The sequence below is a fragment of the Schistocerca nitens genome, chromosome 8 (assembly GCF_023898315.1).
Source record: "Schistocerca nitens isolate TAMUIC-IGC-003100 chromosome 8, iqSchNite1.1, whole genome shotgun sequence".
In the NCBI taxonomy this organism is placed as follows: Eukaryota; Metazoa; Arthropoda; class Insecta; order Orthoptera; family Acrididae; genus Schistocerca; species Schistocerca nitens.
In genome coordinates this window covers 90,083,496-90,155,584 of record NC_064621.1, presented here as the reverse complement: position 1 = coordinate 90,155,584, position 72,089 = coordinate 90,083,496, and the positions used below count along the sequence as shown (strand labels likewise).

Genomic DNA, 72,089 nt, shown 5'->3' with positions numbered 1-72,089 from the left:
GTTTACGCTGCTACTGTCGGCTATGTGGCATGGCGGCCTCTGCAGACGGAGGTGTGGGAGGGTGCATAAGCACAGTTCCCTGTCCCTCAGAACAAGGGTCATGTAATTCAGGTCTAGTTAGTAAGGCGGAAGCATTCTGTGGAACTACCAATGGAAGAGGTGATACTTTGTCACTAATTTTATTGTACACGGGAATTGCTCTAGGGACCGGCGGCGGCTGAAGGCGAAGGAGTAGGAAGATATTGAATTGTCTCAGACTTTAACGAAGGACTCAGAGACCAAGGGGGGGGGGGGGGGGACTCCGCTCCCTCTTCACACACACGCAGCTCAGAACGAGCCACTTCACGAGAAGGAGGGATGCTGGAGATAACGTCTTCACCACTCACCGTACCACGGGCGGGAGGTATCGTAGCATCGAGGGGAGCAGGGGACCCAATCGATGCAGAGGAGGTTGGGGCAGAAGGCACAGCCCAATCCTCCCCCTCACCATGTTGATGAGTGCGACTTCACTTGTTTGTCACTGTTGCAGGTTGTATCCTGGGGGCAACAGGATTTTGAACCTGTCGCGTAGGTAAAGGCCGAAATTCATTTACAGGATTATCGGAACTGACTTCTTGTTCTGAAGCAGAAGTAGGTCCGACGTCGGGAGTGGAAGGAACAAGATAGGCAACTGTCAATTTACGACGGTGTCTTAATGACGGATTTAATACAAAAACCCTCCGGCGGCAATTAGACCTAACGTGTCCACTTGCATTACACACTGTAGGAAGTAGATTCCCCCTTGATCAGAATACATGACACGAACGCGGTAACCACACACTTGTAAATGTCATGGAATATTGCGTTTGGCATGCATTTCCACGGAACGAATTCCACTATAACACTGTAATTTCTGTTGACGTCAGCGTTCACGACGGACGTTTTACGTGGTTACCATGAGGAGTCATCAACTTCCAACGGGAGGGTGAACAGTCGAACAACAGTATAGTCAGGTTCAGCATCTTTGAGTGACACCATACTAACGGAAATATCGCAATGCTTGAACGGGACTTTAGGACCATGTCGCGACAGTAATGCTTCAATATGAAGGGGATCCATAAATTTCACACAAAACACGTACTGGTCTGCGTCAATATAACCGGTGTGGACCTGATCAGTGGTCACATGAATTTCATCGACATACCAATCGCGGATTTCTGGAGGGGCCGCACGTGCCGCGTTGTTCTGTCGAAAGTAAAGCTCACAGTACCTTTTCGTAGAATACAAATGGAAATCATGATAGCCATAGTGAAGCGGCCGAAGCCGCTGCAAGTAGACAAACGCAGACAGTTAGTCGGACAGGAGGCGCAACACACTCGGCAGACACAGCAACACAGCAAACTTCACACAAGCAACGCTCCGGCAAGTGAAATAAAGAACAACCTTCCCGCTCGGCGTTCGAAGCAGAAAATAACCACTGGATGACTCTTGATCCGTTTACAGACGCGTTTGTTTAAGTTGTAAACAGTATTATTCGCGGTGACATGAAAATTCCCTCGTGACAGGGTAGGTGGTTTATCATTAGTTGTTAGTATCTATTTTAGTGGGAGATTATGGCTTTATCATGCAATAATTTCGTTTCTGGTCACATGGGTCCTCGTGTCAGAGCTGTCATTCATAATACATGTAGGTTATGTGGTTATCGAGCGGAAATGGGGGGGGGGGGGGGGTAGGCGGGGAGTGGAGGACAAGTAGAAAAAATGGTTCAAATGGCTCTGAGCACTATGGGACTCAACTGCTGAGGTCATAAGTCCCCTAGAACTTAGAACTACTTAAACCTAACTAACCTAAGGACAACACACACATCCATGCCCGAGGCAGGATTCGAACCTGCGACCGTAGCGGTCGCGCGGTTCCAGACTGTAGCGCCAGAACCGCTCGGCCACCAGCGGCCGGCAGGACAAGTAGATTCTTGGCGTTTAAAGGAATGGTGTTCGATGGCCTCCAGGTAACGTAATTAAAATGTGCGACGCCACAGTGATGTCCGCAAACTTGCGCAGGTAGTCTAGTGGCGACATCCGCATCGGTATCCACGCTGGCAGATGGTTGAGATGGCTCTGAACACTATGGGACTTAACATCTGAGGTCATCAGTCCCCTAGGCTTACAACTACTTAAACCTAACTAACCTCAAGACACCACAGACATCCATGCCCGAGGCAGCATTCGAACCTGCGACCGTAGTAGCGTGTAGAACCGCTCGGCCACAGCGGCCGGCCCCACGCTGGCATTTTGCCAGTGCGATACCTCCGTCTTATCGACAGGGTAAAGTTTAACAAGGCCCCGGGAGTAGACAACATTTCCTTAGAACTGCTGACGTCCTTGGGAGAGCCAGTCAAGACAAAACTCTACCATCTGGTGAGCAAGATGTATGAGACAGGCGAAATACCTTCAGACTTCAAGAAGAGTATAATAATTCCAATCCCAAAGAAAGCAGGTGTTGACGGATGTGAAATTTACCGAACTATCAGTTTAATAAGTCACAGCTGCAAAATACTGACGCGAATTCTTTACAGACGAATGGAAAAACTGGTAGAAGTCCACCTCGGGGAAGATCAGTTTGGATTCCGTAGAAATGTTGGAACACGTAAGGCAGTACTGATCTTAAGACTTATCTTAGAAGAAAGATTAAGGAAAGGCAAACCTACGTTTCTAGCATTTGTAGACTTAGAGCAAGCTTTTGACAATTTCAAATTGTAAAGGTGGCAGGGGTAAAATACAGGGAGCAAAAGGCTATTTACAATTTGTACAGAAACCAGATGGAAGTTATAAGAGTCGAGGGGCATGAAAGGGAAGCAGTGGTTGGGAAGGGAGTGAGACAGGGTTGTAGCCTCTCCCCGATGTTATTCAATCTGTATATTGAGCAAGCAGTAAAGGAAAGAAAAGAAAAATTCGGAGTAGGTATTAAAATCCATGGAGAAGAAATAAAAACTTTGAGGTTCGCCGATGACATTGTAATTCTGTCAGAGACCGCAAAGGACTTGGAAGGACAGTTGAACGGAATGGACAGTGTGTTGAAAGGAGGATATAAGATGAACATCAAGAAAAGGAAAACGAGGATAATGTAATGTGGTCGAATTAAGTCGGGTGATGCTGAGGGAATTGGATTAGGAAATGAGACACTTAAAGTAGTAAAGGAGTTTTGCTATTTGGTGAGCAAAATAACTGATGATGGTCGAAGTAGAGGGGATATAAAATGTAGACTGGCAATGGCAAGGAAAGCGTTTCTGAGGAAGAGGAATTTGTTAACATCAAGTATAGAATTAAGTGTCAGAAAGTCGTTTCTGAAAGTATTTGTATGAAGTGTAGCCATGTATGGAAGTGAAATATGGACGATTAATAGTTTGGATAAGAAGAGAAAAGAAGCTTTCGAAATGTGGTGCTACAGAAGAATGTTGAAGATTAGATGGGTAGATCATGTAACTAATGAGGAGGTATTGAATAGAATAGGGGAGAAGAGGAGTTTGTGGCACAACTTGACTAGAAGAAGGGACCGGTTGGTAGGGCTTGTTCTGAGGCATCAAGGGATCACAAATTTAGCATTGGAGGGCGGCGTGGAGGGTAAGAATCGGAGACCAGGAGATGAATACATTAAGCCGATTGAGAAGGATGTCGGTTTCAGTAAGTACTGGGAGATGAAGCAGCTTGCACAGGATAGAGTAGCGTGGAGAGCAGCATCAAACCAGTCTCAGGACTGAAGACCACAACAACAACAACAACAACAACAAATAGGTTTAATACAATAATTGATGAGCATGTTCTCTCAGGACTGAGCACGGACTTTGAACGATGCCTATTGGATGATGGCAAATGGGGGTTGGGTGGGGGGTGGAGGCGGGGGGGGGGGAAGAGAGATTGAAAACTTGCTTCCTATTGGACGGTCTCCCCCTCTCACTCCCCTCCCCCCCCCCCCCCATTCCACACTCTTGAGTGACCTGGCCGCTTGACGCCATTGGCAAAGCTTTAATTTAACACCAAAAGCCATTTTAGGTTATCCAGTTCTCCCACTGCCTCTTCATTAGTAGATATTGAAATCAATTTACAAGAGGAAGGAAAGAGATAATATCGACAGTTACCTGTTAATCTCTTTGCTACCACTGTTTTACTACATTTATGAGCCGGCAATTTCCTCAGGAATAAACTAGCATCTCGTTGTAGTGTTTACAGACAGGTAATTTCGCTCGTGAAGACGAATATCTATAGCAAGTAAAATTGGTTCTTTTCTATTTGAGGTACTAGCGGATCCAAATGGTAAGTTCAGGAGAGTAGTTTCTTTATTCAGGAAAAGCATTTGATTGTGTGGGCCACGCAATACGTTGGGACATTCTTTGATTAGGGACAAAAGCTCATCAATGGTTCACTGGAAAGTAGGAACAAAATTGTTTTGCTCCAGTGTCAAGAAACAGAGAAGAGATTTTAGTCTGACTGGCGACGTGTGTGCAGTGGCGGCACAGCACTGTTCTGTTCTAGGCGACTTCTTGTTTTGTTATAAATCAATGATCATCCACTGCTGACCAAATTCTTTTCTCTTTGTAGATGCCACATCTGTCAGTGTACGTGTACCTTAATGAAAATGATACAGATAATTGTTAAATCACAGAACAGACCAACGCCTAATTTCAACAAAACGCAATGCAAACAACAGCCGACATACAGTTCTTGTAAAAGAGAAATTATACTGCCCAAATCTGGTCAAATAGTCGGTGAAGTCGACCACTTTGAATTGTTAGGACTGTGAGTAAAATGGAAGGTATCCAGGAAGCATAACCTTCATGATCATTTACATAAACTGAATAGTGCCATCTTCAAATTGAGAATAATTTTTCAATGACACCGATAGGGGAAGGTCTGTTTACTTACAAGGCGTGGTTATAAAATAACAGGACCGTTGCTATGAAACATTCTCTTTCAGAGCATACGTCTTTAGTTATTGTCATCCTCAACATCCTTCTCTCCTCCATCCATACAACGCTCCATGTGAATTTTCCCTTCATGGAAACAGTTTTATAATTTTGCCTCTGTGATCAACTCGACAGCGCGTGCCGGTTTTACTTTCACTGTTTCAACGAATCGAAGTCTTGTTCCTGTTAATGCAGATTTGACCTTAGAGAATGGGTAAAATTCACGTAATGCTGGTCCAGACGTCTAAAGTGGTTCATCTAACACTGAGATGCTGTACTTTGCCAGAAAATTCATTACTGGCAATGCGGTGTGACATGGCGCTTTATCTTGTTCTACCACTATTTGGGTCGCTGTTTTTCTTATTCTCTGACGGAATGGGTCAAGAACTTCAAGGTAGTGATGCTGATTAATAGTTTGGCATTCAGAAATCCTATGAAGGTACGCAATTCCATGAATGTATAAAAAAATCATTGTCACTTTGAATTGTTATTTGGTCATTCGAACTTTTTCGCTCGCGGTGAGATTTGGTCCCTCAAGTGCATGGATTCGGGCTTAGTTCCTGTAAGTGAAAATCAAGGACATTATAGGCAGGGACCCTCAACAACTCGAAATTTTGACAATCTAACGTAGCAGCTGAACAGAATTTTGCACTATATCCCTCTGGAGGAAACTCAATAACTATGTTGGGTTGGTTGGATTGTTTTGTGGAGAAGACCAGACAGAGAGGTCATCAGTCTCATCGGATTAGGGAAAGACGGTGAAGGAAGTTGGCCGTGCCCTTTCAAAGGAGCAATCCCGGCATGTGCCCGGAGCGATTTGGTGAAATCACTGGAAACCTAAATCAGGATGGCTGGATGCGGGATTGAACCGTCGTCCTACCGATTGCGAGTCCACTGTGCTGACCACTGCCGCCACCTCGCTCGGTAAACAACTATGTCAATCAGTGCTAAGGCAAGTAACTGCTTCTTCAAAAGCTGGAGGTCAATCAAGGCGTTACTGACTTCCTCAATTTGTGAAGCTTTTGCTCTTCAATAAATCATCCATTTATTCTGCAATTTTAATCATTTGTCTGTCTGTAAGTGTACACCACATCTACCGATTTCGTCCTATTCCGATAACTTCTTCGTGGTGCGTTGTTTTTTTTTCCTTAGAGTATACGTCAAACAAATATTTGAGTAGCCCAGTTGCAAAAGCGGTTAAGTCAGTTATGAAAGATTTTTGGGAAAAGCAGAAAAACGTAGCTTTGCTCTCACAGCAATATTACAACGGTGCTTAGTGTCTCAAAAAAGGAAAAAAAAAATAGCGAGCAAATCATGAACGTCTCTATAATCATACATTAACCCCTTATCAGTAATTTTGTGTAAAAATTTGTACTAAGCCCGTTTTGCAACCGAATGGGCCAGTTAGCCGCTTCCGCAACCGCATCGGCGGCCTTGACGGAATGCAGTCGGTTGCTACAACAGGCCGAAAAATTAATTCCGGTGTTTATCTGGCTATGTCGGTAATAATGGTAGACTACAGTAGTATACTGAAATAACGCGAAAGGAAGAAACTTACACGAACATAGTGCTGAAATACTGTTTCTTTTTTTTAATATTTAAAAGATTGAAACCTTTACATAAAAAAAAAACTAAACACGAACTACTACAAGGTACAATATTAATATTACTCAGATTTCATCACTGAATTCAGTCTTAACACCTGTCATGAAAGTGAGAAATCTTTGGAAACAAATCTTGGGAAAGTGAAATATTGCAAGGAAACAATCACAAGGTAAAATGAACTGTACAGCGTTTAAGCTATGTTCGGCGAATCGTCGTCATCTAAGAGCTCAAAATCAAGTCCTTCATCCTCGCCGTTTTGACATTCGTCTGTTTCCATGATCTTCTGCTGCTCAAAAACATCATTGTAAAATTATAACTTTTCCTCCTCGGGCCATGTCACTCCTCAGTATAGTTCTAAGAGCCGCTTGACGTCCATAATTTTAGCTTTAATCAGTGGGACGCCTTTCGAAATCTCCTGAGTTTGTATCGCGATACGTCTACCTCTTTTAAGAAGAGATATCGCCTCCCCACTTCCAAAATGGAAGAATCCTTCTTCTTGCACAAGACATAATTTTCTGTTTCCTGCTTTCGTGATGATAATTCTCTTCGACTTTTGAAACTGATAGTGCCAGGATCCAGGAGCTTTGATGACGTCAGTGGCGATCTTCTGCCAGTCTCTCACTTTTCTGTCGTCCGACCTCAAATTCACCACTGTGGCGAATTTTTCCATTATGCCGACGTATACTGCAGGGTTCTCGATTACGCTCAATTTTGAAAATTTCGTCTCCATGTTTCCAAAAACTCTATCAGGGGCTATAAAAGAATGACTCACGATCGGGAACCACACTTCTAGGCTCTCTACGTGTACTGTAGCAGCGTACAGGAACCAGCACATCAACATCCCAGTCAATGTTGTATTCTTGTTTTTTTCCACCGAATCCTACCGAAAAGAGGCGTAGTTTGTTTACACCATGGAAACTGGTGTTAATCACCCGATAATGGAGAGGTGAAACAATCTGATTCGACCCCTTTGCAAATTCGTTCTCCAGCCAAACATATGAGGCAACATCGTGTTTCGTCTGACTGCTCCTAGAGGAACCTCGGCAAACCGTGAAATTATATAAGTACATCTATCTGGAACCATAGTTCGCCTGATCTGGTACTTTTGCAAGTACTAAATTTTTCTGGTAGTTATAACTTAAAACCAGTTGACCTTCTATGTCTTCCTTCATCTTTCATAAAAAAAAAAAAAACATCGCTCCGTACTTTGTCACTGTAAGCTGATGTTCCAAATTTTTATTTTCCATTGGCCGATTTTCCAAGGAAATCAAGATTTGTAGGGACTAGCATGTAGAGCATGTGTCAATATGAGGCGCTCCGAAGCCAATATAAAAATTATTCCAGAATATTGTCCGGTAGTAGTCATACTTTGAGTCCAGATCAGGATGTTTGTCGCAGAACATTTCCCACATTATTTTTACTCGTACATCTAATTGACTGGGCAAATAATGGCGATGTAGCATTTTTTCCTCTTGAACACTGACTTTCGATCGGCTTGAATTGTTCAATGTGTGTGACAACCGCATTTTTCCTATCTTCGTACAACTTCGTTCTTATGTCACCTCCTCTTCTTTCAGCGGTTGCAGGTGAGGAATCGTTCATTATACTCTGACAAATTTTGTTGGGTCTCACTTTTTGGATCTGCAAAATTCCGATGAAAGCAGCTCTGCAAACCCTGATGTTTACAGAAATTCCTTCACGTTTTTCTGGGAGCACAAACACCGTAGTTAGTTGCTTTCTTGATACTGTGTCTCCTGCAAGCTTAGATGTTCGAGGAGATGACACACTGACATGCTTTCGAATGTAGTTGCTTTATTTTGTTCGTGAAATTTTTGATGGATCCATCTTACGTCCTGCTTCGTGAGTTCTTTACATTTCAGCTTTCGAGCAGGATATTTACAGTTTGGCATCTGTGGAAACCCTTTCCGTTGGTACCTACAGATAAATAGAAAATGAAATTGAAAACCAGCTGATAGTAGTCAGAAGTTTAGTGTCTCTATTTCCAAGTTCGTTAAATTTACAAGAAATGTGTTCCAGAAAAGGATCGGAAATGTTGTTAGGTCATTAATTCCAACAACATTAAGCCTGTAATGAATATTAGAATATTACTATAAGCATCGGTCTTCCTAACCTCTTCCTTTTCTCGACGTTTCCTTTCCATTACTGTACATTCCGTCTTCTCTTCCTAGAAGCAGAGTTTCTCGTGGCAACTTGCCTCTCATAATTAACGCTCTATTGTCGTCGGGTTCGTCGAAATGTACTTCAATACTAGAAATTTCCTCTTCTTTATCCTTGTCCATTTTGAACTGTGCTACAATAAAACTGCCTACAAAGTAGATTTAAAATACACAGTGGAACGAGTGTGCTGGTGGGTCTTATTATCATGTATCAACGCCTTCTCGCACTATCCTTCCTGCAATGTGGCAATAGAAGCAAAAACATACGAAAATCTACCCAGTCATGCCAACCCAAACATTTTAGTCACATGTAGCTAAAAATCGGATGTTATAAAAAGTGTTACGTGTGACAAGACGATATGTCCGGTTGTGCAACACTACCCTTTGTCGGCGGCCAATATCCCGTTATGACTCTGCCTATTTAGCAATCGAATAGGATTTGGCCGCTTTTGCTACCTAAGACGTAGAAAAAATTTTCGCCTTTGCACCCGCACGTCATTTTCGCACCTCATTTATATACTTATAACCGGTTTTGACGCCTGATCGTTACATTATTACATAGACCGTGAAAACCAGTACAAGAAAGTGCTTATAAGTTTTCGATTTTTGGTCACATAGTCGCTTTTGCAACTGGGCTACTCATTTGGGGACACTGTGCGGAAGTGTCACTCGGAGAGGAACTCGTTGAGGGCGACCCGAAAATAGCCAGAGAGGACTGACGACACAAAAAGTAATAATTCATCTGTGAGAGAGAGATATGAATTTCGACTCTGTTCATTCCGAATGTTGCCCTACAGCTGCAGCAACATATAAGTAAAAAAAAATTGTGGCATACTATTTAGGAGATATTAGTATTATAGATAACGTATGATCCCGAACCTCAGATGTATGTTGATACAGCAGTCCTTGCACTACTCTGTAAGATGACAGACATGGCCAACGCGGGTCGAGTTTGATAGATGTCATAAGTCAGGAGAGGAGCACGCCGATTTCCAGAGGAGTTGTCGCGCTAAGCTTTCAGAGTAGACCTGCAACCACCTTAGGAGAGATACACTATCTCACCAAAAGTAACCGCACACCAGTAGAAACATACGTTTTTTCATATTAGGTACATTGTGCTGCCACCTACTGCCAGGTACTCCGTATCAGCGACCTCAGTAGTCATTAGACATTGTGACTCTGCAAAATGGAGCACTCCGCGGAACTCACGGACTTCGAACGTGGTCAGGTGAAGGGGTGAGACTTGTGTCATACGTCTGTATGCTCGATTTCCATTCCTAAACATTTCTAGGTCCACTGATTCCGATGTGATAGTGTAGTTGAAACGTGAAGGGACACGTACAGCAGAAAAACGTACTGCCCGACCTCCTGTGTTGACTGACAAAGACCGCAGACAGTTGAAGAGGTTCGTAATGTATAACAGGCAGACATCTATTCAGATCATGACACAGGAATTCCAAACTGCATCAGGATCCACTGCAAGTTCTATGACAGTTAGGCGGGAGGTTTGAAGACTTCGATTTCATGGTCGAGCGGCTGCTCATAAACCACACATCACGCCGGCAAATGCCAAACGACGCCTCGCTCGTTGTAAGGAGCGTAAACATTAGACCTTTAAACAGTGGAAAAACCTTGTGTGAAGTGACGAATCGCTGTGCACAGTGTGACGATCCTATGGCAGGGTGTGGGTATGGGGAATGCCCGGTGAACGTCATCTGCCAGCGTATGTAGTGCAGCCGGTCGGGGTGGCCGAGCGGTTCTAGGGGCTACAGTCTGGAACCGCGCTACCGCTACGGTCGCAGGTTCGAATCCTGCCTCGGTCTTGGATGTATGTAAAGTCCTTAGGTTAGTTAGGTTTAAGTAGTTCTAAGTTCTAGGGGGCTGATGACCTCAGAAGTTAAGTCTCATAGTGCTCTGAGCCATTTTGTGTAGTGCCAACAGTAAAACTCGGAGCCGTGGTGCTATGGTGTGGTCGTGTTTTTCGTGGAGGGAGCTTCCACCCCTTGTTATTTTGCGCGGCACTATCACAACACAGGCCTACATTAATGTTTTAAGCACCTTCTTGCTTCCCACCGTTGAAGAGCAATTCGGGGAAGGCAACTGCATCTTTCAAGACGATCGAGCACCTATTCATATTGCATGGCATATGGCGGAGTGGTTACACGAGAACAACATGCCTGTAAAGGACTGGCCTGCACGGTGTACTGACCTGAATCTTATAGAACACCTTTCGGATGTTTTGGAACGCTGACTTCGTGCCAGACCTCACCGACCGACATCGATACTGACCTGAATCCTATAGAACACCTTTGGGATGTTTTGGAACGCCAACTTCGTGCCAGTGCAGCATTCCGTGAATAATGGGCTGCCTTTCCCCAAGAAACCTTACGGCACCTGACTTAACGTATACCTTCGAGAGAGGAAGATGTCATGAAGTCTAAGGATGGGCCAACACCACGTTGAATTCCAGCAATACCGATGGATGGCGCCACGAACTTGTAAGTCATTTTCAGCCAGGTGTCCGGACACTTTTGATCAAATAGTGTATGTGTGGCCACAGAGTAACGGCGACTGCCTGTAACGCAGCAGGTGAACCGAAGGATAGCGGCAGACAGCCGCCTAACGCGAGGCTTGCCAGGAAGACTAGAAAGCTGACGGCTGTAACTTGCAGCTACTTGTCTCACTGCTACTGCAAGAAAAAAAAAGAAAACTAATAAAGTTAAGGAACTGGCAGTATCATCCAACAAAGCAGGACACTGTCAGCTGACAGTGCTTTCCCAGCGCTGGCGAAAAGACAGAACCCCATTTCTTACAAGCTAAAGAAAATTGGTAGCGCTTTTGAGGATTAAAATACTACAGAAGTTAAAAATAATTTGAAAAATAATATCTATAATGGCTGTAGGCACACGAAGTCTGTATAGCACCCTGTAACAACACAGTTTTCAGAGGTGAACCCTATCTTTGACTACTCAGTCACACTAAAATTCAAGTAACATACATGAAGCAGATTCTTATTTATTGTAATTCTCAGATGCAGCCTGTTGTTTAACCAAATAAAAGAGAAAAGACGCAGCACGAAGGAGTTAACCATGTAGGTGTGAAGTAGCTGTGTAGTATATGTACAGACAAACGAATGATTATAATTTCAGGAAAACTGTATAACTCATTGAAGAGAAAGGTTTCACAATCTGAACAAGTCGATGGGGCGTTATTGTAGACATTGACTGACAGATTTGTTTGGTGTCCTGTAGGTTTTCATGCTAAATTCTGTCAATTGGCGCGTTAGATTACAAGGTCCTGGGCTGGTTTGAGGATCCTCCAAAAACGCTCCAAACGTACTCTACTGGGGAGAGATCTGGTCAAGGTAGGATTTGGAAAAAACGAAGAGATACAGTAGATACGCTATTCTTCTGCGGACGGGCATTATCTTTCGGGAACGTAAGCCCAGGACGACTTGCCACGAAGGGCAACAAAACGGGACGTAGAATAACGTCGACGTACCGCTATGTTGTAAGAGTGCCGCGGATGACAATCCAATAGGTCCTGCTCCGAAATGAAATTCCATCCCAGACCAACACTCCTGGTTGCTATGCCGTGTGGTGGGTGATTGTCAGGTTGGTATCGTTTCGCTGCCTCGGTGCTTCTCCACACACTTTTTCGCTGGTCATCGGGGCTCACTTCGAAGCGGGACTCTTCACTGAAAAATATTCTACTCCAGTCAACGATATTGCATACCCCAGTGACCAGTGAAGAACATCCTAGGCCTACATTTCAGCAAGATAATGTCTGCCTCTCATGGAGTGAGTTTCTACTACTTGTCTTCATACTCGGCAGTTGCTACTTTGGTGAGAATGGTCGCCGATTTCTCCCCAGTTGATAACGCTTGGAGCATTATGGCCAGGGCTCTCAAACCAAGTCGGTATTCTGACACGATACCCCTCAGGAGGACGTCCAACAACACTATCAATCAAACGCAAGCCGAATAACTACTTGCGTATGAGCTAGAGGTGACTTGCCCAGTTTGTGGTGCTCTTTCTGTTAAAAACCGAATTAGTTTTTCTGAAACTCTAATCATTTGTTTGCCTGTACATGAGAATCACATATTCTGATTTCCGTCGCATTCGGATAATTCCTTCGTATTGCGTCGGTTTCTTTCGCTCGTAGTATATTTTGTACATATTGCAGGAACTGTGACAATGATACAAAACTCCTATAGTTGTCAGATTAGATTATTTTTGAAACAATCCTAAAAAATAAAATAGTTTTGAACCGTAGATAGCACGGAAAGACGAGCAGTTCGGCATTAACTCTCAGTTCCTGCTGACGTGGAAAGTGTGGTGTCACCGCCAGACACCACACTTGCTAGGTGGTAGCCTTTAAATCGGCCGTGGTCCATTAGTATACGCCGGAACCGCGTGTCGCCACTGTCAGTAATAGCAGACCGAGCGCCACCACACGGCAGGTCTAGAGAGACGTACTGGTACTCGCCCCAGTTGTACAGCCGACTTAGCCAGAGATGGATCACTGACAACTACGCTCTCATTTGCCGAGACGATAGTTAGCCTAGCCTTCAGCTACAATTGCTACGACCTAGCAAGGCGCCATAATCCTTTGCTATATATATTGTGGTTATAACATGTATCATCAAGAGCGATGTTCTACAAATGTGGATTAAAGTTAAGTATTCCGGAAGCTACGTACTTTTCTTTATAGCATTCATTACGTATGCTGTTTCAGACCTCACGCCAGCCTGCGTGAGTTTAAGCGCGTGCCTTTCGGCTTCCTCTCATTGTGTCTAGGCTGTCTTGTCTAGACACAACAGAAAGTAAGCGATTAATTTAATTGTATATGGGTACATTGGTGTCGCGGACGAACACAACAATTTCCGCTAGTCGTGTCCTGCCATGATTTAAGTAACTTCCTGGAAACATGATAACAGTAGTCGGCATTTAGATGAAATTAAAATCAAGCCGCACAGTTCTTTTGCCACATTCTTACTTGACTTCGGTACAGATTTATCTTTTCTGTATATGTGTTAAGTTGCCAATGATGACATGTTCTCCTATAATAATAGCGACTTAGAATTATCATTAAGCATGTAAACTGGTAAAACCTGCTGTACTGTTTTTTGACGAAAAACATCTTTTGATATGTATATGTGGACATTGCTTCAAAAACGTTCTTGGGATGTTGACACATTGTAAGGTTGCGCCCAGGAAACACGAAGCTGGACTGAATTATCGCTAATATCTGATTGCCACTGGTCGACGTCCAGAATTGATCTCTTGGAGTCTGATATTTTTACTGAAGTTTCAGACCAGGGTATTGGATTTCCGTGCTATCCACGAAAAACATTTCTCAGAACAGTTCCGAGATTCTACGGCTTGCAATCAGGGTGACGGTGAATTCTGTTCTCTGGGAGAGCAGCTACAGTTTCTCGGCTTTCTTTCATTCTCGAACTAATGAATGACAAGCGCCGTAAGTAACGCAGCTTTACTGCGATTCCCTTTCAGTTTGAAATGGCTCTTTGTACAGCGCATATATTCGAGTTAGACAATCAGGTCCCTCTAATCTTCTGTTCGCAGGCTAGCCAAACTCTCCAACAATGTTTATGAATCGATGTCGTAGCGGAAGAAGTGAAATTACTCTGTAATCAAGAAAACGAAAAGAAACGCTAAGTATTGCGTTATACTTAATTTACCAGTTTTTCCCGAAATTAGAAGGTACGTAAGCACTTCCGACTCAACAAACAGAAAGCATTTTTAAGGCGAAGGATCAGTAAACAGAACAACTGCTACAAAAGCAAACAGCGTTCAGGCCACCTACGCAGTTGTCTTCTTTCTGGCGCCATTACTGCAAGAGACAGAAAGAGTAACGTCAGCGGAGGTATTAATCTGTGTTGTGACATTCGCAAATGAGTGCTTCATGTAAAACACATACGAATGTGGACGTCATATCCACCATGAAATTGATGTTTCATTCGTTCACTGTATTATTTAGTTGATGATTACGTGACTTTAAAGAGTTATTATTGATCCGTATTAAATTCGTTCGGTTACGAGCTAACCATATCTTCTAGCCTCAAACACGATAACTGTGCTTATCATATCATAAAGGGGAAGCGTGTGATTTCCTTTTACGCGTTAAGCTAAACCACATTACGAGTTAACAGTTTTTCGATTCCTATCAAAGCCTTGGTAGAATACTTAATTGTTACTCCAACTAATGCAGCCACCAAAAGTCACTATTGAAACAAATCCGCCGGCTGAAGTGGCCGTGCGGTTCTAGGCGCTGCAGTCTGGAACCGCGAGACCGCTACGGTCGCAGGTTCGAATCCTGCCTGGGGCAAGGACGTGTGTGATGTCCTTAGGTTAGTTAGGTTTAACTAGTTCTAAGTTCTAGGGGACTAATGACCTCGGCAGTTGAGTCCCATAGTGCTCAGAACCATTTTTTTAAACAAATCCTCTACAAACACCAGGTGAAATACTTAACATACTGCCGCGCGGTATTAGCCGAGCGGTCTAGGCCGCTGCAGTCATGGACTGTGCGGCTGGTCCCGGCGAAGGTTCAAGTCCTACCTCGGGCATGGGTGTGCGTGTTTGTCCTTAGGATCATTTAGGTTAGGTAGTGTTTAACCTTAGGGATTGATGACCGTAGCACTTAAGTCCCATAAGATGTCACACACATTTGAACATTTTTTGAACTTAACATACTGTTTGGACAGTTACGTTCTCCGATTCCACTAGTATGGATTTTTGAATATCATCGGCAAATTAGTACCATCAGAGTTACTAGCTGGCATCAGTTAACAAGACTCTTCATGGGTGCTCATCGGAATATCCTGCGCAAATGAAAATTCCTCGTCACTATTTTACTGTAAAATCTGAATTTTAAATTATTTCTTTAAATGCAGTCCGTTTGTATTGCAGTTCTGCGACTGATAACCGTCTCGCTAGTAAAGCTGTGGCACGTAAGACGTAACACTGTGACAGCCATTTCTTGTTTCTTGCTAAATATTTCAATATTCGTTACGTATCATGCATTATTATACGTAGCATGTTTCAGGGTGCTTTGTTGATGTCTCTGGAGGTCCTGCAGTAGTGGTCGAAACAACGACGCGTGTATATCTTGTCACATGATTTTCTCAGATTGGTAGTCGTAATTCTGTTACCTAGGGCTCTCGTGTAATTACGTTTGTGACAGTCGCAAGCACTTCCCAGTGAACTCATATTATTACGCTGTTTGAGTCATTCCACACGATACTGGCTGGAATGACCAAATTCTGGGCAGTTACAGTAGTGCATCGGGATGGTTAGTGTTTGTCGCTAAACCCATATCAGGAACGAAATGATCATTGACGCCCCAATGAAACCGAATAGTCTCAAAACCCTTATATACGTAATCTGCCGCCACAACTAACAAATGTTGCACCAAAAAGTCATTACAAAATCAGTGAATTTAAAAATCACAGTGTACAGTGCTTCAGACTATCAGTTCAAATACTTTACGTAGGTAAAACGTCGCAGTCATTTAGCGTCACTCCTTGAGATAGTGTATGGGTTCTGTGGACTGAGCTGCACAACATACGTCGATAATTTTGCTATGGACTGTTGATTCACGAGTTATAAATATTTACGGTAAATCAGATACTGTGGCGGAAATTCTTTTTGGTAATATTATCGACTGTATATCTACAGTGCTAATTTAAAACAAATAATGATTTTTGAGATCGCTAACTTCAAAGCTAACCGTCTTTGTTCGCGTGTAATGTAACATCCGCTACCTCTACCCAAATTTGTTGCAAATAAATTCAAAAGCAGCTTTTATATGTGTAATGTTACTTATATTTCAGTATTTCACTATCAATGTACGTCAAGGGTTTAATTTCGCCTGTAACAGTTGCATGATATGTTCTGTTCGTAAGTTAGTCAACTGTTCAGTTATACATTGAGCTTATAATAATCACACAATTTTTCACATGCCTTATACTGTATAACAGGAAAGGAAACGAAATTCTTATTGTAAGGAGCTGTCATACACTGTTCAACCGAATTATAGAATTAGTCCCACCCACTGCGACGCTCAAGTTTGAAATTTGTCTCAAAGATGCCAAGAAACTTCCTGTGTAATGGCGTAAAAGCGTGGTGCCCTGTGACTCACGCACGACGACGCTTCATGCAGGAAGGGGTCGAAGAATGCGTAAAAAAGGGCACAGCTCAGAGGTTTCAGTGACATGTACGGTGGATTAATTATGTCACATTGACATAAAATTTCACTTAATTATGCCAAATACCACCGCGGATGTGTCACACTATTGGAACATCGCTACACCCTCTCTTACACACATTTCTCCACCTCTTTTGACGCCTCAGCGATGGAGGGCAGAACTGCGGTGCCAAGAATTGAAATTACGCGGTCTTCTTGTAAGTGGCCGAGAAAAACAATCCGGACAAACGGCCGCTCGTAATCGGCACGAAAAGGCCGCACGATGTGGTAAACAGGCCGTCAATAAAACCAGCTCCTTCCTTTGTGCAGTAATTCCCACAAATTTCGCGGTCGAAAACTACATTTTGCAGCGTAGTGAGCGATAGGGAGACGTTCTTCACAACCTCTGAGACTGCTGACATCATGGGACGCTCCAATCCCTCTCTAACGACATTGTGTTGTCGTATCCCCATCGAAAGCAATGACACCCTCTTGGAGGGTACCTGCTAGAATCACTAGAGACCGCTCGAAACGATTGGGCGATTTTGAACGTTTTCCTAAGCAGGTGAGGATGTTTATGCTTTTTTAGAGCTAATATTTTGTGTCCTTCTGAGGTGTGATCATGGGGCGAAGTGATGTTGACATAAGCGCGAATAAAATGTCAAGGTCCCCCTTTATGGTCACCCAGTTCGGCAAAACCCGCCAATGTTTAGCGAGAATTTAAAAAATGTACCTGTACAGAGAGAGCTCGTGACGAGACCTAAATGCTTGCATACCGGCAACCCTCTTCGCGCCCTTCGATTCTGTATGGCCTACTATCAGGCGCAAGAGGACCGCTGTTACGGCGGAAGAGTAGCAGTGTAGCCTGCCTTTAGGCGCCTTGTGCTCACGTCATAGGTTCTGACTGTGCAGGTACATTTTTAGAAATATCAGTAACGTTGGGCGTGTGCCACCGAGGGTTTTGCTGAAGTAGAGGGTGTTAGAGAGCCCATTTGGCGTTTTATTCACACATGCGTCGACACAGAACGCGCCACCATCACCACACAGGACGACAAAAGATAAGAGCCGTGGATAGGTATGGGCACCCTTACCTGCTTCGGATCACATACAAATTTCGTCGAATGATTTTTACCGGCGCCTAGTGGCTCCACAATGGCCTTAGATAAAAGATGAAACGCCAGATGGTGTCAGCAGTGTCGAAGGTCGTGAAGAACATCTTCCTGTTCCTCATCGTATTGAAAACTGTCTTCTTCGAACGCGAAATATGTAGGAGTCGACGTCCGACGGAGAGGAGTGGTTCGATTGACGCCATTTATGCCACACCATGTGCCTTTTTCGCACCGTTTCAGAGCGGTGGTGGTCTGAAATGTTTCCTTCCACCACTCATAACAAAACCACGAGATTTAATATATGGACGTGGCGGTTCCAACCTCCATCGCAGAGGCTTCAGAACAACTGTAAGAGGGACAGTGACGAACTTCTCATCGTGTGACACGTCCATAATGGCATTGGGAAGAATTTTCTTAATATATGTTGCCGACGTGACGTTATTAACTGACTTTAAACGTCATATGCACTTGTGGGCTGTCGACTATTTTCACATGAGTGACATTTTGATATTTGAAGCATAGTCGAGCCCGAGCATCGTTCAAATGGCTCTGAGCACTATGGGACTTAAGGTCATCAGTCCCCTAAAGCTGCTTAAACCCAACTAACCTAAGGACGTCAAACACAGCCATGCCCGAGGCAGGATTCGAACCTGCGACCGTAGCTGTCGACCGGTTCCAGATTGTAGCGCCTAGAACCTCTCGGCAACCCCGGCCGGCGCCCAAGCATGACTTCGCCGGGCACCATGCTTTTGCACCATAACAGAAGATGTTTGTAAGCATATTTTAGCCGAATTTTAAACTTAGCGATCTGGTTGGGTGGGAATTACGGGGTTTCGAGGAAGTTATCTTTCAATCTTGCTGCGCGATTTACCTTTGTACGTATCTCCTGGACATTGAACGTTCTCGAAGAAATCCTGAATTCCACATGAGGATGTAGATGAATTGTAGGCGACGCTGTAAACTAGGCACAACTTAAAAGAAGAATTGCAGCTAACAGAGGTTATAGTTATTCTGCGTTACACATAAGAGGAAGATCTCTGTTACACAATAGGCAGTGTAAAACTGGTAGACTTCAGCAGCAAACTGCAACCATTCAACAACGGCTTAGCTTATAAAGGAAATTTATATCAAAGAAACGTATGTATTTGGACAGCTCAACTTCAGCTTGAAGTCTTCTCCTTTTGAATTCTTTATCTTATAATTACGCTGAAGGGCCAAAGAAAGTAGTGTGCCTGCCTAATATCGTGTAGGGCCCCCGTGAGTACCCAGAAGTGCCGCACCATGACGTGGCATGTACTGAACTGATGTCTGAAGTAGTACTGCAGGGAATTGGGAGCATGAATCTAGCAGGGCTGTCCATAAATCCGTAAGAGTACGAAGGGATGGAGATCTCTTCTGAAAATCACGTTGCAAGGCATCCCAGATACACCCAACAATGTACATGTCTGGGGAGTTTGGTTGCCAGCTGAAGTGTTTCAACTCAGAAGAGTGTTTCTGGAGCCACTCTGGACGTGTGAGGTGTCGCATTGTCCTGTTGAAATTATCAAAGTCCTGTCGGAATATGCAATGGACATGAATACGAGGATCATACAGGACGCTTGAGTGCGTATCACCTGTCAGAGTCATATGTAGACGTATCATCTCACTCGAACTGCGTACGCCCCACATCGTTATAGAGCCTCCACCAGCTTGAACAGTCCTCCGCCGACATGCAGGGTTCCCATGTGGTTGTCCCTATACCCGTAAACGTCTATCCGCTCGATAGAATTTGAAACGAGATTCGTCCGACCAGGTAACATGTTTCTAATCATTATCAGCCCATTGTCGGTGTTGACGGGTCAACAAGGGTACACAAGTGGGACTTTGGCTCCGAAAGCCCATGACGATGAGGTTCCATTGAATGTTTCGCACGCTGACGCTTGCTGATGGCCCAGTATTGAAATCTGCAGCAAATTGCGGAAGGGTTCTGTCACGCTGAACGATTCTCTTCAGTCGTTGTTGGTCTCGTTCCTGCAGGATCTTTTTCCGGCGGCAGCGATATCGTAGATTTGATGTTTTACCGGATTCCTGATATTCACAGCACACTCGTGAAATGGTCGTACAGGAAAATCCCCACTTCATCGCTACCTCGGAGAAGCTGTGTCGCATCGCCCTTGCGCCCACCGTAACACCACTTTCAGACTCACTGAAATCTCGATAACCTGCCATTGTAGCAGCAGTAACTGCCAGATACTTGTCTTACATAGGCGCTGCCTACCGCAGCACTTTTTCTGCCTGTTTACATATCCCCGTATTTGAATATGCATGCCTGTATCAGTTTCTTTTTGTGCTTCAGTGTATATTACGTTAATATTTTATACCCATCGGAATTATTTGAATTCCCAGTAATTCTGTTTCCTAGTTTCGTGCTGCTCAGTTTCTTAGTTATGTACTTCACAATACTTGTGTCATATGACATTGTAACACACCACCCGTCACTTATCTGCTTTTGGCGTGTGTTCACCGCAGCTGTGGTGTCACTGCCAGACACCACACTTGCTAGGTGGTAGCTTAAATCGGCCGCGGTCCATTAGTACATGTCGGACCCGCGTGTCGCCACTGTGTGATCGCAGACCGAGCGCCACCACACGGCAGGTCTCGAGAGACGTACGAGAACTCGCCCCAGTTGTACGGCGACGTTACTAGCGACTATACTGACGAAGCCTTTGCTCTCATTTGCCGAGAGACAGTTAGAATAGCCTTCAGCTAAGTTAATGGCTACGACTTAGCAAGGCGCCAATTGTCACAGTGCATGTATCTTACGAGTCTCATTTGTATAGTCAAGAGAGATGTATCACAAGGATTGATTAAAAGTTAAGTATATTCCAAAGATACGTATTTTCTTTATAGTATTCAATACGTATCCTGTTCCAGACTTGACGCCAGTCGGCGTGTGTGTACGCATGCCTTTCGGCTTCCTCCTCAGTGTGGCGTGACTAGCTTGTTACGCCACAACAGCAGCTAATTGACTAACAGATCAACAGAGAGAGCAAAACTGTCGCAATATTGGATAATGCAAAGAAAGTATAAGGCCTTGTGGCTCTTGATTGCACTGCGGTGGCAGTGTTGACATTAATTGAACACCAGATGCAAATGTTGAACATAAAATTAATTAACAAAGTGACTTGGGATTTCAACTACTTGATTGAAAACAGATGCAGTCGATTATCACAAATTTATTTTAACTCACGACCTTCAATCATCACATTACATGACTCTCCTAACAGGCAGTGGTAACAAATTGCGTTTGTGTGGAGTAAAGCTCGATAACTCAAAAATAATTCCTTTTTACTGACCCAGGCGTAATGCGAAGTGCGAGAAGAATTCTACACTACACGGCCCATGAAACCTTCATGGAAACTTTGCCAACATGATCCAACAAATAAATCAGAGGCCGGAGCGGGCGCAATATCACCGAATACAGCGTGGTGGAGCAGTATTGTTGTGTGGACGTCGGTCGACCTCATGGTGCTGCAAGGCTGCGCTCGTGTATTCACTCCTAGCTATCTTGCTCAGTACATAGCTGAACCAAAACATTCTATCTCCAAACTCAATCGTTCCATTTGCTAAGTCCTAAACTGCAGAGATGCTCACTCTTTCTCAGGCAAGCTGAGTAAAGAATGCCACGTCCGCACCTAAGGCAAACTGGGAATGGAAGACATCTACTGAGACTTCTGCCAGTCCACTCTTCGCCTTGGTTTCCGCTCCATCAAAATCACTTACGCCAATTGCAGCGCAAGTCGCGTTAATTATGTGTCGCTTCCCAGTGCCGACCAATGCCTGCTGTGGGAAGTGAACAAATTCCCACAAAATTTCCCTTCTTCTCAACTTCTTCTATTTAGCTCCCCACAGACCTCCCATCAAGGTTAGCGTCTGCACAAACACCAAGTTTTCCGGAATTCTGACTCCCAGGAGAGTACTTCAAATTCCTTGGTCCTACGTTCCCATCGGAGGCCAGCGTATTTCATGCTGTCGCTCTTCACCTGATTTACTTCAGGCTCTGCAGACCGTGAATTCGGCGTGAAGTTGCTGTTGACTGCTCCACCATAGCTTTGCGCAGCTTTGTCGCATGTTTCACAGAAAACGGGACGATGGACATTTATCAACAGGCGTAAAAGTTCTCCGTCTCTTTCCCGATACACCAGCATGGAGTCGGGCTCAACCACCCAATCTTAAGGTGGCTGAAGGCCGCGCACTGTTAAGCTGCCTATTGTCGCTTCCCTTAGCCGCTCCCCTGGCTGGCCATGGTCAAATACTTCCCTGGGGTAAACTAGAATCCAGTAAAGCAACTCGTTTCCACAAAGTTTTCATGTCGTCTGAATTACTTTAAAACCATCACCCAACATTACTTATTCCACTACGTCCATGCTATACCCTCTACACGATGCATTGTGCCTTGTCAGTCATTTTGTTCAATCCTACTGTTCGCTCAACGTGAGTTATGTGATCTTTTATGACTTCATGTAAGAGGCATAGTTCTTGCCATCTTACAACATGTAGGAAAAGGTGTTTCCAAAAATGTGATTTCTCTTAACATTTTCTTTTCAAGTATCTCTAGTGACATACAAGAGAATGTTATCTTTGATATAAAGCAATATTTATGGAATAGAGCAATAATGACTCACGATGAACTAATCTGAAGCATACAAAATTCTTGATGGGTCATGAACCTCATTTGATGTACAAAAAAGTGGGGTGTATTCCATTCGATCCCTTTGTTTGACGTTTGTGACTCAATTTACAAAAGAGAGCATTAAAGGACACTTGCTTCTGTATACATACTAGCTATCTGCTAAATAATAATCATGAATAGCCAAATTAACAAACTTAACCTGCATAAAAGAGCACATGACTTATTGTGTGCAGAAGTACACTGTTGCAGGAGTTCCTATCTGCAGTGCAAGAATAGATCATCAGCAGAGTTCAGAAGACGTAAGGACTTCCAGTATACTGCTTAGTGACCTGAAAATTTAAGGCACAACTGCACTTCTCGTTGCTAACAAAATTCTCGCCCTGAACACGAGGATACCTACCAGTCGCCCAAAATATCATCAGGACCTGTTTTCTGTCACCACTAACTGCTCACCACATGCCTATTTTTTAGTTGTGAACCAAAATTGTTATATCAGTGCTTCCTGATTAATATACCTCTGCAAACGGAACAAGGTTCGTCTGAAAACAAAGTGAGGTAAAGATTCACTTGACTGACATGCACTTATTTTGAATTACAGTCGTAAACCCTAAGCATGTGTGCGTCATCACCAGGTTTAATTTCTCGCACTAGTGTTTCATTATAAGCCCTGAACACAAGTAACTTCGTACAGAGGTGTAAGGAATTTCCGTTTTCTGTGAAAACGTCTAAGAGGGTTTTAGTGGTCTTTTCCAGGCACTATGCAACGTAATCGAGATGAGCTTCATCAGCACTGTGCGTCATTGTATTCGCTTCTTGTCACGAACACTTCCCGTTTCACGAGGCTTATGGAATATGTCAGGTACGTCATGACCCAGAATTCGAACACTTGGAAACTTCTCTTCAGACAGTCTTCGGAAAATACGAGTGGACTCTATACCAAGGGCTGCCGTATCTGGTGGAAGCCAGCTGTTATAGCCGAGCGGTTCTAGGCGCTTCAGTGCGGAACCGCGCGACTGCTACGGTCGCCGGTCCGAATCCTGCCTCGGGAATGGATGTTTGTGATGTCCTTAGGTTAGTTAGGTTTAAGTAGTTCTGACTCTAGGGGACTGATGAACTCAGATATTACGTCCGTCCCATAGCGTGTAGAGCCATTTGAACCATTTGGTGGAAGAGGGGGGGGGGGGGCGAGCCGGACTCCCTAGCTCTAAGGGAAAGAAAGAAATATACTGCAGTCAGATGTTTTTCTTTCAAGAATGTGATTTAAATGTCGGAATCACGCAGGTTTTCAGCAGCGCCTGAACTGAACCTTTTTAATCGCTAGTTACAAGTCGTCATTCATCTTCCTCAATATTAAAAAGTTTACATCAGGTCACGCTCTCCCCCTTTCCCCCTTGTATGGACGCCGTGTATACACATTCACATACGGATCGTGAATAAACACTCATTGTGGAATGGGATAATTCGGTCTGGCCATTGTTGCGTTCGCGGACATCGCTGTTACACTCGCGATATTTTGTTCGCTGTTCGAATAGCATTAGACGAAAATGCACATCGAATGTTACTAAGGGAGACACGCGGGATCCATTCAACCGTACTGCGTGGCACCGCGCGTTCGGCATCAGGTAAATGGTTTACCCTGTAACATTGTATCAAAAAAATGGTTCAAATGGCTCTGAGTACTGTGAGTCTTAAAATCGGAGGTCATCAGTCCCCTAGAACTTAGAACTACTTAAACCTAACTAACCTAAGGACATCACACACATCCAAGCACGAGGCAGGACTCAAATCTGCGGCAGGTCGCGCGATTCCATTCTGAAACGCCTAGAACCGCTCGGCCACATTGACTTAGTATCAAAGCTCATGGGAAACACGAAAATACATGAGGTTTATAGTTCCAAAAGTTGACATCTGCTTCCTAATTCAGTCTTAGAAAAATGAAAAGGAAAACTGATTCCAATGTTAACAGTGCTCATATAAAAGGAAATGACACTCTATTGTCGTTAAAAGTAACCCTGAATGTAAAATACCTAATCACGATTAAAATAAAGTAACTTTTATGAATTATAAAATCCTTATATAGGGAGATGTATTTTGGAACTAATTACTCAATATGACGCCATTTGGAAACAAAAACAGTGAAATTATCAGGCTGCGGGACATCATAAACCCGTATGTTCCATTTTAGGTAAGGTTCACTTTATTCAAAATATGAAAAACATTAAATAACATTGGTTAGTTTTCACAATTTGGGCTCTTTTTTGTTTTCATTCGTTGATAACAAGTTTCACGATATTTATATTCCTAGATTATATTCATCTTCCTGTGATTCTCAGATGACACAGTCTGGTTCTAGATGCATAATTTCCTCCTCCTCCTCCTCATAAACAAGATCTATTAAATGCCTCCAATACAAAAAGGATTCCACTTGTCTCCAGCTATCTCCAGAAAGTTCCCTAACTAATAACATCACGTAGTATTTCTTTTTTGATGATGAAGGCATCCGTGGGAAGTTCCGCTTCTGAAGTTAGAAAATGTGTTTCCCCGTTTTAGTATTCCTCAGCATACGCTCAGGTCACTTCTGTAGTACTGCTCACCTCTTATTAAAACTGCATTTTTCCACCTTTTTACATAATTCTCTCACAAAACTTCATTTTGAAATGCTAGGCACTTGGTGGTTTGAAAACATTTTCTATGCTTCTTTTCCAATCATAAACTGTACAGTCCACATCTAATTTGTTTTGGGAACCATACTTTATCAATATATTCTGTTATCGTTCCGGTTTAGTAACGGCGTCCATCTTCTTTATCTCCTTTTCATTATTTCCGAATACTCTGTCAGCTGGGATAAAATAATGGCCAACAACTGGAAAGATCACCTGAACTTCATCTATGGACCTTCATTTCTCGTCCAGTAGGAAATCATGCCAATAATTGGGCTGTTTTCGTTTTGTCCTGCGCAGCAGTCGGAAATTAGCTTAATACTTTCATAGCGGAGAGATCAAGCTTGTTTAATCTATCATTAAGTTCCGACGATATTCCGTTGGATACTTCACGGCGACATTATTCTAGGGAAACACACATGAAATAATTGCCTTCATTTTTTTTTCAGTCATAACTAAGAACGTGTTCCTCGACCCGTTCCTTTCGCAAAAAGTCATAGAAAGCTAGGGCTCTTAACTTACCTAGTCTTAGGGTAGTCACCACCTATGATTTTTCTTGGGATGTTTTAGATTGTTCTACATTCTCTTTAGCAACAAACATGTGGAACAAACATCAGTTGATGGACTTCCAAAGCCTATATTGTAATTCGCACAAAAATAATGTCGGAAGAAAGCCTTGTTTACTCTGATATCAAGTACAACGTATTCATTCAACGTTCTCCAGAGTTTAGTAGCATTTAGGTCACTGTCCAGAGTCTGGCGGCCTTCAGTCTGACATCTCCAGTACTGGAGTTTACTTGCATTAGCTAACTGTTCGATGAAATTTTCATACCCACCTGTTTGATGTCATATTTCTTGTTTTCTACTGATGGTAGCCCAGTTTACAAATCTCTCGTGTAAACGAGCCATATCGGATACCATCGACTTGCAAGATTCCTAAGAAGTTTGCCAGCACACAGGAACAACAAGTGATTTCGTCCCTGGATGTTTCACTGCTCTTTTTACAAAATACTTAATGGAGACAGTTTTTCGCTTGGTGTTACCCGTACTGTTCTCCGTCTTTCTTCCTGGACGATCAGCTGCTCTGTATTTAGGAATGAATGCAACCTGAACACTATAAAACACATTATGAAAAGGCTTTGTAGCACATAGGGCTAAGAGTCTGCATTGGAAAGCTTCTGTTTTATGGTTACAAATTGTACCTCTGTGACTGCTTCTCACTGAGTGCACAGAATAATGAATAAAAACACAACCAAACGTGCAGTGTACTGGTCATAAGCAGAAAGGTAAAAAAATGCAATAATACAAAGTACATGGAACTTAACTTCCTAATTTGTATTATGTTCATTTAGTGGTATCAAGGATTCTCACCCTTCCATGTCCTGGCTGTACTGGTGACACCTCTTGTACGTGAGATTCCATGTTATAAGCTCATGATGACAAACTAAGTCACTTTCAGAAACGAGACAGAAATGCGGATGTGGCAATAATGCTGCATGATAATATAACATTGACCTAATGTTGCATTGTTGACGTTCCCTCCAGCGAAAAGTGAGCAGTAAAGATGTAGTGTTACAAATTTGTGTGAAATAAATATCCCGTATCTTAAAGCAACAGACGTCCTGTGAATAGATGTGCTGCTCTGGAACATGACATGCTCGTGGGGCGCAATATAATACAAATGTTTGGAACTAGCTGCATATGTCGAGTTTTATAACGTTCTCTTACGAGAATGTGCCGAGTTTTGGAAATAATGCTGAATTTCAATGCTTATTTTATGTAAGAAAAGAAGGGTGTTCGAGGGTAAACTGATGTTTTTCGGACAGATAAAGGAACAGTAAATGGCCATACATCATTTTCGAGTCAAGACTCAGATGAGGATTTTTGGAACTATACACCTCATATTTTAACAGGCAAAATCAGGATCTAAATATGCATACGTGTTGTAGCATCATTATAAATACCTTGTGTTCTGTAACAGGTGAACTTGTCGTGATGCCGGAAAACGTACCGTGGTCGGATACAGCGCTGTGGATAAACACTCGGGTTCTGGCGCTTGGTGGTATGTGGAGACCGCCATGGCTCCAAGCAAAGTGGTATGTGGTGTACAGAACGTGGGTGCTCTTCACGCTGATTAGCTTCCTCGTCGCTCAGGTACAAGGCCTGTGGTACTTCTGGGGAAACTTAGACAAAATAACCCATGACACGTGTCTTCTCATTACCACAATACAATGTCTCATTAAATTCTTTACCTTCGTTTTGAGACAGCAAGATTTTTTCCGCGTGGTGGAGAAAATAGAGGCTATGAGGAAAGAACAACTCAAAATTGACGACTCAGAAATAATCTCTATCCTTGATGCATCGTACAGATCGGCGAAAACTATTACACTGTGCATGACGCTTCTGGGGGGTACTTCACCTGGCGTCTGGGCCATCATTCCCACCATCATGCGGAAGTTCGGCGTATTTCCACCAGATAGGGAACTGCCGGCGACTGCCTGGTACACCAGCAGAGACACTGACAGTCCCAACTACGAGATACTCAGCACATTGCAGTACTTCAGCATGCAGTATGGCTTCTTCACTGGGGTGGTCCCGGACCTGCTGTTTGTTTCCATTGTAATTCACGCAGCTGGACTACTAGAGGTTCTGAACGCTAGATTGAGACGTGTTGGGGAAATGTCTCGAAAGCGCAGCGTTCACACTTGCAAACCAGATAAGCCACGAGAAAAGCATTCAGATGGCGTTTCCTCTGCAGAAATAATGTGGAAAGACCTTTGCATATGTATCAAGTACCATCAAGACATCATAGAGTAAGTACGCATTCGAAAGTAAATGTTAAATGTTTATGTGTGATAGTATCGTTTAGCGCGAAATATATTTAGACTGAATCTGTAATCACAATCTCCGTATGGCAACTAGACAAGTATTGTTCTGTGTGCTGTTTACATCTGCCTTACTGTTACAGATTAATTAAAGAAACTGAAAGACTGTTGAGCAAACTTGTCCTTCTACAGTTCATGGGAGCAACTGTTATTATTTGCGTCACATTGTACCAAAGTTCTAAGGTACGTTCTGTGTCAGTCATTCGTGTGATAACTGCCGCTTGATGATTACTTGTTTCTGTGTAATTCTTCAATATGAATTTCAGTGCTATAGATATACATTTTGTTTTTAATTTTAGACTGAAATTTGGAAAATCTTTCACTTTATAGAATACGGAGAACATCGCAGCGCTACTGATGCTACAGTTATACTTAGGAGTCATCATATACGAAATATTTATGTACTGCTGGTACGCCCAGGATATATTGTATCAGGTAAATCGCTGTATTAGACTAAAAGATTTGTTCATATTTTCTAGCAGATTTTCTTTGTTAATAGGTTGTTAATTACATTATGCAGGAAGACGTTTGCTGTTAAGCACTAACTGACAAGAATAAATTGATAGGATATTGTTAGGAAAACGGAGATTTGGTATTTTGTAATCCAAGTAACAGTTTTGCCTCATAGTTTCAATTTAATTACAGCCATGTCCGATATAAATTCTGTCGTGAGACGTTCTAGAATTACAGTCCAAACTTTCCTTTTTTCAGTTTATGTCGAAACAGAAATACTACGCTCTATCATTCATTCACTCGGATATTTAATGAACCTAAATTCTGAATATATAAATGTCCCTTTCTGAGGATACTGATGAATGATATTAACGTTGTTTCTTTTCCAGTTTTACGTGAAATCTGGAGGATATTATTATGCTGTTTACTACGTTGCGCAAGATGTTTCCGGGGAATAATTCATATTCTATTATAGTCCACTTAATTTGACAAGATCCTTTCACACTAAATAAGAAAGGGAGACGTTTGAGTCCGACGTCTGCACTTCAAGCGATTCTTCACGAAGCGTTAGGGATTTCCTGTTACGGAGCTCTAAGTTATTCGGAGAACTGCTGCCCAGACACACTGAAAACCCCAGATGCTGGAGAAAATAAGCAATTATTTCAAAAATCTGTGTTGTAATTTTAAAAATGGCTCTGAGCACTATGGGACTCAACTGCTGAGGTCATAAGTCCCATAGAACTTAGAACTACTTAAACCTAACTAACCTAAGGACAACACACACATCCATGCCCGAGGCAGGATTCGAACCTGCGACCGTAGCGGTCACGCGGTTCCAGACTGTAGCGCCAGAACCGCTCGGCCACCAGCGGCCGGCTGTAATTTTAAACAAGTTATAATGTTTCCAAATACTATTTGATAACAGCTTTAAATCGTTTGACAACCTAAAAGTGTCTCTGCATATTGAAATAATTTATAATAATCTCTTTTGATGTCATTGCAGAAATACATTGAAGAGCCAAAGAAACTGTTACACCTGCCTAATATCGTGTAGGTCCCCAGCGAGCACGCAGAAGTACTGCAAGACGACGTGGCATGGACTCGACTAATGTCTGAAGTAGTGCTGGAGGGAAGTGACACCATACATCCTTAAGAGTACGAAGGGGCGGAGATCTCTTCTGAACAGCATGTTGCAAGGTATCCCAGATAGGCTCAATAATGCTCATTTCTGGGGAGGGCAAGCGGAAGTGTTTCAATTCAGAAGAATGTTCCCCGTGCCGCTCTGTAGGAATTCTGGATGTGTGGGGTGTCGCATTGTCCTGCTGGAATTGCCCAAGTCCGAATGCTCAATAGACATGAATCGATGCAGGTGATCATACAGGCTGCATACGTACGTATCACCTGACATAGTCGTACCTAGACGTTTCGGGGGGTCCAGTATCATTCCAGTTGCACACACCCCACACCATTACAGAGCCTCAACCAGTTTGCCCAGTCCCCTGTCGACATTTAGGGTACATGAATTCATGAGGTTGTTACGTCCATCCGCTCAATATAATCTGATAGAGACATCTCCGACCAGGCAACACGTTTCCGGTCATCAACATACCAATTTCGGTAATGACAGGCCCAGGAGAGGCGTAAAGCCTTGTGTCGTGCAGTCATCAAGGGTACACGAGGGGGCCTTCGAATCCGAAAGCTCATATCGATGATGTTTCGTTGAAATGTTCGCACGCTGACACTTGTTGATGGCCCAGCATTGATATCTGCAACACTTTGCGAAAGTGTTCCACTTCCGTCACGTTGAGCGATTTTTCAGTTGTTGATCCCGTTCTTGTAGGATCTTTTTGCAGCCGCAGCGATGTCGGAGATCTGATGTTTTAACGGATTGCTGATACTGACGGTACACTTGTGAAATTGTCGTACGGGAAAGTCTCACTTCATCGTTACCCCGGAGATGGGGTGTCCTATCGCTCGTGCGCCGACTGTAACACCACGTTAAAACTCACTTAAATCTTGATAACCTGTCGTTTTAGTAGCAGTAACCGATCTAACAACTGCGCCAGACGCTTGCTGCCTTATGCAGGCATTGCCGCCCGCAGCGCCGTATTCTTCCTGTTTACATATCTCTGTATTAGAATACGCATGCCTGGACCAGATTCATTGGCGCTTCTGTGTATGTAAGAGTTTAACACTAGATGTCATTTATTAAATGTGTCAAAATGCTTATTTCAGTTTGTATTTCTAAGGTGCCTTTTTGTAAATCCGCTTCTACTATTTAGTCAAGTCGAATCCAATATTTGCCTAATTGCTGGTACCTATGAATAAAGTTACTAACAGTAGGGTAAGACTAATGGTGCAATCAAAATTAGAGATATGTGTGGATTGATAGTATCTACTCCATGTTCACTTGTCAGATGGTACATTATTTTACCGCATTTACCTCTCACCCTCCCCCACCCCCCACCCATGACGCCTCACTCTATAACCACACAAGCTATCCTACGGACTACAATACTTCATCCCAACCAATAAATAACAAAATTAAACCCGAAACAAAGTAAATTCTTTTAGGTCTAAATATTCACCACTATTGCATTACTTAATCTTCATTGGGAAGAATCATTACAAACAAACTGCCTTTTACGTCTGTTTCTCTCTTGCTTCTTTCTCGTTTTCGAGACTTAGGTGTGTTACGTGATGATTTAAACACTTTTTTTATTCGACTGAATCGTCATTTATTAATATCAGATCATCTCCTCTCGTTATAACTTCTACTCACAAATGGGACAAATGACAAACACCTTCAGACGAGTGGCATAGTGTCTTTCAAGTAGTAAGTAAAATCTGGCTGACTGAAATAGTATTTTCACAAGTCAGAAGCTAAACACAGACCCTAAGATTTGGTGTGTAGTGTTCATGTTTCTAATCTCGCATATCCCTCGAGAGTTATCGCGAAAGGAGTGTTATTTTAAATTTTAATTACCACATAAACTTCGGCTACACGTTTATACAAATCTGGGAAGCAGATATACAAGAATGTAACATTGGTTTTTCAAATCTCATTTAATTTTACAAATGAATGCACTACAATGCAGATGCTTTATCATCAACATCTTTTCACAGAAATTTTTTTGTGAAAAGGATGTAAGTCTTTCAAACTGAAGAAAAAGACGTTTCAGTTGTGATATGTCGAGCCTAATGTCAATAACTTTCACCTACGTAATAATTTTAGGCAATACATCCTTTGTACATATCGTAGCTTAATCATATTCGAGTAAATTAAATATGTTTCATAATGCCAACTAGATTAGTACAGTCAGAAGACATATAACTAAAGACTAAGCAGTGAAGTTTAGTGTTTAATGATAATCTGGATATTTATGGAACACATTGATTAAACATTACGTACTTAATAGACAGAACAAAAGAAATATGATGTGCTGCTTGGATCATTAACTGAGACTTTGGTTTTTTATTGTTTTCTTTATTTTAAAATAAATGGTGCGCTGACGAACCATTATCCTTATACGTTAGTAATTAGGAATATGTGATCATATGTATCGCATAACGCAATATAGAGGTGATTTACAGATATGACAGCGATCAGCACAATAATTAAAATTTATTCACTTGTCCCCAACCCCCTCCTCGTTCCCCGATCCGAGATCAAGATCCATTAAGACGCAAGAAGGAAGTTACAGGCCTGCATGCCCATCCAAACATATAGAAAACATTTTCTTTTGCGATTCACGTAATAACGTTTTGAAATAGCTCACTACTTTGCAGAACTCTCGACTTGCAAAATCCGCCTATTCCTGTGGCTGGCCGGGGGCACCGCTAAAACTGCAGCGCGCCCTGGTGTTCATCATCTGCAGGACTCAGAGGCCCCTGGGACTGACCGCCGGCAAATTCTACTACGTCTCACGAGAAACGTTTGTGCGGGTAAGTGTAACAAACTAAACTGTGTAAGTGGCAGGATTTAAGTAAGAGAACAAGACACTTCCACATAATTGAAGCCAGTTCCCAAAGAAGTGAAATTTTGTCACACCTCGCCTCTTTTTCGTGCAATATATGGTGCAACTGATTAAGATGGTTTTACCACACGTATTTCCACATTGCAGCAGTGTTCCATTAATTAGATGTGAAATTTGTAAGGAATGAGGTGGACACTGTGTGATGGACCAGCATTCAAAGCCAAGTGTCCGCTTATCTCGAGGAATGTGGTGTCGCTTAGACCACCATATTACACGTTATTATACCTCACGGACTCACTGAAAGTTTCATATGATCACTGGCTCGAATGGTTTATGCCTGCTTTTGGCCGCATGCTGTAATGACATGCCGTGTTGTCGTAGCCTGGCGACAAAGCAGCTGAAGACACACTAGTCCAATGTTTACTGGAAGCCATGAGGGGAAAATGCTCTTACGTGTAACTACAATCATCAGTCACCATACAAAAGCTGCAACTAGTCGTAAACTATTCGTCTTTGGATATCCACGATACCGAAAGGTGAAATGTAATGATATCGACGAGTGCTTCATGAATAGATAGATATGCGTGAAAACAATACGGTCGGTTGAAGCGCGATTTTCATGCAAAAGTGATTGTTACAAATCTGAAAAGCGTTGTGTCTACGAACTATATCGCAGTTTAATGGGAAAGTAAAGTTCACAGCTACCTACAGGACAAATCTGAAAATCTTGTTTGACAGACGTTAGCTTAGAATTATGTGCTGTAAATGAGTATAGCGATCCCCCTGAGATGGCAAACGATAAAATTAAGGGCATGTAAGGCGACTTTTCGAAAACCATACACACCGTAGGATAGATACCGTATTGTGGCTCACTTTATTTGTCCTAAAGGTATGCAAACTCTGAGCACAAATTTTTCTAAACATGTCTTCTCGTAAGTTAACGTACTAGAAATCCACGATCTGCTAGCACACAAGAGTATGTTCAGTACGTTCGTGGTTTGCAGAGATCAGATCGTTTCAAAATGGAGTGTCCAACAGAGGACGCATGCAGTAATTCACACGACAGCAAAGAACTGATGGTACAGGTAGAAAGGCAGCTAGAGATACATGCGCGGTAAGGGAGACTTGTATTACAACGGCAGGGCTAAGTCAACACACCGCCACCAATGCTCCAGAAACAGAACACAGTGATGGATGGCAGTCACCCTAGTCTTTTTGTTTTTTTATTTTTTATTACCTTTCAACATTTTAATACATACATACGTAACTAAGCACTGAACGCAAACACAATTAGCCTTTTAAAAGGCTATTTCCACAAAGGAAATATTTTTGGACTATGTCCAATAGTTTTTGTTCAAACAGTACTTTAAGTAGAAAGTTCTTTACCTTGTAGTAAGCTGTTCCATTTCCATCACTGAACCACAGGATAAATTAATAACTTGTATACATATTAGAAGAGAAACTGAAGAAGCAAGGGAAAAATGGATGAAACAGAAATGCGACGAAATAGATAAAATGGAGAAAGAGGGAATGTATAAAATGTTTTTAGACTGGCTAGTGAGATAGTTTTTGAACGTAAGAAAAGAGAAATAACATGGAAATAGAAAGAGCGGATGGTACGCTGGCAGAAGGAGCACAGGAGTTTTTGAACAGATGGCAAGAATATATTGAATGTCTGTATAAGTGGGATCAAATACAAAGCGAAATTAAGGTTGAAGAGGAGCAATATGTGCCGGAAGATGGAAAGGGATTCACCATCTTGGAAGCAGAAGTAGAAAAGGCGCTGATGGAGATGAAGAATAGGAAGGCATGTGGAATTGATGATTTGCCAGCAGAACTGTTGAAGAGTTTGGGAAACAAGGCAAGAGAATAAATAGTCTACCTCTGTAACGAGATATATGACGAAGGGGAATGGCCTGAGGACTTCCTTGCAACAGTTGTGATACCAATAGAGAAGAAGAGAAACACTAAAAAATGTGAAGAGCACCGGACCATCAGTCTAATTTATCATGCAGCTAAAGTCTTGCTGAGAGTGTTGAATAGAAGGCTATATGGCAAGCTGGATAGAGGGATTGCAGAGGAACAGTTCGGAATTACAAGAGGAAAAGGAACATGAGATGCTATTGACCTGTTAAGAACTATAGGGGAAAGATATATGGCAAAAGGTAGAGAAATCTTTGCTGTAGATTTAGAAAACGCTCTTGACAGAGTTCAGTGGAACAAGCTGATAGATATTTGGAAGAGGAAAGGAGTAGATTGGAAAGAGAGACGACTGATACAGAATCTATATTTACTCCAGAAAGTAAGGATAAGGATTGGAAATAAAATGCTAGAAGGGAGCAGCGTTGGACAATGTGTTAGACAAGGTTGTTGCCATTACTCACTGTTGATTAACCCATACTTTGAAGAGATTATTGTGAAAGGCTTAGATGGGAAGAGAGGAATATGTATTGGTGGAAAGAGAATAGAATGTATAAGATTTGCTGATGACATGGTATTAGTGGCAGAAAGTGAGCGGACAGTGACTAACATGCTGAAAGATCTGAATGAAGCTTGTGTGGGATATGGGATGCAAATAAACACAGCAAAAACTAAGAGTATGGTCATCAGTACAAGACGCACACTGTCAATATTAAAGTAGGTCAATCTACCATTAGCCAAGTAAGAGAATTTAAATATCTTGGAAGCACAATAACTGAAGACTTGAGATGTCACCGGGAGGTTAAACTAGTATTGCCATAGCGAAGGAGCCATTCGACAGAAAGAGGAGACTCATATGTGGCAAATTAGATAAAGGTGTAAGGAAAAGGCTTGGCCAATGTTTTGTCTGGAGTGTGGCACTACATGGGGCAGAAACATGGAAGCTGAGACGAGAGGATGAAAAAAGGTTAGAAGAATATGAGATGTGGATGTGGAGGAGAATGGAGAGAATAAGCTGGATGGAAAGAGAGAGTAGTGAAAGAGTATTAGAAAGGGTTGGTGAGATAGATGTCTGCTGAAGGTTGTAAGAGAAAGGAATAAGAACTGGTTGGGACATTCATAATGCTTGCTAGCAGATGCTTTGGGAGGATTGGTTTGTGGGAGAAGACTGACTGAGAGGAAGAAGGGAAAAGGATATTATGCACACCTGAAGAGGATGGCAGAAGACCGGACAGCCTGGAGAACTACCGTGTGAAAACCTGCCTTTTGGCAGAACACTGATGATGATGATGTATACAGATGGCAACACATGGATGTTATAAAACAGTCTTTTAGAAAGTTTCCTCACACCAATGCATTAATCTACAATGGGCTGGCTCGTTTTCAAATCTTGAAAACATTCTTGTTGAAAGATTCTTTTTGTCCTGCATGTAAGTACAGGCAGTTGATATTTGTAACGGTAAAGACCGGAGCTATTAAATTTCAAGTGGTACACAACTATTGTTTACAAAATAGCCATGTTCGGGAAAGTTGTGAAACAGAAATTTTCGTTTCTCTCTTTATGTATTTTTCTTGACCTTTCTCGTAACTAAAAAGAATAGTGCCACGTTAATATGGCAATTGTTATCCGTCTTCAGGTAACATATAATAATTCTGTAGGTTTTCCTTGTACTTATGATACGTTGTTTTGTACTAAGTAGTGAAATAAATTGATTCATCAGCACCATAATTTTCAACATGTCACCGTACGTGCCAACGTAATCTGTGTGTCATTTTACCACTGCATGTTCGTATTCCATATATGTACAGCGGTGTAACCTGAAATCCAAATGATGGCATTTTGCTTCCTCAGGGGATAACGTATGTTTTGTGGTCTGGTTAATTCCACGACGTCAACGTTGTGTTGAACCATGCGGTCAATTATCGACAGTCTACTTCGCATGTGTGCCGTGATGAGTCCAGCAGTACAGCACGTGACCCTGTGAACTGTGTTGTCCATGTGACCGCATATCGTACAGGTGGGTGTCGGCTTCAGGTGGATGTTGTGGAGCTTCTCAATGGTCGGAACCTTGTCGTTAACGATTAGAGTTCCACGAAAAAAGGACGCGTGATGGCAATACAGAGCTGTGCATACATCGTCAGATAGTATTTCACTTTGTTTGTGGGTATTTCTGAATGACTATTTTCTCTACCATCTGTTGTGAAAAAACTATTAATTTTCGTGTTGGTGTGAGGTGGAGGATGTTGTCAGCTTCTCGTATGTAACTGAACTCACAGTAGTAAAATCTAATATGGCGAAAGATTATTGGTATCGTAGCTTCGTTAATTGGTGGCATTATACTGGATGGTTTCCAATATAGCGTTAAGTTCTTAACTAAGCTCGGTGTGTCATTGTTGATACTTTCAGCGTTCGGTTGATTAGTGAGGTCCAACACATATTTCTGGCAATCCCTCCTCGTGAGGTTGGTAACTTCAAGTTTTTAAAGGTTAATTTGAAAATATGGCCTCTGAGGACATACCAAGAGAACACCTTCTGTATGCTGTCTGCTAGGTGTTTGAGACTGGTAGGATTTGGCTCAGCTATACATTCTGCTCCCTATAGATATCCTGACCGTGTGTACTCTTTGCAGGAGATCTAAATCCCTGTCAGGGTAAATGCATGTTGTGGCTGTGATCGTGTACAGCATGTCCGTCCAGTCTTCCGTCGCCCTCACGTCTGATACTGCGTCCCAGTAGTCTTCGGGAGATTTGTGCGGTGCCCTCGTTGCACACCAATGGAGATGGGTAATACCACCAATGCCTTCTCCCATATGGAGCAATGTCGTCTTTCTCTTGTTTAGTTTCGCAGCGGTGGCCCCGTTGAAGTCGCTGACGAGGTTCTCCATTTCCATTAGATTTGCTATGGATCGTACTGCCAAGCAGACGTCGTTTGCATAAACAATGCAAGCCAATTTTTCCTTTCTGATGTTGATTACTATTGATCGCTGGGTTATGCATACAAGTAAGGGTTCTACCGCAATGGCATACAACGCCATTGTTCTGATGGACCTAAGTATAATTTTGTCAGACCGGTGGTCAGTAATCAATTAACGTGATAGAGATTGGAAATGACGAAACGTTGGCCGAAACCCATCTTCTTCAGTACTTTAATCAGATACTCACGGTTTATGCGGTCATACGCTTTTCAAAGTCTAAAAATAGCAGCACGCATGGGTCTTTATTGTCCGCCAGCGTAGAGATGATATCCCGTAGATCTCAGACAGCTGTTATTACATTGCGCCAAGGTGCCGCATCATATTGGTGTTTTCCTAGCATTGTATGCAACACCGGCTGCATTCGCTGTTTCACAGTCCATGTTACGATTTTAAAGTCTGAGTTAAGTAAGGTGATAGATCGCATTTCATGCATGCTTTTGGTGTTTCTTTTTCTGGGTAAAGGCACATCTCATTAGCAAGTTGAGTTAATGTTAGCGTCAAGATATTCCAGTAGTGTTGATTAAAGTTCCGCGCTAAGACATTTTCGTTTCGTAGCTCTGACCACGGCTCGTTTAACGTCGTCTTCACTGAACGGGGCGTCAGGCGTATCATTGTCGACACGCGACAGTGCGGGAACTATTTCATTGAGAATTTCGGTGAAAAATGCGTCACTGATGACCTGCCTGTCGTTAAGTGCTCTGTACCAGTTATACACTTGTGGTGAGACATCGCGCTGTCTTATAGCTACAGTCCCCGTCCCATTAACAACCTCTTCAATTAGTTTCGCTTACTGCCGCCGCAATGTTCGTAAAGTGTGGTATAGTGGCGCTGTTTCTTCTGACTCGACGTCCTTTGGTTGGGGTCGCGTTATCGTGCCTTCCATTTGTTTGCGATACAGGTTCGCAATTTTCGGCTTGGACTTCTTTATACAGCGGTAAGCGTCGTCAGCTGTGATCTCGGTAGCGTGGTATAGTGCACGGAGACATGAGAAGCAAAATTCTATTGTTCGTTTGACCGAATAGGTCTTCTGGTAAGTGTAACCTTTCACTGATTATCAAAGTTTCGCTTTAGCTCTATGTCGCCACCTTCCAGTAGTCGATCAGTATTGGGTTTCGGGGCGCTTTACTTTCTTCCATGCCCGATCGATGTCTGCATCCAGTTGTTTGTCTTGCATCAGGCAAATTTTCATTCTCCAGTAGCCTCTCCCACGAAACACTTCTGGGCGTTGGAGGTTTATGTAGTATTGATGGTCATAAAAGCCAACTGGAGCAAAATCGCTGTTCACTGCATTATGGCCGAAAGCGGAAGAAACGTCTATGCGGTCTACCTGGGTGGCGCCATTACAGGCTATGTGTGTGAATTCGACGCGGTTCCCGATATTTTTTCCCAGGTGTGGAGTACTTTCAGTCCAGAAACGAGGTGGTCGAGTTCTGTGAATTTATTAAATTTCAGTGTTTGGCCTTTGGCATATATAAAATAGTTAAAATCACACCCTACGATACAATTGGCGGCATATTCATTAATGAGAAAAGGCACATCACTTTTATAAAAGTAAGAACGTTCTTTTCGACGGTTATTGCCGGATGGTGCGTATAAGTTGACAATCTGAATGCCACTGCCCCGTCCATTAGTCAGGCGTTTTATATTCGAGTGCTGGATTCCATCTCTTAATATGATTGCGACTCCTTGGTGGTCCTCTTTGCAGATGTACGTTATGGCTGCAAATCCCGCGATGTTCGGTTCTACGCAGAATTCTTGTAATTGCCGGACGTCTACATTAGTGGTGTATAGTCTGTGAACGCTCTGAATTTAAATCACTCTGAATTCTGTTAATGTTAGTGATTGGTATGTTGTACGTGAAAGTATCGGTCATTGTGAATGAGATGTACCCTAACCAGTAAATGCCGCTCTATCCATACATAGACATTCATACACACATTTCAATATGACACTACGGTTGGCTCTCATTTATGTCCTTCTCATCGTCCATCCACCAGGGTCAGCCGGTGGAATGATTCGGTTGTCGTCGGAGTACATTGGTTCTAAGGTGGCAGTTGCAGACGTTGCCGTTCTTTAAGGTTGGCTCTTTTTTAGTTTCGCGGCCACTTGGTGGGCTACAAACCTTAATTGTTGTGCTGCCTCAGTAACGCCTCCGAGAACAATGCGAAGTTTCTTTTTGCCAAGTGAGGATCAGCCTTGGAAATGTTTCTGGGAATCAGATACTGACTTTTTAGACTTTTTGGAAATAGGAGTAGTCATGGATTATTGGAATTCTATAGTAGGAAAAGGATGAGAAGGACAAGTAATAGGTGAATATGGAATGGGGGTAAGGAATGAAATAGGAAGCCACCTGGTATAATTTTGCACAGAGCAGAACTTAATCATAGCGAACAATTGGTTTAAGAATCACGAAAGAAGGTTGTATACACGGAAGAGGCCTGGAGATACTGGAAGGTTTCAGATAGATTATATAATTGTAACACAGAGATTTAAAAACCAGGTTTTAAATGTTAAGGCATATCCAGGGGCAGATGTAGACTCTGACCACATTAACTGTAAACTGAAGAAACTACAAAAAAAGTGGAAATTTAAGGAGCTAGGACCCGGATAAACTGAAAGAAACAAAGTGTGTAGTGAATTTCAGGGAGAGCATTAGGGAACGATTGACAAGAACGGGGAAAGGATAGTAGAAGAAGAATGGGTAGCTTTGAGGGATGAAGTAGTGAAGCCAGCAGAGGATCAAGTATGTAAAGGACGAGGGCTAGTAGAAATTCTTGGGTAACAGAAGAAATATTGAATTTAATTGGTGAAAGGAAAACATATAAAAACGAAGTAAATGAAGCAGGCAAAAAGGAATGCAAATATCTCAAAAATGAGATCGACAAGAAGTGCAAAATGGCTAAGCAGGGATGGCTAGAGGACAATTGTAAGGATTTAGAGGCATATATCATTAGGGTAAGACAGATATTGCCTACAGGAAAATTAAATAGACCTTTAGACAAAAGAGAACCACTTGTATGAATATCAGTAGCTCAGATGGAAAACCAGTTCTAAGCAAGGAAGGGAAAGCAGAAAGGTGGAAGGAACGTATAGAGGGTGTATACAAGGGATAAATAATTGAGGACAATATTATGAAAGTGGAAGAGGATGTAGACGAAGATGAAATTAGGAGATATGATGATACCTGGAGTGTTTGACAGAGCACTGAAACACCTAGGTCGAAACAAGGCTCTGTAGTTTGCACTTAAGCGCCTGATGGTGCCAGTTTGACACTGTTTCTCTTCCGTTCCTCTCTAGAAGAGTGTACAGGAAAACAGAACTATTAAATCTTTTCGTGCGAGATCTCATTTCTGTTAAATAATCAAAATTCCTATATAAGTAGATGTCAAAAAATGTTTTCGCATTCAGAAGAGAACGTTGGAGAGATCTTCCCGCAGCGGAAAACGCCATAGGAAACTGGAAATTCGTGGTATGGTCTTAGGTCATCGGAACCTAAGCTTACACACCACTTAATGTAACTTAACTAACTTACGCTAAGGACAACACACACACTCATGCCCGAGGGAGGACCCGAGCCTCCAACGTGGGGAGCCGCGCGGACCGTGACAAGGTGACCAAGACCTTGGGTTACCCAGCGCATGAAACGCCATTGTTTCCACGATTGCCACCCCACATGCACAATGTAACCGTGACACCTGTCCCCTATTCCGCGGTAGTACAAAACTACTTGCTTTTTTAACTTTTTCAGTATCCTCCTTCGTCAATCCTATCTGGTAAGGATCCCACAACACACAGCAATACTCCAGCAGAAGATGGACAGGTGAAGTGTAAACAGGCTCTTTTTTTATCCATGCCAATAAAAGGCAGTCTTTGGTTTGTCTTCCCCACAATGTTATCGATGTAATTGATTCAGGTTAAATTGTTCTTAATTACAATTCCTAGGTATTTATTTCAGTTGGTGGCCTTTAGATTTGTTTCTTTGATTTATTGTGTAATCAAAATTTAACGAATTACTTTTAACAGTTTTGTCAACGACCTCATACTTTACATTATTTAGTGCCAGTTTCCACTTTTCTCACCACATGGTTATATTTTCTGTATCATTCTGTAATTGGTTTTGATCATCAGATGACTTTACTAATTGATAGATGACAGTATCATCTACAAGCAATGTCAGACGGCTGCTCAGGCCGCCTCTTAAATCATTTATATAAATTAGAAGCAGCAGAGGGCCTATAACACTTCCTTTTGGAACGCTAGGTGTCGCTTCTGCTTTCCGTCAGATATTACGAACTGTGACCTTTATGACAGGATGTCGCGGATCCAGTCACACAACTGAGATGATGCTCCACTGGCAGTTGCAATTTGGTTAGATGCGGCTCGTGAGGTACGATGTCAAAAGCCTTTTGGTAATATAAAAATATAGAATCAAATTGAGATTACTTGTCGATACCACTCCCTCGCTCCGTGAGGATAAAGAGCTATTTGTATTTGACAAGAACGATATTTTCTGAAACCGTGCTAACTATGTGTTAACAGATCGTTTTCATAGAGGAAATTCATAATGTTCGAACACAGTATAAGTTGCCAAATCCTACTGTGATTCGACATCAGTGATATTGATCTGTAATTCATAGGATCACTGCTCCTTCCTTTCTTGACTGTGACATAGGTTACTTTCCAATCCTTCGGTATGGATCTTTCGTCAAGAGGGCGGTTGAGTTTTAAGTATGGAGCCTTTATAACAGTATACTCTGAAAGGAATCTAATCTGGACCAGAGGACTGCCTTCATTAAGTGATTTAAGCTGCCTTGATACACCGAAGATATCTACTTCTAAGTTACTCGTGTTGGCAACAGTTCCTGAGTCGACTTACAAAATGTTATTTCGTCTTCTTGAGTGAAGGAATTTCGGAATAACGTGTTTAGTAACTCCCCTTTAGTGGCACTATCATCGATAACGTTAACATCACAGTCGCACAGTGAAGGCATTGAGTGTGTGTTGCTGATGGTGTACTTCACATACGACCAGAGCCCCTTCCGATTTAGTTTCGTCGTAAAAACTATTAAATGGCCGGGGGGGGGGGGGGAGGCAATCAGGTTCCCAGGTTTCTCTCTATTCGTTTTAATCTCCATTTCTGTCTCTACTATTTATTTTAATCAAGTCACATCTGGTCCACGCTCAGGTAGTCAGTGCGGAAAGAACGGAGGTTGTCTCTTAGGAAGGCTCCAAGCGAATTGTTACATGCTTTTTTAAATACATATACGAGGGTTGGAACTTTAATAGTGGCAACTACTTATTTACAGCTCGTACAAAATAGATACGTGTTTCAAAGTTATACTGACCTTCAAAGTAGTCACCAGCATTTTGTCTAACCCGTTGCCAGCGATGTGGAAGTCGTAGGATACTCTTAGCAGTACCAGTTGAGTTGACAGTTCGAGCGTCGTGGTGTATTGCCCGACGAATTTGTAGCGGTTCTCAAGCGAATGCCTTGAAGTGTTTCCTTCAGCTTATAAATCGAGTTGAACTCACGACGGCTTGAGTCAGGGGACTGCAGTAGGTGGTATAGCCCTTAGCAGCCCCATCAGCCAATCAGTAACAGCTTGCACTGTACGTGCTTGAGCGTTGTCCTGCAAAATGATGATCAGATCCTTCAGAAAGTGTCGTCACTTCTGTCTCTAAGGTGCTCGTAGGTTGTGTTCCAAAAATGAACAACATAGAGACAAAAGTGATGACACTTTCTGCAGGACCTGACCATCATTTTGCAGGACAATGCTCAAGCACGTACAGTGCAAGCTGTTACTGATTGGTTTGACTGATGGGGCTGCTAAGTGCTATACCACCTACTGCACTCCCCTGACTAGAGCCGTCGTAAGTGTAATTCGATTTCTAAACTGAAGGAAACACTTCACGGCATTCGCTTCAGAACTGCTACAAATTCGTCGGGCAATAGTCCACGCCTTTCGAACTGTCAACTCAACTGGCACTGCTAAGAGTATCCTACGACTTCTACATCGCTGGCAACGGGTTATACACAATGCTGGTGACTACTTTGAAAGTCAGTATAACTTTGAAACACGTATCTATTTTGTACGAGCTGTAAATAAATAGTTGCCACTATTAAAGTTCCAGCCCTCGAATTTTGCTTTTATTTTCGAGGGTTTTGGATGTTATAGCATTCAGTATAGCTACAAACGGCATTGTAGTCACTAATCCCTGTATCCCTTATGATGCTTCCTATTTGAAGGGAATTATTTGTTGTTATAAAGTCGAATATGCTTTCGCAACCATTTACAATCAGCGGGGTCGTGAACTAGTAACTTTTCTAAATTTCGTCATTTAGTCTCAAACGTGAAGCTTAACTGCCTGTAGAACACGTTACATTTTTGTCATATACAGTTTGTTTCGGCTTGGAGTGGAGGGGTGTGGCATGTCAAGTGATGATGAGACTGACATCATAAATAGGGTGGGTGTGACTCGTGACTCGATAGGTAACAGGGTAGGGGTGATCTGCGGCTCCTTAGAGTTTCGAATTTCCCGCCGTCGCCAGGGACTGCAGAAATAAGACAGGTGCTTGACCTAGACCGCCTCGTTGATTATAAACGGTCCCGGTCCAGCTGTTGGAAAAGACACACCGACACCTAAGCGCTCGCTGGTTGCGTATGGCGTCTTCAACTCATGTGGTTGAGCTGCTGCTTTCCGCAGTAATGCACAAAAAATAGTGGCTGCAGTACGACATGCAATGTTGGTGCATCTTGTTGACGGGAGCCCGTTTGTTTGTTGTTATTATTAAACAGTTAGTTGAACCGAGGCTTACTGATATGCATCACAATTTTTTTAAGCGCTGTGTGCAATGCTACTGTTAGGAAGTTTATAGCGATATCTTTATATTTTGGGGTTTTCCTTGTTTTCTCAAGTTCGCCCCATTTAATGTCAGATAATTTAATTTCTCTGTGTTACATGCGTGAGACTATGTGCACTATCCGTGTGGTGGCTGATCCCTTGCAGGCAGGGACTGGCTTAACGTCTGGTGCAGTGATTGTTGTTGTTACGCCAGAACGATTCGACACTGTTCACTTGAGCAGGATGTGCACATGTTTACTTTTTTCCAGACGACTGCGACATTCGCACCCAAAACTCCCGTGCTTCAGAATTCCTAGTTCACTGCACGTGCCTCAGGCGTCTGTCTGGATCAGGGGTATGCCTTCCAGTTTTCATTAGTCGGGATCGTCCTGTTAACGATCTAATACTAAGTGCTAGTACTTCTGGAGTAAGAAAAGCGCCGAGACATACTGCAATCCGATGTTCCACTGGAACCGTGGGAATTCTGTCTCAGAGATATTCTTGTGTGGGATACCTCCCGCAGTCTCATACAGCGTCTTTGCACCTCTCTCTCTCTCTCTCTCTTTGGGTTCAAATGCGCTTCGTTATATGTATCTCTTCTGCAAGTGGTTCTGTGGCAATTAGGCGAGTGTAGGTCGTATCTCACTTTGATCTACGGACGCTGTTGCTAACTATGATCTATGTTAGTCGAACAATGCTGCTGGACGACGTCCCAGTTTGATTTAAGATGCCCTGCGTTCAGGAAGAATGGGGCCAGTTGAGGGTGCTAAAAGTTCGTCAGGTCTTGCGTCGCTCGTGTTTTCCGTACAGGTCACAGGATAAGAGGAACAGTGTCGTATGAAGCCTAGCAATGTGAAAACGCGTCAGTTTGAGACACAAACGGCGTGCACAGAAAATTCATTGTACAATGTAGTTCGAGCTATGTAATGTGTTATGATTCGTATTGAAAATATCCTTTATCCACCGTTTGGAATATTAAGTCTAACCATGAATTAAGTTTGTAGTTACGATAGCATCTTTTCCACCAAAATGTAAAGTGTATACACAATTTAGTGCAGTCTGTGTAATACTGGTGTAGCAGTTTTCAAATAAGTAATTATATTCGCATGTGAGTAAGCATTCTTACGCCCACAAATACAGCGGACGTGTCCTTCATACAACTGCAGTAGTTACATTAAGTATTGTTGTGTTAGATGGCAACCGGTTCCTACAATTGTAATAAACGATTAGGTGCGAATTGCAGAGTTACCAAATATGCTTTCTGAAACACATTTCACGGAAATACTTGATCTTGTTTCTGCTCCTTAATTAATCAAAGGGACTTGTACTCCATTTGTTTATTTGATATTTGTAGATCTACTGACAGCATCTTCAGTTACCTGTGGTAAGCAATTCTGTGTTTTATGTTTCAGCTGATGAGTGCTTCGTACTCCTACTATGCTCTCCTCAACCAGGTGAACGACAAATGAACAGTACGTGTCGCTTCAGGCAAATTCCATGTGTTGAGACCAAGAAACAGAACATCGCAAACATGAGCAGAATCTCTCGACAGTCATTGGTTTTACGTGCTGGCTAATATGAAATGAATATAGTTTTTACGTTTCTTCAGCGTACGGTACATAAATAATTTTTCATTTCATTTTTGAGTGCACTCAGTATGTTGTTAAAGGAAAATAAATCTGCTACTTCAAATTCTGTAATAAATTCACCACAGTGTGACTACTTTTAGATCACACGTACTGTAATGTATAATTTCTGTATATTGACATATAACAAAAATAAAATCGTTTGATCACAGCCAAAAATTACTGAAAATGTGGTTACATACGGAATTCCGAATGTTTTCTTTCAGTATTTGACAACTGCGTGTCGTTTCATAAGCATCGAAATACTCAAGAAGGATTACAAAATGTTGATTTCAGTAATAAAACGCATCACCGGTTACGTATCTTTTATGCTTGCCACGACATGTCTCGAGAATCTATTCTTATTGTGCAGTTAATTACAACATCGTTTCATGTTATGTTCGGATATCTGCTGTTCTGACTCTCTTGCCACACTTTCGCCTTCTTCTGGTTTTACTGCTGCTGGAAAATCGGACAAAATAAATGTGATTTCATTAATGTGCTAATGCTGGAAAATAGTTTCTTTGTGTGTCTCCTTACAGGTACTGTGATTCTTTATTATATCGACGTCTAAGCACATGGAAACCATCAGTCACACTGTTTGTTTACGTGAAATCAAAATATGGTGCAAAAATATTTCGATATTATTTCTTCCAAAAGAGCTTCAATACAGTCATAAATGTTACAATTTTCGTAGATTAAATTATTTGCATAACCTAATCACTTGTAAATTCAATCATACAATTAAAGAATATTAGTGAGTTTTAAATTATCACATAAATTTCCCTTAGTCTCTAGCTACTCTCATGTTCAAATTGTTTAATTGCCACAGCTGTACCTGAGTGACCAGTCAGTCCGAACAGTAGCAGTCAGACTATATTAACATAATAGAAACTGGAGGTTATGAAGAAAGATTCTACCTTTACTAATCATCTTTTGGCCAGAAAACCATCCATGTCACGTAGAATGTGAAGTTTTACATTTCGTCAAGAAAAGCAGAAAGATGACCCTACGGCAAACAACGAAAGTCAACTAACATGTGACACAGAATTTCGGCTTAATACTAAATGATCAGAACAATTTCCTTGTTCCTCTTTGTCAAATTTAGTTTTGTTTAGAAATACGATATTAAAATTGTGACTCAACATTATGTCTCATCAGCTGTTAAAGAATGTACGTATACAATCTCTGTTTTCTCCCCTTCCCTTTTTTAAGTAATGTAATAATATCCATGAGACGAAACATTTAATGTTTTATTATGTACACACTCTATGTCATTTGTATACCATCTGTGGAAACTATATCTGTGCAAGGCACACATCATGCTTATTTCTTTAGCGAATTTCATTTGTTGTCCGCAGATGCCTCATGGCAAATTAAATATAATTTGGTGTAACACTGGAAGTGTTTTTTCTTTTTAATACGAAGTTAATACCTTAGCATGAGTTACTATTATGTTTGGTGTACTTTAAAACGTATATGAAAGCATGTACGTGAAACAAACACAACCCTAATTTTTTTCCTGTGTGTATGAGTGTTAATTTAAAATGTTAAAACTACTTTTCACTATGTTATTTCACGTAGATTCCACAGTCACAAAATAACTCAGACTCTCATCGTCAAGTGTATGCTAACTTAGTTCAGTAGCTTCACATGGATTTTGCTGTGTTTCAGAAAAATAACGTTTTAACACTTAATTTGAGAATCCCTTGCACTTTGGAACAAGCGTGATTCAGAAAATTCAGTTTTGCTCATCAACAAGAGGTGATTAACTTATAAGTCAGATCACTAGTTGCAAATATGCGACCATGTCTGTTTCATACTAACATAGACTTCTTTTGTTTTCCTTAAAGTGTGGTAGTTCGATCGAACTTCGTTCATCAACAGTAGCGTCTTAACCAGTAATGGTAAAATACTGGGCTGTGATTGAGCCTCAGCAATCACACACAAGTGTTACTGCGGAACATTTTGCTTGGCTATTTCATTTACACAATCCATTTCATCTGGATACATCTGAACATCACCAAAATGGCGGTTCTGGGGCTACTCGTGATTTAGTTTAAGCAACTGAGGTTATTCAGACACATTTAAACGTGGCCCTGATGGCAGTTCTGGGGCAGGTAGTCATTGACTGTTTTGCCTGTGCAGTTCACGTCATTCAGATAGACATATGTTAGAGGTGAAAATAGTTTCTTGAACAATCAGCCGCTAATATTAGGAGCATAACCAACAGAAAATCGTTTCGGGAGTCATCTGGCTGTGTAAGCTAATCCTACATAAAAATGCACTTCAAAAGCACTCAGGGAGGACAATGCGCACGTGTTACAAAAAGTGGTGTTTGCGCATTTCAAGGATGATCGATAAAATTTATGGGATGCACATCAAGTTACGCGAGACATAGATTTCAGTGATTTGAAATAAATCGGTGGATGGTTGCAAAACTTCAAACAATGCTACGGAATTGGAATAGGTAAGATAACAAATTTTCTAACAAGGTGTCAACTTGACTGTGCACAGAAAACTATGGAATCGAGCCCAGAATTTGTAAATGAAATAAACAAACTAATCCCATGGTTCAGCGAGGAATTTATTTTCAGTTCCACACAGTCGAGATCTGAAGAGGAAATGCGTATGAAAGGAACCTTGGAAACTGGAGGTACCAAGAGAGCTGTGTCAGGATCCATTAATATCAATGCATTATGGCATTGGTATATAGTTACGCCAACTGTTATTCTGGATGGTAAATTGGCTACAATGTTATTTATTGCGCTGCTAGATGTTGGTAGTTGTCAGCCCCTACGATTTCTCCTTGTGTTCGTAATCTCTCAAGGACAGTAGAGAACATTTACGTCACAGGAATTAAAAAAAAAAATAATAAATGCTCAAGAGAAATACAGCTACGGTATGGGCGCCGCTTTTTACCTATAGCTGGTCAAAATAGCTTATTTTTCTTCATTCCTGTTCCTCGTATAAAAATAATACACTTTCATAATAAATTAGACCTCCTGAAATGCGTGTGACACTGCAGTTCATATCACTTGGAACCACTGAATAATACAGCCTCTGGATGTTTGATTTTTCCATGCTTATACAAGATATTATCGCTATCAGCAGTTACGCCTTGAGGATAGCCAGTTTCACGACAAGTTACACAGAATGTTACGCATTCGCTTGTATGGCACCACATTCTATCAGTTTTCATCAACCCAATTACGCCAGTATGATTCCACATGCATTCCTCAAGAGTGAATACCAAGCTGAACATTTCTTGAACGTTGATGATGTCCGTTTTGTGAACTGTATTACATACATCCCATAGAAGGTTGATCTCTGCTCCTCCCTGACATTCATTTTCTGTCGCCCTTCTGATGCACATGGTGAGTCACTAGCAATTGACATATCTCCTGTCACAGATATTAACACAACACTTTCGAATACGTTCAATTTCTTTATTTGTGTGGGCATAATGTCCGTACTTGCTTTACTGTTCTTGAGAGTATTTTAGTTATGTAGTTGCAACTACAAAAAATGAGTGTTTTTTCCACCAGACGCGTTTCGCTTTGTTGAGGTAAAGCATTATCAGTCACCTGTAATTAAGTTATTTACATTTTAATTTGCTTTAAGATCGAAAAATAGTTCGACAAACTATATTGGTTTTTACCTATGGTGACCTCCGCTACATTTCTTGCCTACATCGCTAAATACCGCCTGCTAGCACATCGTTGATTTTTTTCCTTTTTAGACACGGATAGCTGCAGTCTAGTTTCAAATGAGCCTTACTGAAGATTGAACTTGCGGCATTGCACACAAGGAGTTGCTTGTGAGCCATAAGCCTATCCATAAAATCCCAAATTTTTCCAGGTGTATACAGAAACACAATTACTCTGGTTATCTCTGCAAAATCGTTCATATATGGCATGTGGCACATAAACGCCAATCTTAAAGTAGATCTAGAATCATTGAAGAAGGTATTACTATTCTCTCCAATCTGTATATTAAGGACATTGTCAAACTTAACCCGGTGGATTGTTATTTAAAGTTCTTCAAGCAGTCGCGTTACTTTCCTTTCTTATTTACCTATAGCCCCCCCCCCCCCACCTGAGTCTGTCAGGGGGTCATTAGTCTCATTTATATGGGGAGCAAGCAGATGCTTTCCGACTGGGCAGCTATGGCTATTGTCGAACACATATATGGGACAAATCATACATCGAAAGGCATGTTGAAAAATGGCTCTGAGCACTATGGGACTTAACATCTATAGTCATCAGTCCCCTAGAACGTAGAACTACTTAAACCTAACTAACCTAAGGACAGCACACAACACCCAGTCATCACGAGGCAGAGAAAATCCCTGACGCCGCCGGGAATCGAACCCGGGAACCCGGCATGTTAAATAACTTAGAAGTGATACATATAGATTTCAAAAGTACGACCTGCCACAGGAACTTGAATAATATTCCACCACGTTAAATTTGATAAAGTACATAAAATCAAAACTGGCAATAACAGTAATATCTTCGTTCTGTTTTTTTTTTTTTTTTCAGTTTGCTTTGCTTGTAGTTAGTACTACAAATCTGAATAGTTTTCTACAGGTAAGCACTCATAGGGTGCCTCTCAATACCCTTGTAACATTTGCGGAATGTTATGGAACGGCTGATGACTCAGTTGAGTCTGTCGGAGCCGTACACATGTTCATGAACTATTGGTCAAGGAGCGTCGACTTGTGAGACTGGCGTTTATCGCATTAGGGAAGGAACGGTTTGGTGAATTTTCGGTAACATGGATAAATGGAGCGGAGGATCTAACGTTGCCATTTTTAAAAATGGTTCAAATGGCTCTGAGCACTATGGGATTTAACATCTGAGGTCATCAGTCCCCTAGAACGTAGAACTACTTAAACCTAACCAACCTAAGGACATCACACACATCAATTCCCGAGGCGGGATTCGAACTTGCAACGGTAGCAGTCGCGCGGTTCCAGACTGAAGCGCCTAGAACCGCTCGGTCACACCGACCTGCGCGTTGCCATTTTTAAACTGAGACGAGGACTTCATGGCCAAATAAGTATTTGCTTTTATATTTTGACCGTCAGTGAATTTGAAGTTCATTTTGTGTGCGATTTACTTAGACAACCATACGACGGCTGCTGGAGCCCAGGAACACGTGCCATGCGTTTTTTTCCAAAATTAATGCTTATTTGCTAATTTCTAAAATATTTTTAACTATTACCTTAACAACTGTCTCCTCTGGTCCTTAAAATGCCCTATATTAGAGGTGGAAATAATTTTTTGACATGTACTCGTTATTTTGGGTGAACATGTATGTGTGTGTGTGTGTGTGTGTGTGTGTGTGTGTGTGTGTGTGTGTGTGTGTGTGTGAACGTGTGAACGTGTGCGTGTGCGTTTGTGTGTTTCTGATGTTTCATAAAAAATATACTTGTTTCACGAGTGGAAATACTGTAAGCTATACCATTATTGATTTGATTTTTAATGGGAAGTGGAGACAACACTATAACGCTTAATTTTGTGCAGACATGTACGTGTGTGAGTAGGTGTGTATTTTTGTGAGTGTTGCTGATGAAGCTGTGTCAGATGGTTGCTATAAAGCATCTTAGTACTCCTCTGTCCCTGCATGTACGAAATTTCGCGTGAGTGACAGTATGCTCACAGAGCTAATGAAGGAATTTGCACATCTTCACTATACGTTGGTTAGTTTTCACATACATAAATTGTAGTTATTGCTACTGCAAACTACTTTATATCAAATACTGGATCAAAAGTTTCAGAATTAGATTGTGGAGCACGTTGCCATAGTACATACTTCGGTTTTGTATTGTAGCTGCTGACATTGAAGGAAGAAATTTCGCGGGACCTTCACCTGCAAAATATTCTCTCTTTCTCCTCCGTAGTAAAATATGGTGTCATAAAATAATGCAGTCCACTCCAAGGCTTGACAGTACTCATCCGTTTATTACGCAATTCTGCAGCTACCAGGAGAAGACCAGTTAGTTCAGCCATCAGTCGTTTATTCCGAGACAAGTGAAACAAATACGGCAGCAGCGATAAAATAGCTTATATGAGCGCGTAATCGAACAATGAAGAATAATTCATTGAAGAAAATATGTATAAAATGATGTTTATTAACACAAAGCCAAACAAAAAGAGTTCTGTCGCAGCCACGGGAGGTGTGACATGGAATACTTCCTTTATTTCACTTGTATTTATTCTTCAAGCTCGTTTTATCACATTCCCAGCAACAGAGACCGGCAGCAATATAATAGTTTCCGATGTGTAGGTAAAGCGCGAGACAAAATGTGATATTTTAGGCAAAAATAATTACACAGAAATGATATACATGCTTCGATGAGAAACGTCTCTACTATCAGTTTGCTCAACGCCAAAACCCGTGATAAGATAGAGAATAACGTAATTCATTTTACACATCTCTACATGCTTCCTAAAATACTAGAAAAAACGGAATACGATTATAGTGCTCGTCTATTTGCCAGATGAAACAAATTCTATGGTCAAAACCGTGGCCTTTTCAGGGCAACAGTTATCAATATCAATATTAAAAACTTCCGAAAGTTCTAACGTAACAAATCAGTTCAAAACCATCCGACACCATTTGCATTATGCATCTGATATGCTGCATGTGTAAAGCTTTGTAGATTTAGCTGTAGTGATGTTACCCAAGCAGTCTTTTCTCCTCTAAGGATAACAACATTGACTCCAAAAGAACGACAGATTTAATTTGATAACTTACAGCAGCCTTAATTATATTAGAATGCTTTTTTCCTAACCATTTGTGAAATTCTGTAGACATGACAGAATGTTAACGCTAGGCCAACACAGAATCCAGCAACTAGTTGCCAGTTCATTACAATGTAAATTACATCTATTATATGATGACTGGAAGTTCTTGACTGCTATTGTCAGGCTCATGATTCTCAATTCCTAGATGGAGTTACCATAATAATCAAATAAATGGAATGGTCTCATTACACACGGTATAAGACAGGGTGCTGCAGAAGAATTGGAAAGACTACATGGATAGTTTTGATATTGCAGGCTCTGAGACGTCAACGGATTGCAAATTTAGTATGGGTGGGAAGTGTGGGGGGTAAAAATTATAGAGGAAAAGAGACGAATACAATAAGCAGGATAAAAAAAGGATCCTGGTTGTAATAGTTATTTGAAGTTGAAGAGGCTTGCACAGGGTACAGAAGCAAGGAGTGTAGCATGGAACCATTCCTCGGACCAAAGACCACAACAACTGCAACAACAAAGCCTTTATGCGATTTATTCTGTTATAATTACCAAATGCCATTTTTTTCTCCTATCAACACATGTAAACGATATTATAAAAATGTAAGTGCAGCATTTAATATTACAGTGTGCAATTGCTTTACAGACTCATATTTCTCAAGTTGCTTGGTACTTTAAGTGTGGAATGCTTGATTATTGAATGAGCATTCGTATGGAATAAGGCACGAAACCGAATGAAAAAACTGATAGAGGCCGACCTCGGGGAAGATGGATTTGGATTCCATAGAAATGTTGGAACACGTGATATAACACTGACCCTACGTCTTATCTTAGAAAACAGGTTAAGAAAAGGCAAACCTGCATTTCTAGCATTTGTAGACTTAGAGAAACCTTCTTACAATGTTGACTGGTATACTCTCTTTCAAATACTGAAGGTGGCAGGGGTAAATTACAGAGAGTGAAAGGCTATTTACAATTCGTACAGACACCAGATGGCAGTTATAAAAGTCGAGGGGCATTAAAGGGAAGCAGTGTTTGGGAAGGGAGTGAGACAGGATTATAGCCTTTCCCAGATGTTATTCAATCTGTATATTGAGCGAGCAGTAAAGGAAACAAAAGAAAAATTGGGATTAGGAATTAAAATCCGTGGAGAAGAAATAAAAACTTTGAGGTCCGCCGATGACATTGTAATTAGATTAGGAAATGAGAGGCTTAAAGTAGTTAATGAGTTTTGCTATTTGAGGAGCAAAATAACTGATGATGGTCGAAGTAGAGAGGTTATAAAATGTAGACTGGCAATGGCAAGGAAAGCGTTTCTGAAGAAGATAATTTGTTAACTTCGAGTATAGATTTAAGTGGCAGGAAGTCTTTTCTGAAAGTATTTGTTTGGAGTGTAGCCATTTATGGAAGCGAAAAGTGGACGATAAATAGTTTACACAAAAAGGGAACAGAATCTTTCGAAATGTGGTGCTACAGAAGGATGCTGGAGATTAGATGGGTAGATCACATAACTAATGAGGAGGTATTGAACAGAATTGGGGAGAAGAGAAATTTGTGGCACCACTTGACTAGAAGAAGTGATCGGTTGGTAGGACATATTCTGAGGCATAAAGGGCTCACCAGTTTAGTGTTGGAGGGCAGCACGGAGCGTAAAAATCGTAGAGGGAGACCAAGAGATGAATACACTAAACAGATTCAGAAGAATGTAGGTTGCTGTAGGTACTGGGAGATGAAAGCTTGCACAGGATACAGTAGCCTGGAGAGCTGCATCAAACCAGTCTCTGGACTGAAGACCACAACAACAATAAGACACGAAATATGCAACTCTTCATAGGTAAAAATTGTCCTAACAGCAGCTCGTTTGAGGACCGCTAAACGTAATTTTTAGAACAAAAAATTAAGTTAAAAGAAAGCCGTTTTCCTTATTTTACTATCATAACGAGGAAACCAAAGAACATGAATTCTGTTGCGTTACGTAAATATAAACTACTGAGATACAAAGAATTATACATTGATCCATATATGTAAATTTGCAGTTCTCTTCGATGCGATTGGCTCGTGAACGGCTGCGTATGGATAGGTAAACCTCTGATGAATCTGAAACTTTTACAGAACACACTAATAATTTGTATGCATACTTTCAATGGGTGAAAGGTCGCTAGGTGCTTCTACGGTCTTACTGTCGCTATTCGTAAACTTTATAGAATGGTTCACATGCCTCTAAGCACTATGGGACTTAACATCTGAGGTCATCAGTCCCCTAGACTTAGAACTACTTAAACCTAGCTAACCTAAGGACATCACATACATCCATGCCCGAGGCAGGACTCAGACCTGCGACCGTAGTAGCAGCGCGGTTCCGGACTGAAGCGCCTAGAACCGCTCGGCCACAGCGGCCAGCTCGTAAACTTTATACCCACCTCACTTGTATAAAATAAATTGTTAGTAAGTGCAGTGCAAACTTCGTCGTACTTTTTTTGAGTTAAAAAGGCAGTTGATAATCTGGTAATTTGTTCACGTGGTTACGTGTTTATTCATAATTCCTTGTTTGCGACTTTCCAAATCGTTTCAGAGCTATGGAATGTTCAGTGCGTTAAGAATGCTTGTCTTGTTTACGCAACGCACACTAGTAATTTTCATGAAGGAATATTCTAATGGGCAATTGTAGACTTATATTCAATTGTAATCTGACGAAAGGCTTATAAAACTGGATTAGATAAGCCCTGTTTGATAATTCCAAACTTATTTTCGTCATACTAAATAGAACTTGACTGTTTCCTGTATCTAAATTCATCGACGTTTTTAACTGTATCTCAATTATATTGGTAAACATTGCACTCAGGTGCACCGAAACGGTTCAAATGGCTCTGAGCACTATGCGACTTAACTTCTGAAGTCATCAGTCCCCTAGAACTTAGAACTACTTAAGCCTAACTAACCTAAGGACATCACACACATCCATGCCCGAGGCAGGATTCGAACCTGCGACCGTAGCGGTCGCGCGGTTCCAGACTGTAGCGCCTAGAACCAATCGGCCACTCATAGGTGCACTGAGATTTTGCAATCTTTTACAATACAACAAAGTTTCTGGAAGTGTTATTTGTCTGCGGCGCTGTGGGTTATGGAAGACAGCGACTGATATATTTACTGTAGTTTATTGTGCCTATTTTATTGTAGTATCGTACCATAAGTGTTCAAGGTAAAGTACAGTTTTATCATAGACGGAAGAGTGTTATGTTTATGGTCATGTTATACTGGGTTATATAACACAACGAAACAGAGTCTCAGCGATGGGTCGTAGTCGAATCTCATGCCAGAAATGTTAAAACGTATGTAATATGATGAATATCAATTACATATTCAAGTCACGGAATTCCGTGAACTGACAGAAACCCCATAATATAATTTTTATTATCATTTCATGCACTGTGTTTACAGACTTGTATCGTTCTGCATCAGTTACATTACATTAAAATAAAAACGCATATTCTCTAGGATAAAATTTTTAGAAATGAATGTCCTTTCTATGTGTACATATATTTTTAAGAGATTTCAGGAACGAACAATTAATCAGAAAACTTGTCATACTGAAAGTAATTAAATCACCTGTTCGTGATTTCGAATAAGGTTAACGGATGTGGAATTACTTTGCTTCATATTCCATGGTTCATGCCCACCGCCGAAGACCAGTATCAGTTGCAAAGCGATTTAGAAAAGATTGCTGTATGGTGTGGCAGGTGGCAGTTGACGCTAAATAACGAAAAGTGTGAGGTGATCCACATGATTACCAAAAGAAATAAGTTGGAATTCGATTACTCGATTAATAGTACAATTCTCAAGGCTGTCAATTCAACTAAGTACCTGGGTGTTAAAATTATGAACAGCTTCAGTTGGAAAGACCACATAGATAATATTGTGGGGAAGGCGAGCCAAAGGTTGCGTTCATTGGCAGGACACTTAGAAGATGCAACAAGTCCACTAAAGAGACAGCTTACACTACACTCGTTCGTCCTCTGTTAGAATATTGCTGCGCGGTGTGGGGTCCTTACCAGGTGGGATTGACGGAGGACATCGAAAGGGTGCAAAAAAGGGCAGCTCATTTTGTATTATCACGTAGTAGGGGAGAGAGTGTGGCAGATATGATACGCGAATTGGGATGGAAGTCATTACAGCGAAGAAGTTTTTCGTCGCGGCGAGATCTATTTACGAAATTTCAGTCACCAACTTTCTCTTCCGAATGCGAAAATATTTTGTTGAGCCCAACCTACATAGGTAGGAATGATATAATAAGAGAAATCAGAGCTCGAACAGAAAGGTTTAGGTGTTCGTTTTTCCCGCGCGCTGTTCGGGAGTGGAATGGTAGAGAGATAGTATGATTGTGGTTCGACTAACCCTCTGCCAAGCACTTAAATATGAATTGCAGAGTAGTCATGTAGCTGTAGATGTTTTATAAACCACATTTCCGGGCTGAATTAAGATATCGCCGCTAGACATATTGGAATCCACATTAACACAGTTGTTAATGTGGATTCCAATATATATATATACAGGGTGAGTCACCTAACATTACCGCTGCATATATTTCGTAAACCACGTCAAATACTTACGAATCGATTCCACAGACCGAACGTGAGGAGAGGGGCTAGTGTAATTGGTTAATACAAACCATAAAAGAAATGCACGAAAGTATGTTTTTTAACACAAACCTACGTTTTTTTAAAAATGGAACCCCGTTAGTTTTGTTAGCACATCTGAACATATAAACAAATACGTAGTCAGTGCCGTTTGTTGCATTGTAAAACGTTAATTACATCCGGAGATATTGTAACTTAAAGTTGACGCTTGAATACCACTCCTCCTCTGTTCGATCGTGTCTATCGGAGAGCATCGAATTACGTAGGGATCCAAAGGGAACGGTGATGGACCTTAGGTACAGAAGAGACTAGAACAGCACGATACGTCCACATGCTAACACCTTTTTATTGGTCTTTTTCACTGACGCACATGTACATTACAATGAGGGGTGAGGTACACGTACACACATGGTTTCCGTTTTCAATTAGGGAGTGGAATAGAGTGTGTCCCGACATGTCAGGCCAATAGATGTTCAATGTGGTGGCCATCATTTGCTGCACACAATTGCAATTTCTGACGTAATGAATGTCGTACACGCCGCAGTACATCTGGTGTAATGTCGCCGCAGGCTGCCACAATACGTTGTTTCATGTCCTCTGGGGTTGTAGGCACATCACGGTACACATTCTCCTTTAACGTACCCTACAGAATGAAGTACAGAGGTGTAAGATCAGGAGAACGGGCTGGCCAATTTATGCGTCCTCCACGTCCTATGATACGCCCGTCGAACATCCTGTCAAGGGTCAGCCTAGTGTTAATTGCGGAATGTGCAGGTGCACCATCATGCTGATACCACATATGTCGACGCGTTTCCAGTGGGACATTTTCGAGCAACGTTGGCAGATCATTCTGTAGAAACGCGATGTATGTTGCTGCTGTTTGGGCCCCAGCAATGAAGTGAGGACCAATGAGGTGGTCGCCAATGAATCCTGTGGTGTCACCGCCAGACACCACACTTGCTAGGTGGTAGCTTTAAATCGGCCGCGGTCCATTAGTACAAGTCGGACACGCGTTTCGCCACTGTCAGGATCGCAGACCGAGCGCCACCACACTGCAGGTCTCGAGAGACTGACTAGCACTCGCCCCAGTTGTACGACGACTTTGTTAGCGACCACACTGACGAAGCCTTTCTCTCATTTGCCGAGAGACAGAATAGCCTTCAGCTAAGTCCATGGCTACGACCTAGCAAGGCGCCATTAGCCTTAGATAGCTTGTATCTAAAGAGTCTCGCTTGTATCGCCACAATCTCCAGATGTCTCATCAAGAACGATGTACACAAAGGATGGATTAAAGTTAAGTATTATAGCAGCTACGTACTTTTCTTTATAGCATTCATTACGTATCCTGTTTCAGACCTCACTCCATCCTTCGTGAGTTAGCGCGTGCATCTTGGCCGCCTCTTTCAATTATTGTGCGTAGTGTTGGCAAGTCTGCCGACACTACAATTCCGCACCATACATTTACAGTCCACGGTCGCTGTCGCTCTACCTGTCTGAGCCGGCAAGGATTGTCCACGGACCAGTAATGCATGTTCCGTAGATTCACTGCCCCGTGGTTTGTGAAACCCGCTTCATCGGTAAACAGGTAGAACTGCAACGCATTCTCTGTTAATGCCCATTGACAGAATTGCACTCGATGATTAAAGTCATCACCATGTAATTGCTGATGTAGCGACACATGAAACGGGTGAAAGCGGTGACGATGCAGTATGCGCATGACACTGCTTTGACTCAGTCCACCGGCTCTCGCAATGTCCCGTGTACTTATGTGTGTGTTCATGGCAACAGCAGCTATCACACCAACTGCACCCACTTCTCCTGTGGCGGGCCTGTTACGGACCCGTTTGTGTGCTACGACCATACCAGTTGCATACAGTTGGCGGTAGATATTTTGCAATATGCGGCACGTTGGATGCTCTCTGTCTGGGTACCGCTCTGCACACCCTGCAGGCTTCAGCTGCATTTCGTCGACACTCGCCATAGATGAGTATCATCTCCGCATTTTCAGAGTTCGAATACACCATGGTCACAGTTCCTACAACACTACACTATCACAGACGGCTGTTAACACGGTGTACTACAGTTAGTCTGCGTGCGGAGACGAATGCAGAATAACAATAGCAGCACACTCGTAAACACGGTCGTCATCGTAAACATGTGCCTGCAGATGCTGCTCGCCGACCGTGACCCGTGTTTGTTACAACACGCAAGTGAACGACGGAGGTTTCAAGCGTCAACTTTACGTTACAATATCTCCGGATGTAATTAACATTTTACAATGCAACAAACAGCACTGATTACGTATTTGTTTATATGTTCAGATGTGCTAACAAAACTAACGGGGTTCCATTTAAAAATACGTAGGTTTGTGTTAAAAAACATACTTCCGTGCATTTTTGTATGGTTTGCATTAAACAATTATATTTGATGTGGTTTACGAAATACATCCAGCGGTAACGTTAGGTGACTCACCCTATATATATATATATATATATATATATATATATATATATATATATATATACAGGGTGTTACAAAAAGATACGACCAAACTTTCAGGAAACATTCCTCACACACAAATAAAGAAAATATGTTATGTGGACATGTGTCCCGAAACGCATACATTCCATGTTAGAGCTCATTTTATTACTTCTCTTCAAATCACATGAATCATGGAATGGAAACACACAGCAACAGTACGTACCAGCGTGACTTCAAACACTTTGTTACAGGAAATGTTCAAAATGTCCTCCGTTAGCGTGGATACATGCATCCACCCTCCGTCGCATGGAATCCCTGATGCGCTGATGCAGCCCTGGAATCGCGTATCACAGCCGTCCACAACACGAGCATGAAGAGCCTCTGCATTTGGTACCGCGGTTCTGTAGAGAAGAGCTTTCAAATGCCCCCATAAATGAAAGTCAAGAGGGTTGAGGTCAGGAGAGCGTGGAGGCCACGGAATTGGTCCGCCTCTACCAATCCATCGGTCACCGAATCTGTTGTTGAGAAGCGTACGAACACTTCGACTGAAATGTGCAGGAGCTCCATCGTACATGAACCACATGTTGTGTCGTACTTGTAAAGGCACATGTTCTAGCAGCACAAGTAGACCATCCTGTATGAAATAATGATAACGTGCTCCATTGAGCGTAGGTGGAAGAACATGGGGCCCAATCAAGACATCACCAACAATGCCTGGCCAAACGTTGACAGAAAATCTGTGTTGATGACGTGATTGCACAATTGTGTGCGGATTCTCGTCAGCCCACACGTGTTGATTGTGAAAATTTACAATTTGATCATGTTGGAATGAAGCCTCATCCGTAAATAGAACATTTGCACTGAAATGAGGATTGACACATTGTTGGATGAACCATTCGCAGAAGTGTACCCGTGGAGGCCAATCAGCTGCTGATAGTGCCTGCACACGCTGTACATGGTACGGAAACAGCTGGTTCTCCCATAGCACTCTCCATACAAAGACGTGGTCAACGTTACCTTGTACAGCAGCACCTTCTCTGACGCTGACATAAGGGTTATCGTCAACTGCACGAAGAATTGCCTCGTCCATTGCAAGTTCTACGTCTTCCCCAGTCGCGAGTCATGGCATGTTCTGTGCTCCCTAAGACGCCAATCAATTGCTTCGAACGTCTTCCTGTCGGGACACCTTCGTTCTGGAAATCTGTCTCGATACAAACGTACCGCGCCACGGGTATTGCCCCGTGCTAATCCATACATCAAATGGGCATCTGCCAACTCCGCATTTGTAAACATTGCACTGACTGCAAAACCACGTTCGTGATGAACACTAACCTGTCGATGCTACGTACTGATGTGCTTGATGCTAGTACTGTAGTGCAATGAGTCGCATGTCAACACAAGCACCGAAGTCAACATTACCTTCCTTCAATTGGGCCAACTGGCGGTGAATCGAGGAAGTACAGTACATACTGACGAAACTAAAATGAGCTCTAACATGGAAATTAAGTATTTCCGGACAGATGTCCACATAACATCTTTTCTTTATTTGTGTGTGAGGAATGTTTCCTGAAAGTTTGGCCGTACGTTTTTGTAACACCATATATATATATATATATATATATATATATATATATATATATATATATATACAACGCTTGCCTTGGCGCAGATGTGCTATCCAGGATACACTGGATCAATCATTTCTTTGTGTGTTGTTCTCTTAGAGCCCAGTATTTCTTCATTCTTACTGATCTCCTTTTCCTGTCTTCTTCCGAGATGAAGGGTTTGGACTTTTCTGTAGATTTGTCTTGGAATCAAAACAGGTGGAGTAATATATTGTGAATTAATTTTAAATCCAAATGCATGTGTCTTCTTAGTTTCTTCAGTATTGTTTACTCACAAATCTTGCATCGGAAGAACCGTTATGCATAATGAAATTATAAAATGTATTTTGCTGCGCCCTAAACACACATAATCAGTTTCTCAACAAAATATATTTAGCATGTATGTGCTTTAAGTTCTTAACTAGCTCGCCTGCGTCCCTTTTTATACACGGCCAAAGCTGCAGCACTCATGCGCTCCTTTCAATTCCTCAGTCTCCTTTTACAAATATTGGGCACTCAAAATATACTGAACTGAGTTCCCTGCTCTCTACGGTTGATGCTGAAGAAGTCCACTGCAGACATTAACACTTCAGTACTCTCGATTTATGTTACTGCCAACATGTCCGACTGTTGGTTGGCAGCAGTAGTTTTTTCAGTGTTCCTCTGTAACTCTCCGAACAAGTCATGACTGTATGAGGTCACGTAACCTTGTGACATAACCTTTAGGTAAAAATAATAGAGAATAAGATAAGTTGATCTCGGAGTTCAAGTGATTTTACTGCCCATGATGAATGGTCTTTCTCACTCAACACATCAATAACGCATCCATAAGTTGGTGCTAGTGTCTACCTCATAACCATTTGGATTCTTGGCTTTTCACATGCAATTCATGATGAATACTGACACTAAATTGTTGATGTATGATCTAAATCGAAAATCAAGGTAATGACGGATATTTCAGTTGGATACATAAGCAATGACAGAACACGCATTAATCATTATAGAGAGCCATCAAGGCACATGTCTACCAGCAATGGACCTTGAATACTCAGAAGCATGGGAAAATGTGCTTCGAACTCTGTTGACATCTGGTCTGCCAAGTCGCTCATGGTGTCACAGTTATTGCGGAACCGCACCTCAGACCTCTACTACCTTAAGTACCTTGGTGTCACCCTTGACCCCACTGAGACGCTCTACTAAACCCGAAGGACAGGACAGGTACTTAGAATTGTGGAAAGCGGCCAAAATCAACGGCTGTCCGTTACACTCCAACACATATAACTTTATTATTTGACCAAACATTACAGACAAATTTTGAACTTGGTTATCGGCTGACAAGGCCACGCTATGCCTTAAGGGCACAACCGCTTAAATTTAAAAACGGCTAAAAGCCGTTGACTTAAGATTTAGATCAGAAACAGGATATTTAGAAGGCAGAAGGCATCATGGAAGTAAGTTCTATAACTTGGCTGGAAGGCCCAACAGATCTAACACTTGAAAAACAAACAATTTAATTTTAAAACGGCTGAAGGGCCATGACTTAAACACAGCTAAAAACAATTCAACTTTAATCAAAACCATCGGCTATGAACCATACAAATACACAAAACAGAAAATAAGAAAAGGCAGTGCTACTAACGGCGCTGAGAAGTTTCGGGGGGTCGGTCAGCACTAGAAATACTATCGTTCACTTAGCTGAGACAGGCAGTCGGCGCAACCATCCTCAACACGACGGGAACCCAACCAACAGACCGTCAACAGTCCAATGCTCAAGGTGAGTTCCGCTCCACACTGGCGCCACGATTCCGATCCGCACTTGCACCAAAATCTACATCTACATCTACATACATACTCCGCAATCCACCGTGCGTTGCGAGGCGGAGGGTACCTCGTACCACAACTAGCATCTTCTCTCCCTGTTCCACTCCCAAACAGAAGGAGGGAGAAATGACTGCATATATGCCTCTGTACGAGCCCTAATCTCTCTTATCTTATCTTTGTGGTCTTTCCGCGAAATGTAAGTTGGCGGCAGTAAAATTGTACAGCAGTGAGCCTCAAATGCTGGTTCTCTAAATTTCCTCAGTAGCGATTCACGAAAAGAACGCTTGCCTCAATCCGACCTGATAGGGATCCCAAACGCTCGAGCAGTACTCTAGAATAGGTCGTTTTAGTGTTTTATAAGCGGTGTCCTTTACAGATGAACCACATCTTCCAAAAATTCTACCACAACTGCCATTACATGCTTGTCCCACTTCCTATCCCTCTGCAGTGTTACGCCCAAATATTTAATCGATGTGACTGTGTCAAGCTCTACACTACTAATGGAGTATTCAAACATTACAGGATTCGTTTTCCTATTCATCTGCATTAATTTACATTTATCTATATTTAGAGTTAGCTGCCATTCTTTACACCAATCACAAATCATGTCCAAGTCATATTGTATCCTCCTACAGTGACTCAACGACGACACCTTCCCGTACACCACAGCATCATCAGCAAACAGCCGCACATTGCTGTCCACCCTATCCAAAAGATCATTTATGTAGATAGAAAACAACAGCGGACCTACCACACTTCACTGTGGCACTCCAAATCATACCCTCACCTGCGATGAACACTCACCATCGAGGACAACGTATTGGGTTCCAACGATGCTGATAGAAGAGACTGTGGAACCAAACAAGAACGGATCCCAGACAATCCATAAGGGGTGGACGAGCCGAAAACCCACGTCGTTTAATCAAACGAACGACTAACTCAGAGGCAGTATGCCGACAACACTTAAATAAACTTGTCAGTGAAAATCACATAAGCTGCACACATCCCACTAACATCTGGACGAGGACTGGACGATGCTCACGGCAGTGACTGTGCAATAACTAGGACGAACCACGAGTCGGCGCACACAGCCAACTCATAAGCAATCGCCGGCCAAATACACGTCGTCTAACAAGACGACCGACCGACAGTGAAGCAACGTCGTCCCCACTCAAAACACGTGTGTCGACAACCGTCGGGCAAGTGATGGCTATCCGCATCTTCCGGTGCTTCATGCCCCACGGGTGCTACGTCGCGACTGCGCCAACCGACCAACTGCAATTATGTACTTACTTCATCAAAGTGTATTTATGCTGAGCCATAAATAATGTTTCACGTCTGCCATTATGTTACTCAATTACGTTGCTAGTGTGTGTACTTATTTTACACTCACTCTATTAACATTTAATGCATAGGATAGCACATTTATTTCATATCTATAGTGTATTGCAGCTGATCAGTTTGCTCACGTTGCAGTCCATTTCCACTTGACTGGATGCTGAAGCCACAGGTAGTCTCTCTCGACCTACCACTTAAGTCCATTAAGTAACTATGGCCGAGCGAAATGCTAAATTCCTTAAACCTATAGGACACCATGAGCTGCTCTGTCTCATCTAACATAAGGGTACCTATGGTCGCATTCACGCCTACATCTCATAACCTCAATGCGTGTAGGTGTATCCTGTCACACACTACACCAAATAACGGCCAGCTCCAACCTTATAAATACTTCAGGGACGTGTCCTTCACGTCTCAACCACAGACACTGCTCAATTCTATTACACTGCCATTCCTTGCTACACAAGGTGAGTTTATTCTTACAACTTGTCTGCATATTTTTTTTAATAACACTAAGCGTTGTGTCGACAAGAGGTGCCGACACAGAGTGTTTGAGGGGGCCGAAATGCACGCTATAAGCGCACGAAGGATGGCGTGAAGTCTGAAACAGGATACGTAATGAATGCTATAAAGAAAAGTACGTAGCTGCAGTAATACTTAACTTTATTCCATCATAGTTGTACATCGCTCTTGAAGATACAACTGCGACTCTGTAGATACATCAAGTTACTAATGGCGCCTTGCTAGGACGTAGACATTAGCTGAAGGCTATTCTAACTATCTGCTCTGCAAATGAGCGAGGCTTCGTCAGTGTGCATCGCTAGCGACGTCGTCCGTACAACTGGGGCGAGTGCTAGTAAGTCTCTCGAGACCTGCCGTGTGGTGGCGCTCGGTCTACGATCCCGACAGTGGCGACACGCGGGTCCGACATGTACTAATGGACCGCGGCCGATTTAAGCTACCACCTAGCAAGTGTGGTGTCTGGCGGTGACACCACACTAAGCAATCTCTTTTACTATTAACTAGTTAGCTCTACAGCATACAATAGGTTTCACTGCCATTTCAGATCCTGCTTGTACACGAATTTGTATATCTTTTTAAATTACTGTTGGTGGACCATTTCCAATAAAACAACAACTTTGTACTTATAATATTACCAGGGTTCTATACATACTTGTTACTCAAATACATTTGTATCTTAATTACGTGATACTTCTCTATTGTTTATGTCACTGTTAGGTTTGTCACATTAGGTACTTTCTTCACTAATCGGTGGACAGAATGGTTACAGAACTCATGGCTTGATAGCCATAACGGAAAATTTTTGTATTGCAAAGAAGGAGTCGAAACTTTGGTGGATAGGAAAGATGAAGATAGAGTGAGAACTGAAATGGGAAAGAAGATCTCACACAGCTGGGACTGCACAGCTGCCATACTGTGTAGAGGCTACTAAACAACCTCCTCCCTACAGAACTCATTAGCTTAATTTTACTAAGATTAACACCTTCGTCCCAATATCTCCTATTTTTCAGAACTCGTAAAGGCAGCTCCCAAGTTTCATCATTAGTTACTACATGTTTGTCAATAAAAGGTACCGTAATTACTCCGGTTATCGGCAAGACCAATTTTAACTGGCTTCTTTCAAAGTCAACAACAATCTGATATTTGGACAAGAATCTATGCCAATTAAAACCTCAATACTGAGTTTGTTTACAATTAAGCATGGATGATCAATTATATTACCATTAACATCAAAGGGCATAAAGCTTTTTGCTTTACCGTTTTTGACACCTTGCCAGTAGCACCAATTATTCTTAGTCCTGATACCCTCATTACTGTAAGCTTGTCTTTACCAGGTAATGCATCAAATAAGGATTGAGATATCGCACTCACCTCACTTCCACTGCCTAAGAGACAACGTACATTGATACCCAACATATTCACTATTATTATAGGGTGGCTTATTCTAGGTTGTACAGGTGGTTCCTCAAACTCATTCAATAGTTCCTTTTGGATTTGTCTCCAACTAAAGTGATCGACATCTGTCTTCATTACATTTAGGTCAAAGTGTGTAGGGGTTTCCTGAACTACATTTTTAGCTGCCTTTTCCAGTCGGTCTATTAATTTCAAATCGAAGCACCACACGACTTCATTACATTTAGTTTGCTGAACATGACCCAAATTACTGTAGTCTGAGCGATTCTTCGCCTCCAGACTGGGTATAACACTAGTTACAGCTAAACCACTTTCACTATTATCGTCGGGTTCCTTCTCTAGTGACAACTGGTCACAGCTACTGGGTTCATCGACCCCCAACAGGCTATCCTCTACATTCTCACTTATCTCCTGTCCTAAATCTACTAGTACAGTATCAAAATACTGCACAGGCACTTTAGATAAGAGCACATCGTCCTCATCGTAAATATAAGCACGAGTTTCTTCTGCTTCTTCACCTGACAAAAAAATGGCTCTGAGCACTATGGGACTCAACTGCTGAGGTCATTAGTCCCCTAGAACTTAGAACTAGTTAAACCTAACTAACCTAAGGACATCACAAACATCCATGCCCGAGGCAGGATTCGAACCTGCGACCGTAGCGGTCTTGCGGTTCCAGACTGCAGCGCCTTTAACCGCACGGCCACTTCGGCTGGCTTCTTCACCTGACAATTCAGTATTTTGTAGCTCTTCCCTACCGTTACACTGCTGCGCCTTCTCTGTCTCTTCCCACTTAGAAAGCGTCTCTAACACAGAATCTATCAAATACTGTGAGTGGTTTAATATTTCTGCAGTAATATTGGATGCTACCGACCCATCGTCCGAATCCTCAGTTTGAGTATTCTGATCTGTCATACTAATTACTGTAATTATTGGCTTAGGAAAAGTAACCGGCTGGTGAGCGCCAGTATCCTTATAGACGGGAACTAGTTTTCCAGCCTCTGCCTACCACTGTTACCTTTATTTGCATTATGGTTAACTGGCACAGCATTGCTTTCAACACTGTTGTTTACTTGCACATTTTTGTTAGGAACAAAATTACTATCGTTTGGATGGTATTGTTGGTTCTGGTAATTATTTCTCCAATTCCTACCTTTCTTAGGATGGCGAACACCTACCGTTCTGATGTTTACATTGTCATTCTGCTCGTTCTTAAAATTACTACTAGTGTTATTAGCATTTCTGTTATTACGTGCTTGCTCCTCATTGGCAGCCACACGCTCTACAAGTTCCAAATATTCAATGAAACGATCCAGATTGTCTCTAGGGGCAGATGTAATTCTAGTTTGCCAATACTATGGCAGTTTGGCTTCAAGACCAAGTATTATCATTTCAGGTTTCAGCTTTTCCGCCAAATGTGACAAACGTGAAATCCATGACCTAGCAAACTCTTTAATAGAATCCTTGCCTGCATTGAAGCGTTTTCCACTCCAAAATTCTCTCAACACTTCATTATGCTTGTTGCTAGACCAATACTCATTAATGAAAGCTGTTTTAAATTCCGCTAATGTTTGACACTTCTAATAAATGAGATTTTCTCTCGTTCAACCCAAGTTGGGTGAATCACATCTTCAAAATCGTTCCAGAAGTCTAGCGGGTGGATATTTTTATCTGGATCGAACCGCAAGAACTGCCGACATCCGATAAATGCGGCGTTTGCAGCTACAACTTGTTGTATACTACCATTACCAGAAGTTACTGAAGCTCCTTTACTCTCAATGTTAGCAATGTTAGTACTAATATTTTCTGCTCTCATTTCAACATTATCTACTCTTTGTACAATATGAGTAGTATCAGCTTTAATTGCATCTACTTCTGCTTGACATATGTTTACTTTTATATTAACATCTTTAAACCTATCCGAGCACAGTTCTGATTCCGCCTCGATCACAGTTCTGATTCCGCCTCGATCTTTTCTGTAAACTTGTGCTCCAGCTTCACATCTTCCATTTGGAAGTCTTTGCGAACCTCAGCAGCTTCGGATTTTACTGTTTTATACATTTCAGAAAATTGTTGATGAACCTTTTTCTTAATATCCTCATGATTGTAATAAATTTTATAATTCAAACTCTCCAGATCCTCTTTCAACTTATTGCAACCAGCCTTGAAGGTATTGTCCATTACCTCCAATCGTTTACTAAAATTAGTTTGCCTGGCCACAATCTCATACTTTAATTCAGCGTTACTGGTAACTATTGCTTGTAATATAACATTTAAATCAATAGCTCCAGTATCTTTGGGTTGCTCACTAGCTGGTTTTTTATTACACTCAGGTGACGAAAAACTAGCTCCAATACCAGAATCATCAAAACGAAATGAAACATCTGATTGATCAGTCATATCTAACTTATCCTTTTTAAACTGTACCATCTCTGATGACTGTTTCATTTTTAATTCATCAGAGAAACTATCATCCAATAACTTAACACTTTCTGATTTCTGCTTTACCACAGGGGTCTCTACTATTGAATCGTTAGCCTTTTTCACACTACTGTCTGGAGACACTAGTTCGGATTTCTCTTTAACATTACTATTTTCATGCATATTTACACTTGAACCGTTGTCTGGATTTACAGTTCCCTCAACAGGCATAGGTTCTGATTTAAGTTTAACCTCAGTTTCCTCTGGCAGTTCCATCGGCGACAGTCTTTTAGTGCAGGTTAGTAAAATTTTTTACAGCTTTTCACTTAACTTAGTTCCTTCTGCATGACGTATGGCGTTGCCAGCGCGGCGTACCAGGATTACTGATGTGACGCGACGTGTTGAACTGCAGACGGCACCTCAACAACAGGTGTGTTGTGGGCATAGCCCGCAACAGCAGATGTGGCTCCGGTCGCTCTGACGGATGACTACGGTGCGGCGAGACTGACTTCTCGTGATGCCAGCAGTGCAGCTAGACTCAGCGCCAGCTCCGTCAATCCAGATGCGTTGTTAATCCAATTGCGTCGTCCACATGCACACGTAACACTATCACTGTTCCATTGCTCAGTTGCGTGTCGCATTTCACTTCCGAAACCCAATATTTAAAAATCACTTTCACTTTTACTCAGTTTGTTTCCCGGCTGATTAGCAACATATGTGAGGCGGCGGGTGGAATAATTGTTAAATGTTCCTATTCTTTATTTAGTACTGTTGTTTTCTGTTCTCAACACTGGCTCTCTAACTACAATATTAGCAACCAGAAAGTGATTAGCAAAACGTGAAGCCTGTAATTAGAATTCCTAGTGCCCACTTCATCTGAGAAATACATTCATAGCTACAGCTTATAGCTCTGAGGAATTAGGAGATTGTCTGGGATTCATAATCAAAAAACCATTCTTTCTAAAATGTTTACTATATTCTGAAAGTCACAGACCAAAAAGAATCCACACAATCCAAATACCAGAGCAGTTCAGAGTCTAATGCGCTGATGCAACTATAACTGTTCAAATTAAATGTATAAGTGAATGCTCGCCATAATTTGATGATAATGTTCATCAAACGCGACGCACATGAAAATACGACATACGCAAACTAAAGATAGATCATTAACGTCATCCTGATATTAACACTTCACTGGAAAACGATTTCATGGTTACGCGTATCCGGTGTAACTTATTACTGCATCCGTGGCTGTTTATATCAACGATACCGACGCGACGCGACTCCCAGCACAGGTGGTGCGCTAATCAGCATCTGGAGAGAACTGGGGCCTTCCTTTTCTCGCGCAGCATTCTTACATATAAAGCCGCGGTGTGGACGGCTAAGGGAACGCCTGATCAAACCTGCTCTCCCGACTAGCTGCTGGGCTAGTAATGCAGCACTTTAAGTTATCGAATAAATCATTGCTTTCTTTGCTGATGGCCGATGAAGCTCTCAATTTAAATGTGCAATCAGAACACAGGTAAGTAATCACAATAAAAGTCTGATGTGGCTAAGTCAAATACTTTGGGTGAGATAATTAATTTAATTACACTACACGCAGTAGACGAGCTCTGAACTTGCCTTTTGCACAGTTGGGTCTGCAAGACCCAATGCGACCGCCATTGAAGTATAATCTAAACTTGCGATTTTCTGTCAACATTGACGCCAGTAGGGTGGTATTGATAGGTGATACCACAACCCCCTCCTCAAATCTCCCCACCATTGTTGTGTAGTGTAGTTAAGCCAGCGACTACTGCGGAAGAGGGGGGCGGAGCGTGAAGACGGGAAGAGGGCCGTATGCAGGTGGCAATGTGGAGCCATTAGCCGAAATAGAGGCCGGTGAAGCACTGGCGCCTGCACCCTGGAAAACACCCTGAGTCCCACTGCAAACACCACCCATAAAATTGGGCAGAAGGCATGCGCCCATATCTAGCGGTGAAAGGGAAAACGAAAATGGTGGCATCTCGCCCACTACAAGGGCACCGAAGGCGGCACGTTGGACAGCTGCTGGGAAGAGAAGCCAGTCCGTTCCCTCTCCCCATGTTTAATATGTACGACATCGTAGAAAATGGTAAGGAGAGCAGATCACAGGGTGGTGTAGCAACTGTCATCGTAGTAAATGTGGACACGAGCAGAAATCATTAGGGAACAATTTAACAGAACTAACAGAAGATTTACTTAAATTACAATTCTCCAAATGTATGAAAACTCACTATAAATGTTGCAGAAAGAGAACGGATCCTAACAAGGGCCACTAGGATAATCCTCGCTGCATTGAGCATGAAAGAGGATGTAGCAATTCTCCGGCCAACGTTGACGCGCTGGAGTGATATCGATAAATGGTACAACACTACCCAGTAGTTGACACACACTTTTATGCCATTTGTCTTGAGCTTACTTGAGGCTGTGTTACTGGTGGTACAAAACAGAGCTCTGATCATGTGGCCAACCATAATTTCAGCGGGAAAGAAGAATGCTTCGTGCTGTAGACTAGCACGTGTAATTAACTTTATTGACTGGCTAATACTGCAGTTTTATCACTTTTGACCTTGTACCTGTTGGACTCTATGTTACTGCAGGTGAAAAAATGAACTTTCATCATCTGACCAAGCACGAGTTTAAGGTGGGAAACTGTAATGCATTTTGCTACGTATTTCATACATACACTCCTGGAAATGGAAAAAAGAACACATTGACACCGGTGTGTCAGACCCACCATACTTGCTCCGGACACTGCGAGAGGGCTGTACAAGCAATGATCACACGCACGGCACAGCGGACACACCAGGAACCGCGGTGTTGGCCGTCGAATGGCGCTAGCTGCGCAGCATTTGTGCACCGCCGCCGTCAGTGTCAGCCAGTTTGCCGTGGCATACGGAGCTCCATCGCAGTCTTTAACACTGGTAGCATGCCGCGACAGCGTGGACGTGAACCGTATGTGCAGTTGACGGACTTTGAGCGAGGGCGTATAGTGGGCATGCGGGAGGCCGGGTGGACGTAC

The 72,089-nt window shown here is 42.1% G+C and overlaps 1 protein-coding gene across 1 annotated transcript; it reads left to right on the top strand.

Annotated features, from left to right (window-relative positions):
* The first annotated feature begins 27,671 nt into the window (after window positions 1–27,671).
* Window positions 27,672–45,889, top strand: LOC126199410 (odorant receptor Or2-like). The gene is made up of 5 exons (XM_049936329.1): window positions 27,672–28,180; window positions 28,336–28,435; window positions 28,583–28,687; window positions 32,495–32,650; window positions 45,833–45,889. Exons 1-5 carry the CDS (start codon window positions 27,672–27,674, stop codon window positions 45,887–45,889), a joined length of 927 nt encoding a protein of 308 aa, XP_049792286.1.
* The last annotated feature ends 26,200 nt before the right edge of the window (window positions 45,890–72,089 follow it).

Bases quoted from the DNA above. Each gene is read 5' to 3' on its own strand.
- LOC126199410 (XM_049936329.1), top strand. From the start codon at position 27,672: ATGAGGAAAGAACAACTCAAAATTGACGACTCAGAAATAATCTCTATC. The intron at 28,436-28,582 runs GTACGTTCTGTG...TTCACTTTATAG, and splicing joins CATTGTACCAAAGTTCTAAG to AATACGGAGAACATCGCAGC. The intron at 28,688-32,494 runs GTAAATCGCTGT...ACTACTTTGCAG, and splicing joins CCCAGGATATATTGTATCAG to AACTCTCGACTTGCAAAATC.